The sequence below is a fragment of the Moschus berezovskii genome, chromosome 27 (genome assembly GCF_049115385.1).
Source record: "Moschus berezovskii isolate FMDL1 chromosome 27, NW_MosBer_1.0, whole genome shotgun sequence".
Classification (NCBI taxonomy): Eukaryota; Metazoa; Chordata; class Mammalia; order Artiodactyla; family Moschidae; genus Moschus; species Moschus berezovskii.
The window spans coordinates 5,556,703-5,624,006 of record NC_142486.1 but is presented as its reverse complement, the minus strand read 5'-3'; the positions used below and the strand labels follow the sequence as shown (position 1 = coordinate 5,624,006).

The window sequence follows — 67,304 nt, the reverse complement described above, 5'->3', positions numbered from 1 at the left end:
GTGAAAGAGGAGAGTGAAAAGGTTGGCTTGAAGCTCAACATTCAGAAAACTAAGATCATGGCATCTGGTCCCATCACTTCATGGGAAATAGATGGAAAAACAGTGGAAACAGTGTCAGACTTTATTTTTTGGGGCTCCAAAATCACTGCAGATGCTGATTGCAGCCATGAAATTAAAAGACGCTTGCTCCTTGGAAGGAAAGTTATGACCAACCTTGATAGTATATTAAAAAGCAGAGACATTACTTTGCCAACCAAGGTCCGTCTAGTCAAGGCAATGGTTTTTCCCGTGGTCATGTATGGATGTGAGAGTTGGACTGTGAAGAAAGCTGATCGCCGAAGAATCGATGCTTTTGAACTGTGGTGTTGGAGAAGACTCTTGAGAGTCCCTTATACTGCAAGGAGATCCAACCAGTCCATTCTAAAGGAGATCAATCCTGGATGTTCATTGGAGGGACTGATGCTAAAGCTGAAACTGCAATACTTTGGCCACCTCATGCGACGAGTTGACTCACTGGAAAAGACTCTGATGCTGGGAAAGGTTGGGGGCGGGAGGAGAAGGGGACGACGGAGAATGAGATGGCTGGATGCCATCACCGACTCTGTGGACATGAGTTTGAGTGTACTCCGGGAGTTGGTGATGGACAGGGAGGCCTGGCGTGCTGTGATTCATGGGGTCGCGGAGAGTCGGACACGACTGAGTGACTGAACTGAACTGAACTGACCCCACACTGCTCTCAACAGCTCCAGAGAAATTCCTAGATATATTTTACTATTATCATTTTTTTTTAATTTTAAATTTTTTTATTTTTAAGTTCTTTGTTACTCCTTTAATTTTCATTTTTGTAACCTCCTATTACCTTGCAAAAAAGACCCTATTTGAAAGCAAATTTCATATATACTTTTTATAATTTTTGTGATTTGTTTTTTTAATATTGTATTTTTGAGAGTTTAACCTCTATTCTAGATTTTTAATCTTTGCTTTTTGGTATTTATCAATTTTATACCTTTAAGAATCCAATCTTCAGTACCCATTTATACTTAAGAGTATGATTACTGGCTTGATTGCTCTCTCCCCCTTTTGACTCTCCTTTTTCTCCCCCAGGTCGCCTCTATCTCCTCCCTCCCTCTTCTCTTCTCTACCCAATTCTGTGAATATCTTTGGGTATTCCGGGCTGTGGCAAACACTTAGGAAACTGATCTGGTCAGATCTGTCTCTCCCCTTTTGATTCCCCCTCTTCTCCTCCTGGTCACCTCTATCTCCCTCCTCCCTATTCTCTTCTCCATGTAACTCTGCGATCCTCTCTGGGTGTCCCTCACTGTGGAGAATATTTTCTCCATTAATCTAGATGTTTTATCATTGGTGAGGTATGGATGGAGAAGTCTTGAGGCTACTGTAAGAATAAGACTGAAAAACAGAGGCAGGAGGCTTAAATCCAAAACTAGAGAACATCAGAAAACTCCTGACTCCAGGGAACATTAATCGACAAGAACTCATCCAAAAGCCTCCATGCCTACACGAACACTGCACTCCAGAGAGAGGAGATCCAGCTCCAACCACCAGGACACCGATGCAAGCTTCCCTAACCAGGAAACCTTGACAAGCCATTCATCCAACCCCACCCACAAGGAAGAACCTTCACAATAAAGAGGAACCACAAACTTCCAGCATACAGAAAGGTCACCCCAAATACAGAAATCTAAACAAGATGAAAAGGCAGAGAAATACTCAGCAGGTAAAGGAACATGATAAATGCCTACCAAACCAAACAAAAGAGGAGGAGATAAGGAGTCTACCTGAAAAAGAATTCAGAATATTTATAGTAAAAATGATCCCAAATCTTGAAAACAAAATGGAGTTACAGATAAATAGTCTGGGGACAAGGATTAAGAAGATGGAAGAAATGTTTAACAATGACCTAGAAGAAATAAAAAAGAGTCAATAAATAATGAATAATGCAATAACTAAGATCAAAAACAATCTGGAGGGAAGCAACAGTAGAATAACTGAGGCAGAAGATAGAATAAGTGAGGTGGAAGGTAGAATGGTGGAAATAAATAGAGCAGAGAGGAAAAAAGAATTAAAAGAAATGAGGACAACTTCAGAGACCTCTGGGACAATGTCAAACACCCCAACATTCAAAACATAGGAGCCCCAGAAGAAGAAGACAAAAAGAAAGGCCATGAGAAAATACTTGAGGAGATAATAGTTGAAAACTTCCCTAAAATGGGGAAGGAAATAGCCACCCAAGTCCAAGAAACCCAGAGAGTCCCAAACAGGATAAACCCAAGGCAAAACACCCCAAGACTCATATTAGTCAAATTAACGAAGATCAAACAAAAAGAACAAATATTAAAAGCAGCAAGGGAAAAATAACAAATAACTCACAAGGGGATTCCCATAAAGATAACAGCTGATCTTTCAAAAGAAACTCTTCAGGCCAGAAGGGAATGGCAGGACATACTTACAGTGATGAAAGAGAAAAACCTACAACCCAAATTACTGTACCCAGAAAGGATCTCATTCAAACATGAAGGAGAAATCAAAAGCTTTATAGACAAGCAAAAGCTGAGAGAATTCAGCACCACCAAACCAGCTCTCCAACAAATGCTAAAGGATCTTCTCTAGACAGGAAACACAGAAAGGGTGAATAAACTCGAATCCAAAACAACAAAGTAAATGGCAACAGGATCATACTTATCAATAATGACCTTAAATGTAAATGGGTTGAATGCCCCAACCAAAAGACAAAGACTGGCTGAGTGGACACAAAAACAAGACCCCTCTACATGCTGCCTACAAGAGACCCACCTCAAACCAAGGGACACATACGGACTGAAAGGGAAGGGCTGGAAAAAGATATTCCACGCACATGGAGACCACAAGAAAGCAGGAGTAGCAATACTCATATCAGATAAAATAGACTTTGAAATAGAGGCTGTGAAAAGAGACAAAGAAGGACAATACATAATAATTAAAGGATCAACCCAAGAAGAAGATATAACAATTATAAATATATATGCACCCAACATAGAAGCACCCCAATATGTAAGGCAAACGCTAACAAGTATGAAAGGGGAAATTAACAATAACACAGCAATCGTGGGAGACATTAATACCCCACTCACACTTATGGATAGATCAACTAAACAGAAATTAGCAAGGAAACACAAACTTTAAATGATACAATGGACCAGTTAGACCTAATTGATTTAGGACATTTCACCCTAAAACAATACATTTCACCTTTTTCTCAAGTGCACATGGAACCTTCTCCAGGATAGATCACATCCTGGGCCACAAATCTAGCCTTCAGTTCAGTTCAGTTCAGTCGCTCAGTCGTGTCCGACTCTCCGTGACCCCATGAATCACAGCACGCCAGGCCTCCCTGTCCATCACCAACTCCCGGAGTTCACTCAAACTCATGTCCATCGAGTTGGTGATGCCATCCAGCCATCTCATTCTCTATCGTCCCCTTCTCTTCCCGCCCCCAATCCCTCCCAGCATCAGAGTCTTTTCCAGTGAGTCAACTCGTCACATGAGGTGGCCTTGGTAAATTAAAAAAAACTGAAATCATTCCAAGCATCTTTTCTGATCACAATATGGTAAGATTAGATGTCAACTACAGGGGAAAAATCTACTAAAAATACAAACATATGGAGGCTAAACAAACACTTCTGAATAACCAACAAATCATAGCAGAAATCAAAAAACAAATCAAAATATGCATAGAAATGAATAAAAATGAAAACACAACAACCCAAAACCTACGGAACACTGTAAAAGCAGTGCTAAGGGGAAGGTTCATAGCAAGACAAGCTTACCTCAAGAAACCAGAGGAAAATCAAATAAATAACCTAACTCTACACCTAAAGCAACTAGAAATAGAAGAAATGAAGAACCCCAGGGTTAGTAGAAGGAAAGAAATCTTAAAAATTAGGGCAGAAATAAATGATAAAGAAACAAAGGAGACCATAGCAAAACTCAACAAAGCTAAAAGCTGGTTCTTTGAGCAGATAAATAAAATAGACAAACCATTAGCCAGACTTATCAAGAAAAAAAGGGAGAAGAATCAAATCAACAAAATTAAAAATGAGAATGGAGAGATCACAACAGACAACACAAAAATACAAAGGATCAAAAGAGACTACTATCAGCAATGATATGCCAATAAAATGGACAACTTGGAAGAAATGGACAAATTCTTAGAAAAGTACAACCTTCCAAAACTGAACCAGGAAGAAACAGAAAATCTTAACAGACCCATCAAAAGCATGGAAATCGAAACTGTAATCTGAAATCTTCCAGCAAGCAAAGCTTAGGACCAGATGGCTTCACAGCTGAATTCTACCAAAAATTTAGAGAAGAGCTAACACCTATCCTACTCAAACTCTTCCAGGAAATTGCAGAGGAAGGTAAACTTCCAAACTCATTCTGTGAGGACACCATCAACGTAGTACCAAAAGCAGACAATGATGCCAAGGAAAAGAAAACTACAGGCCAATATCACTGATGAATGTAGATACAAAAATCCTTAACAAAATTCTAGCAAACAGAATCCAACAACATATTAAAAGGATCATACTTCATGACCAAGTGGGCTTTATCCCAGGGAGGAAAAGATTCTTCAATATTTGCAAATCACACAATGTGATACACCACATTAACAAATTGAAAGATAAAAACCACATGATTATCTCAATAGATGCAGAGAACGCCTTTGACAAAATTCAACATCCATTTATGATAACAAAAAAAACTCTCCAGGAAGCAGGAATAGAAAGAACATACCTCAACATATGGTGAAAAATTGAAAGGATTTCCCCTAAAATCAGGAACAAGACAAGGGTGCCCACTCTCACCACTACTATTCAACATAGTTTTGGAAGTTTCAGCCACAGCAATCAGAGAAGAAAAAGAAATAAAAAGAACCCCAGGGTTAGTAGAAGGAAATCCAGGTTGGAAAAGAAGTAAAATTCACACTATTTGCAGATGACATGATCCTCTACATAGAAAACCCTAAAGACTCCACCAGAAAATTACTAGAGCTAATCAATGAATACAGTAAAGTTGTAGGATATAAAATTAACACACAGGAATCCTTGTATGCCTATACACTAACAATGAGGAAACAGAAAGAGAAATTAAGGAAACATTTCCATTCACTATTGAAATGAAAAGAATAAAATACTTAGGAACAAATCTACCTAAAGAAACAAAAGACCTATGTATAGAAAAGATTAAAACACTGATGAAAGAAATCAGAGATGACACAAATAGATGGAGAAATATACTATGTTCATGGATTGGAAGAATCAATATAGTGAAAATGAGTATACCACCCAAAGCAATCTGTAGATTCAATGCAATCCCTATCAAGCTGCTGCTGCTGCTGCTGCTAAGGCGCGTCAGTCATGTCTGACTCTGTGCGACCCCATAGACGGCAGCCCACCAGGCTCCCCTGAACCTGGGATTCTCCAGGCAAGAACACTGGAGTGGGTTACCATTTCCTTTTCCAATGCATGAAAACGAAAAGTGAAAGTGAAGTCGCTCAGTGGTGTCCGACTCTTAGGGACCCCATGGACTGTAGCCTACCAGGCTCCTCCGTCCATGGGATTTCCCAGGCAAGAGTACTGGAGTGGTGTGCCATTGCCTTCTCCGACCTATCAAACTACCAATGGTATTTTTCAGAGAACTAGAACAAATAATTTCACAGTTTGTATGGAAATACAGAAAACCTCGAATAGCCAAAGTAATCTTGAGAAAGAAGAATGGAACTGGAGGAATCAACCTGCCTGACTTCAGACTATACTACAAAGCTACAGTCATCAAGACAGTATGGTACTGACACAAAGGCAGAAATATAGATCAATGGAACAAAATAGAAAGCCCAGAGAAAAATCCATGCACCTATGGACACCTTATCTTTGACAAAGGAGGCAAGAACATACAATAGAGAAAAGACAATCTCTTTAACAAATGGTGCTGGGAAAACTGGTCAACCACTTGTAAAAGAATGAAACTAGAACACTTTCATACACAAAAATAAACTCAAAATGGATTAAAGATCTAAATGTAAGACCAGAAACTATAAAACTCCTAAAGGAAAACATAGGAAAAACACTCTCCAACATAAACCACAGCAGGATCCTCTATGACCCACTTCCAAGAGTAATGGAAATAAAAGCAAAAATCAACAAATGGGACCTAATTAAACTTAAAAACTTTTGCACAATGAGGAAACTATAAGCAAGGTGAAAAGACAGCCTTCAGAATTGGAGAAAATAATAGCAAGTGAAGCAACTGACAAAGAATTAATCTCAAAAATATACAAGAAACTCTTGCAGCTCAATTCCAAAGAAAAAACGACCCAATCAAAAAATGGGCCAAAGAGCTAAACAGACATTTGTCCAAAGAAGACATACAGATGGCTAACAAACACATGAAAAGATGCTCAACATCACTCATTATCAGAAAAATGCAAATCAAAACCACAATGAGATACCATCTCACACTGGTCAGAATGGCTGCTATCAAAAAGTCTACAAACAATAAATGCTGGAGAGGGTGTGGAGAAAAGGGAACCCTCGTACACTGTTGGTGGGAATGCAAACTAGTATAGCCACTATGGAGAACAGTGTGAAGATTCCTTAAAATACAGGAAATAGAACTGCCATATGACCCAGCAATTCCACTGCTGGGCATGCACACTGAGGAAAACAGAATTGAAAGAGACACGTGTACCCCAATGTTCACTGCAGCACTGTTAACAATAGCCAGGACATGGAAGCAACTAGATGCCCATTGGCAGATGAATGGATAATAAACCTGTGGTATACATACACAATGGAATATTACTCAGCTATTATAAAGAATGTATTTGAATCAGTTCTAATGAGGTGGATAAAACTGGAGCCTATTATACAGAGTGAAGTAAGTCAGAAATAAAAATGCCAATACAGTATATTAATGCATATACATGGAATTTTGAGCATGCTCAAAATTCTCCAAGCTAGGATTCAGCAATATGTGAATCGTGAACTTCCAGATGTTCAAGCAGGTTTTAGAAAAGGCAGAGGCACCAGAGATCAAATTGCCAACATCCGCTGGATCATGGAGAAAGCAAGAGAGTTCCAGAAAAACATCTATTTCTGCTTCATTGACTATGCCAAAGCCTTTGACTGTGTGGATCACAATAAACTGTGGAAAATTCTGAAAGAGATGGGAATACCAGACCACCTGACCTGCCTCTTGAGAAACCTGTATGCAGGTTCGGAAGCAACAGTTAGAACTGGACATGGAACAACAGACTGGTTCCAAATAGGAAAAGGAGTATGTCAAGGTTGTATGTTGTCACCCTGCTTATTTAACTTCTATGCAGAGTACATCATGAGGAATGCTGGGCTGGAAGAAGCACAAGCTGGAATCAAGATTGCCGGGAGAAATATCAATAACCTCAGATATGCAGATGACACCACCCTTATGGCAGAAAGTGAAGAGGAACTAAAAAGCCTCTTGATGAAAGTAAAAGAGGAGAGTGAAAAAGTTGGCTTGAAGCTCAACATTCAGAAAACAAAGATCATGGTATCTGGTCCCATCACTTCATGGGAAATAGATGGGGAAACAGTGGAAACAGTGTCAGACTTTATTTTTCTGGGCTCCAAAATCACTTCGGATGCTGATTGCAGCCATGAAATTAAAAGACGCTTACTCCTTGGAAGGAAAGTTATGACCAGCCTAGATAGCATATTGAAAAGCAGAGACATTACTTTGCCAACCAAGGTCCGTCTAGTCAAGGCTATGGTTTTTCCCGCGGTCATGTATGGATGTGAGAGTTGGACTGTGAAGAAAGCTGATCGTCGAAGAATTGATGCTTTTGAACTGTGGTGTTGGAGAAGACTCTTGAGAGTCCCTTGGACTGCAAGGAGATCCAACCAGTCGATTTTAGAGGAGATCAATCCTGGGTGTTCATTGGAAGGACTTATGCTAAAGCTGAAACTGCAATACTTTGGCCACCTCATGCGACGAGTTGACTCACTGGAAAAGACTCTGATGCTGGGAGCGATTGGGGGTAGGAGGAGACGGGGACGACAGAGAATGAGATGGCTGGATGGCATCACCGACTCGATGGACATGAGTTTGAGTGAACTCCGGGAGTTGGTGATGGACAGGGAGGCCTGGCGTGCTGTGGTTCACGGGGTCGCTAAGAGTCGGACACGACTGAGCTACTGAACTTAACTGAACTGAACTGAATACATGGAATTTAGAAAGATGGTAATGATGACCCTATATGCAAGACAGCAAGAGACACATATGTAAAGAACAGTCTTTTGGACTTTGCGGGAGAAGGCGAGGGTGGGATGATTCGAGAGAATAGCATTGAAACATGTATATTATCATATGTTGAACAGCTCATCAGTCAGTCCAGGTTCAATGCATGAGACAGGGTGCTCAGGGCTGGTGCACTGGGATGACCCTGAGGGATGGGATGGGGAGGGAGGTGGGATGGGGGTCAGGATGGGGAACACATGTACACCCATGACTGATTCATGTCAATGTATGGCAAAAACCACTACAATATTGTAACGTATGTAGCCTACAGCTAAAATAAATTATTTAATTAAAAAATAAAAAATAGAGTAAGCACAAGTTGTAAACTGTGTTGTTTGTTAGCTAAAGGAGACATGAGTTCAAGTTGTAGTTGAAAAGTAAATAAAAGGCTGAGAGTTTGCTGACTCTGAATCTTTACCTTTTTCCTTCTAATTATGTTTAAATGCCTCCTTTTCCACCTGCTGTGTGAGGAGCCACTGAGTTATAAATGTTCAGGACATTGTCTCTTGGATTTAACTGGGGCTGGGGGGATCTGTCCACCTGTACGAGGTTAGGGCCCTGAGCAGGACCTCCAACCCTACCTTCCCCACCCACCACACAGACACATGTCATCTACCTATATCTGTCATCTGTCTATCCATACCACCCATCTATCTGTAGTGAATCATCCAACTAACCAGCTATCATCTGTCTACAAAGAAAAGCAAGGATGTTCACTGATACATGCAGTTCCAATCTCTGACTCCACGGGGTTTCTTCTGGTTTCCCCTTTCCTGGCCCAGCGACTCCCTTCTCTAACAGGGAAAACCTGTCTTCCATTATCCATAAAATGTCTACTTACTTAATCAGTCTCCCTTTGTGTAGTTATTGCTGCTCAACCACTTTCCATCCGATATCCCCCTCACCCTCCGTGGTTCTCCACACCCTATTTAGGCTCCAGATGCCCTGGCCAGGTCACCCTTCTGGGCAGGCACTCTTTGCTCCTTGCCTGGACACCCACACCCAGGCCAGGCTGCTGTTCCTATGGACACCGTCCCCCCTCAATCTCCAACTTGGAGCCACTGAGTCCCCCTTCTCTGCCCACACCCTGAAGGGTAAGGCTGTCCACCTTCTGTGCTCCCCCAATGGCTTTAGGACTGGACTATCTAGGAAAACCCTAGCAAGAAAGGGGTTGTGGATGGAAGAGGCAGAAAAGGGAAAGGAAAGGCTGTGTGTAGCTTCTGATACCAACTGAAACTGACCAGTGATTTTAGCCTTTCTCCCCAATAAACTGATCAATCGACCATCTTTTATTCCATGTTCATTATGTTAAGACAGTCGGCAATTGAGGGTGGAAAACAAAGACACTTCAAGAAAACCTGTTTCCTGCCTTCAAGAAATATCAGGAGAGATGAGATGAAAACTTTTAATCAAAACTAATAACATAATTATATGTGTGTCAGTTGTTACATAAAATATGTGTCCCAAGAAAGTAGATTTAAACCGTGAAAGATATCTCAGTTGATATAGAATCCACCTGCAATTCAGGGGACTCTGGTTCAATTACTGGATCAGGAAGATCCACTTCAGAAGGGATAGGCTACCCAATCCAGTATTATGGGCTTCCCTTGTGGTTCAGCTGGTAAAGAATCTGCCTGAAATTCAGGAGACCTGGGTACGATCCCTGGGTTGGGAAAAAACCCTGGAGAAGGGAAAGGCTACCCACTCCAGTATTCTGGCCTGGAGAGTTCCATGAACTATATAGTCCATCCGTTCCATTCCGTCGCTCAGTCATGTCCGACTCTTTGTGACCCCGTGGACTGTAGCCTACCAGGCCTCTCCATCCATGGGATTCTCCAGGCAAGAATACTGGAGTGGGTTACCATTTCAGTCCATGGGGTCACAAAAAGTCGAACATGACTGAGAGATTTTCACTTTCATACTTCCTAAGAAATGAGCAAAACACTGTGGATTAATTCTTACCTATCAGTTATATAATATAACAAACAGCAGTTTTGAAAAAGGCCCCCCCCAACCAGGAATTGTGATGGCCAAGTGTTTAACACTGGCTCTCCCTGATTTAGTTGTACATATTCTCCCTAAAGTGCAGGATGGTATCAGATAAAGAGATGTTTACAGAGTTGCTCAATAGAATATGTAGAATATTCGGTTTGAAATATATAAAATAAAACGTGATTTATTAAAATATGTCAGAACTTCAGTCACCACAATAATTCTTGTTTTCATTAATTCGCTGATAAAACTGTTGAGACATTTTCTTTCTTGATCAGTGCTCTGGAGGAGTAGATGTTACTAACTGGGCATGGGTGCAGATGGTCCTCTGAGAATCAGATAAGCTGAGTGTACATATCTGACCCTCATTAGTCACCTCTTTCACATTACACAATATATAACACCACACAGACACTGAGAAAGCTAAACAAATGTGCAGATACCCTAGTCATCCAGCAAGTGCAATAGGTGAAGCCCATCTTTATTTCTGAGTTTTATCACAAAGTAAATCAAGTTCCTTGAAGTTCTGGGACACAGCTCCTTGAAGAACAAAGCCCAGGTCCTTAGGGGAAGTCAAGCTCCACTTATGGTCTCATCTCTGAGCACAACCTTCAAAACAATGGGTTTTTCTGGTCTTAAAAATCTTTGACTGTTCACTTTCAAGGGGATCTGCAACAGTTAAGAGAACCAATGAATGAAGCACCTCCAACAACAGAAGCAAAATAGGCAAGACACATTACAGACAGCAATGCTTTACAACAATGGACAAGCTACTTTTAGCATCATGTATCTTTGATTTTTTTAAACTACCAATTCAATGTGTTTAATAGCTATAGGGACAGACAGGCTGTCAATCTTTCCTTGATTAAACTTTAACAGTTTATGACTTTCAGAAAATTGGACTATTTAACTATTGCTATAAAATATATGGGCATAAAGTCATTTCTAGTACTCACTTTTTACTTTTAAAAATTGCTTTAATTCCTCTTTTACTGATATATAAGTGATTAACCGTAAAAACATTTGACTTACATGTATGTGAAATTACTACCACAATAAGTTTAGTTAACATCCACCACTCATAAGAGACAGAAAAGGAAAAAAATACTGTTTTCCTCTTTTGAGCACTTTTAGGATCTACTCTCTTCTATTATATAAAAATGTCAACTATAATCATTGTGTTTTCCATGATAGTCATACTTATTTATCTATGACCACAAGTTTGTATTTATTGATCACTTTCATCCAGTTTCCCCTCTTTACCTTTGATTCCTTGTAATTATTCTGTAAGCTATGTCAAGACTGGATAGTGAAAGCATTCAGGCATCATTCTTGGACAAAATATCAATTGAGCACGATGCCTATGAAGCATTATGCATGTTTTTTTAAACATCCTCTGGTTCCAAGTACAGTGCAAACAGTGAAGTTCTGATAACCTAAAGTGTTTTGTCTGAGATTTTTAGCCCCGTTCTCATCCAGTCACTTCTTCTGGGTTGGGGGAACAAACAGAGTGACCTTCTAACCTTAGTTGACTGAAGGACAAGCAAGAAGCTGTGGGTGAGGGAGAAGCCTCAGCCCATAGGGTACTGGGTGGAGCTTGCAGGGGCATCTGCCCTTCCCAGGTGTTCCCAAGGCCCCCTTTCTCTCAGGGCTGAGTCCCCTGTGTGTACACACTTACAGGACGCCCACACAGATGCCTGCAAGTAAAATGGAAATATCTCCATCCTCCTCTTCCCTGAGAAAGCTACTCAAGGGGAGCCACTGCTTATTAAATGTATGACTCCTAGAAATAAGCCTTATTTTAGGGCTATACTTGAGATGAATCAATGCCAACTGTTCTGTGTGCTCCTCAGTGGAGAGATTCAGGGTCTTTCTATAACTGTAACAAATTGTTATTTTAAACTTTCAAATGGTATGCATTTTCCCTGCAGGTAGACACACAGACACACATAAAACAAGCAAGCACACAAGTGACATTTGTTAAATTTTTAAAGTTCAAACTCTCCCGTATTTGTGTCCAAGAGCTCTAACCAACTGCAAGTCACTCCTTAAACATTTGCCCTATGATGTCAAGGCAGCACTGGGAGTTTATGGAAGGAATAAAATGAGGGGACAGAGTTAAAGACCCTCTTAGGTACAAAGGAAACAAGAACCAAACTGGCTGGTTCAGGGTCAAAGTATTGTCAGGTGGTAGGACCCATGACGCCAGCCTGCGGTACCTGTAAACACAGCAGAGGGGAGAGTGGGCTCTGGCCTGGATGGGGAGGCTGCATGGAGGGGCTCGGGACTGGACTGGAACTCGAAGGGGGACAACGGACTGTAGGGTGGACAGGAAGGACACAGTCATTCTGAGAATGTAAAGGGAGCCCAGCTGGATGGCAGTAGGATTCCTGGAAGGTGAGGGGCTGTGGGAGCCCTTCCCATCTGGCAGAAATGCTTTCATTCAGGGATCACTGTGGCTGCACAGAGGATCAGTGGGGGTGCTCTCAACACCACACTCTGGGGGAATGAGAGAGTCTGAGATGACCTCAGAATCGGGATATGGCTCCCCAGTAATTTCTTCATACAAATAGTGGCTGAGAGTCACTGTCAGGAGAGCTTCTATAAGTTCCCATGGAGAAGGGCATCACTGAAAAGTCACGACATGGTCACCACTGCTCTCATGACTTTGTACGACCTTTTCCTTCCTTCCAGTGGAACTGAAAGCAAATTTTAAAAGTTGCTCAAGTTCACTGACTTTGTATCGTCATGTCATGCTAACTGCCTTGACTCTAGATGACTTTACAGTTGGGTCTTCATGAAGCCACAGACTTAGCCCTCCAGGGATGAAAGACAGTTAAAGGTCATAGATGGATTCAGGCAGATTCTCTTTTCTAGTAAACTAAATTATTATTTGAATAGATTCACAACCTTATAGACACAGAGAGATACATCTCAGTTAAAAAATTCTCAATAAAACATTGTTTATGCAGATAGTGAATGGCTAACCTGTGTTTCTTTACAAGGTCTGAAGGAGAAATTCTGCAGGATTCTGACGACAGCAAGTTTCATGTTCATGATGGCAAACCTCATGCCAATGCAACTTCGGGGTCCAATTCCAAAAGGCAGGTAGATGTAAGGATTTATGCTGTCCTTGTTCTTCTTACTGAACCTGGATCCACAACAGCAGATGAAACAAGTGAATGAAACCGAAAAATCACTGGAGCTCCAGGTGTGAGGTTTTAACTTAAACCCTCAACCAGTAGCACAAGGGAGACTCCTGTGGGCGAGTGACTGAATCCTGCTGTGGTGATTTTGCTGTGAGAAAGGCAAACCCCAGGGCCTTCCCATTCAATGGACCCCAGAGGAGTTTTCCAAACTGGTGAGCTTTTGAGATGAAAACTGTTTAAAGAAAATGTATCTTTAAATATGAAATTTACATTCAGGATGGTGAGATGCTCACGCTCTGAAAGGCAGTTAGGAAATGAGACTGATTGAAAGAAGAGTGGGTTCCTGCCTCCGTAAGCACTGACATTGGTCATGTGCTCAGAGATGAAGGAAGTAGGAGAAGCATCTCTGAATATTTAAATTGTTAGCTTTCAATTGTTTTCCCTTCCCCTGCTCTTGTTTATGTGTGCCTCTCTCTCCCACACAGAGAGGATGCTGAGTTTAGTAGATTTATGAGGGCATATGACTCTATTCTACTCTGGTTCAATACTGATTTCCTTGTCTATCTGTTCGGCAAACCTATAAAGTCCTTGATAGCTAGACCTCTGCTTTATTCAAATTTGACTCTGATATTTGGATTTAGAGACGTGATAGTGGCATTACGCTTGTGTATACTTTTTAAAGTCTCTATTACAAAAAATATTCTGGAAGAATATAGATAATGTAACTTTAGATACATGCAGAATTAGTCAAAGGGCAGCATGTGAGTGCTGCAGACCTCAGTCGGTGTCTTTTGAGCAGGGAATGGACACATATAGATCCATTAAACATGATTTCATAAAATTTGTGCCTATAAACTGTACTGGGTATATGTCAAAAACTCTTTATAATTGGCTTTAACATTTGGACTTCTCGCTCCCTGGACCAGACCCTGACACACACAGGTGAGCACTACCTCTCTGCTTGACAGCTGATTGAATCAAAGGGAAGTACAGTGAGTGGTGTCTGGTTCCAGGTTCCTGACGCTGCAGGAGGGGAAGTTACTGAGCTTGAGGCAGACACAAAGTTTCCCTGGTCCAAAACAGAGGATTTGGTGGACTCTGACTCTTCTTTCAACAATGCTATGGGTACAGGTTATGCTAGCACTAGGGACACCAGGGTGAACAAGACACAGTCCCTGCCATCACAGAGCTTATAGTCAGGGGCTCATAAAATGCTAGATCCCAGATAGTGCCCTAAAATATTCAATCCAAATTTTGCTCAGCATAAAAAATTGGGAGAGCATCAACTCTTTTCAGAGTCCAATATGTGCCCAAAGAACCTGGCTCTGAATTCCCAGAAGACAATGCTTAACCTCTCCAACGGGGGTGTCTAGATGTATAGAGAGCAGAGGACGTCTCTTTGGAAGGTCAAAAAGCATGGAGGCAAAAGGGAGCTGGCCCAGGTCTACAGCCACAGACAGAACCAGGCCACCTATGTCTCCTACGTCCTCACTGAGGCTGCTGGAACCACCTGGGATGAGACCGCTAGGTCCTCAGCCTACAGTCCCACAATAATAATAGAGGAAACAGCAGCCAATGCTTAAAGAAATGAAAATGTGGGAATGTTACTGATGATTCAAAGAGCTAAAGAGAACAAACAGAAAGACTTAAAGGAAATAAAAACCAATACACCTAAAATAATATAGCTGTTAAGTAAATTATAGCAGGTGTAACAATCATATATATATATTTAAAAACATAGAATTCCATTTATAATTTACTGTTAAATACAGTAAGCAATTAAAAAATAAAGCTATAGATAATGCCATTCTAAGCTTTAACTGTCTGTATATGCATAGAAAAATGTCCGCAGGACTTACATTGCACTATTAACGAGGTCTATCTTAAGGTATTGGGCTTCCCTGATGGCTCAGTGTAAAAAATCCACCTGCCAATGAAGGAGACCTGGGTTCTATCCCTGGGTCAGGAATATCCCCTGGAGAAGAAAATAGCAACCCACTCCAGTCTTCTTGCCTGGAAAATTCCATGGACTAGGAGACTGGTGTGCTACAGCTCATGAGGTCATAAAGAATCAGAGATGACTTAGTGACTAAACAACCACAAAGCTTAAGGTTTTAGGAATGCACACAGTTAAAATTTTCTTTTTCTTTTTTTTAGTTTATGGTTGGTAAAGTTTTAATCAAATAGCATTCTTGGAAAAAGAAAAGACATTTAACAATAAAAAGAGGTAAAATAAAATAATTGTACAGTCACAAGGGAACCTTCTTGCACTGTTGGTGGGAATGTAAATTGATACAGCCACTATGGAAGACGGTACGAAGATTCCTTAAAAACCTAGGAATATGACCACCATATGACCCAGCAATCCCACTCCTAGGCATATACCCTGAGGAAACCAAAATTGAAAAAGTCACATGTATCCCATTGCTCACTGAAGCACTATTTACAATAGAACATGGAAGAACCTACATGTCCGCTGACAGATGAATGGATAAAGAAGTTGTAGTGCATATACACAATGGAATATTACTCAGCTGGAAAAAGGAATGCCTTTGAGACAGTTCTAATGAGGTGGGTTAACCTAGAATCTATTTTACAGAGTGAAGTAAGTCAGAAAGAGAAATATCATATTCTAATGCATATATACAGAATCTAGAAAAATGGTACTGAAGAATTTATTCACAGGGCAGCAGTGGAGAAACAGATATAGAGAACAGACTTATGGACACGGGGAGAGGGGAGGAGAGGGTGAGATGTAAGGAAAGAGTAACATGGAAACTTACATTACCATCTGTAAAATAGATAGCCAGTGGGAATTTGCTGTATGGCTCAGGAAACTCAAACAGGGGCTCTGTATCAACCTAGAGGGGTGGGATGGGTCAGAAGATGGGAGGGATGTTCAAAAGGGAAGGGATATATGTATACCTATAGCTGATTCATGGTGAGGTTTGACAGAAAACAACAAAATTCTGTAAAGCAATTATCCTTCAATAAAAAATAAATTTAAAAAAATGATTGTACAGTCACATATTTTGTCATCCATAATGAGAGTCATCAGAATACACTCTGAGCAACTGGATCAGAGAGGATCCCCTTCCCTGGGGTCTTGTACCTTTCAGGACGGAACTCTTTTGGTTCTGGCCAGAGCTCTGGGTCTTTGTGAAGGATGGAGACTGGCACTGTTGCTGTTGTCCCTTTGGGAATGGACACCCCATGGATTTTCATATCCTTCTTACAGACCCTCTCAAGTCTACCAGCAATTGGGAACATTCTGAGAGTCTCATACACCACCATGTCAAGATACTCCATCTGTGCCAGGACATCATAGGTCGGAGCAGCCTACAAAGAGAAGAAAAAGATTTTGATAAATTAAGGTATCAGATCAACCACCAACACCAACTATGTAGACCTATTGAAATGTTAGGAGCTCCAGGGAATAATTTAAATTGTAAAGGAACTTAGTATTTATAGACATTACTATCATGTTGTTTGACCTCTCAGTGTCCATTGAGATATGCAGTATCCATGACAATGGGAGAAAATCGGGGCAAGTGTCCAAACAGTGTGAAACACCACAGATTATCAGTTCAGTTCAGTTCAGTCACTCAGTCGTGTCCGACACTTTGCAACCCCATGGACTGCAGCATGCCAGGCCTCCCTGTCCATCACCAACTCCCAGAGTTTACTCAAACTCATGACCATTGTGGGAGAAGGAAATGGCAACCCACTCCAGTATTCTTGCCTGGAGAATCCCAGGGACAGAGGAGCCTGGTGGGCTGCCGTCTGTGGAGTCGCACAGAGTTGGACATGACTGAAGCAACTTAGCAGCAGCAGCAGCATGTACATTGAGTGGATGATGCCATCCAACCATCTCATCCTCTGTCGTCCCCTTCACTTCCCACCTTCAATCTTTCCCAGCATCAAGTCTTTTCAAATAAGTCAGCTCTTCACATCAGGTGGCCAAAGTACTGGAGTTTCAGCTTCAACATGTCCAATGAACACTCAGGACTGGTCTTCTTTAGGATGGACTGGATGGATCTCCTTACAGTCCAAGGGACTCTCAAGAGTCTTCTCCAACACCACAGTTCAAAAGCATCAATTCTTCAGCGATCAGCTTTCTTCACAGTCCAACTCTGACATCCACACATGACTACTGGAAAAACCATAGCCTTGATGAGATGGACATTTGTTAGCAAAGTAATGTCTCTGCTTTTTAATATGCTGTCTAGATTGATCATAACTTTCCTTCCAAGGAGTAAGCGTCTTTTAATTTCATGGCTGCAGTCACCATCTGCAGTGTTTTTGGAGCTAAAAAATAAAGTCAGCCACTGTTTCCACTGTTTCCCCATCTATTTGCCATGAAGTTATGGGACCAGATGCCATGATCTTAGTTTTTTGAAAGTTGAGCTTTAAGCCAACTTTTTCACTCTTCTTTCACTAAAGAGGCTCTTTAGTTCTTCTTCACTTTCTGCCATAAGGGTGGTGTCATCTGCATATCTGAGGTTGTTGATATTTCTCCCGGCAATCTTGATTCCAGCTTGTACTTCTTCCAGCCCAGCGTTTCTCATGATGTACTTTGCATATAAGTTAAATAAGCAGGGTGACAATATACAACCTTGACGTACTCCTTTTCCTATCTGGAACCAGTCTGTTGTTCCACGTCAAGCTCTAACTGTTGCTTCCTGACCTATATACAGATTTCTCAAGAGGCAGGTCAGGTGGTCTGGTATTCCCATCTCTTTCAGAATTCTCTACAGTTTATTGTGATCCACACAGTCAAAGGCTTTGGCATAATCAATAAAGCAGAAATTGATGTTTTTCTGGAACTCTCTTGCTTTTCCAATGATCCAGCAGATGTTGGCTATTGATCTCTGGTTCCTCTGCCTTTCCTAAAACCAGCTTGAACATCTGGAAGTTCATGGGTCACATATTGTTGAAGACTGGCTTGGAGAATTTTGAGCATTACTTTACTGGCATATGAAATGAGTGCAATTGTGTGGTAGTTTGAGCATTCTTTTGCATTGCCTTTCTTAGGGATTGGAATGAAAGCTGACCTTTTCGAGTCTTGTAGCCACTGCTGACAGAGAGTGTATTTTATCTCTCATGAGAGTAAACATGACCAATAGACTAGAACCCTTACTTTTAAGTGAAAAAGTCCAAAGTCACCATTTCTTTCTAAAAGTGAGGCCACACATCTGTACCAAGGAGAGAACATGTAAAAGAGCAAATCCCCTATTCACCATGAAGGTTCTTAGTTGGAAGACTCCTGACTGCTCATTCTCTTCTATACATGTACAGTCTGGAAACAATATATGAAAACTCTATAAATAATCAGGGGAGAAATGAGTTCCTTTCTAAACAAAATCTGCAAATGAAGAGTATGAATGAGAACACAATTTCAGATGCAGGGAAGTTACAAGAGGATCAGAACCCCAACTTATGCTGCTAGAAGAGTCTCCAATTATCCTTGTGGGTGAGACTCTAAGGTCTAAAGGTCTAAACAAGTCACTCCAGCCCCGGGGGCCAGCTTTAAGCACACCACAAACAACTCCAGTTTTGGCTGAGATCTGAGACCACTAGGGGTGACACATGGCTGTCACGTGGGGTTATATTTAAGGAGCAACATTGTAGAAGGTAAGAGTGGCTCAGGAGTGAACACCCTATATCACAGCTTAACTTGGTTATAACAACGTACACAACTAGTGTTTGAAAGTATTTCATTTCCCTGTAGCTCAGGTTTCTCATATGTTACTTGGAGACAGATGGAGCTGACCCTCCATAGGGTCGTGTAGCAGAGACATTCACTGCTCACCCAGCATCCATGTAGTCCACATGTTTCCCATCCCACTTGAAGTTATGGACAAATTAGTTTTGCCAACAGGCTGTGAACTGAGGTGATTATGTCAGTTCAGAGATAAATCATTTAAAAACCCAGTAAACAACTCTTGAGTTCCTTATCCCACAGATGACAAGAAGGTCTCATGTTCCAAATAAGGCAGCTACAAGATGGTGAAAGCTTTGAGTTGGTTTTCCTGAGTGACACTGCAGAGCAGAGCTGCCCACTCCATCCTCCACTAACAATCCATGTTGCATGTGTAGACATAGGTTGAAGTAAACCTTTGCTATGAAAGCCCCTGAATTCCAAGACTTGTCTGTTAGTGGGGAATAACCTCTCCTGACTAATAATTTCTCCAAAATTAGATACATTTATAAATAGAAAGTTTTTAGAACAGACATATAAAGTAAGAAGCACATTTTGGCCAATAGTAGTGTTATTATAAGTATTCTTATAAAAAGAAGAGAATGCAGTGCCTTAGTGAGCCTCGGTCTATTAGGGACCTTTTGATTTTCTTGTAGTCAAAAGAATCCCAATATGGGGTTTACCAGAGAAGAAATATCATCTCTAATTTATGCAGGTCCTACAAAGTATCTGAAGGACCAAAGATTCTGAAAGGTCATAAGACTGGTTCAAAACCAGTCAGGTCTCATACTCGTGTCCTCTGTTTCCTACCATATATCCTTTCTTGGCAACCAGGGTTCACCTAGTCTGTAGTTTACACAGGGGAGAAGACTGATTTAATGGTCCCAATTCTCCACCATTTATTATGTCCATTTCCTTTGCCATTAACTCTGCGATGCCCTCCAATTCTGACTCAAGTTGGTCAGGTGGCTCACTTTGAACCCGTGGAATATTAGCTAAGTGTAATGCTAGCAGTTTTGAAAGTCACCCACTGGATTAGGCTTCTTGCTCATGACATCTACCATTGCCCTGAGAAGCAGACATGTGGAGATTGAGACATGTTGAGTCAGTCCAACCGCTTATCTAAGGCCAGGATAGATCAGCCAGCACCTAGACCATAGCAAGTCCAGCGAATATCAATAGATAAATATGCAGACATCGTGAACTTGGGCAAACTCTGGGAGATAGTGAGGAACAGGGAGATCTGGTGTGCTACAGTCCATGGAGTCGCAAAGAGTCCAAAATGACTTAGGGACAAAACAACAACAAATGCAGACACCAGAGAAATAAGTGCTTACTGTTAGTTTGGATTCTTTTCCACTGCACCACCTGGGAATGGAGGTAAATGATTTGATGCCTATGCTTTGGGCAAAAACCTCCTAAGTGAAGAGAAGACAATCATGTGAAGGCTTCACCTTCTCCCCCTCTTTCCAGGTATCATCACTCACCTTATTGGGGAAAGTCGCATCAATCTCCTCCTGCAACTTCTGCTGGACATCAGGGTGAGTGGCCAACTCATACATAATGAAGGAAAGAGTATTGCTGGTGGTCTCATAGCCACCAAAAATAAAGATAATACTTTGGGCTATGAGTTCTTGGTCAGAGAGAGCTAAAGAGAAAGTCAAGACATTTTAGATAAAACATGGCAATGTAAAAATCACAGTTTAGATGATGAGACATTCCATTGGAACTCCCAAACCCTTAGGGGAATCATGTAAAAGTAATTCAGACTCAAACTGAGAGTGATTTCCACTCTGTGTCTGCCTCACAAAGCCCAGAAAAAGCCAAGAACTGTCTTAATCCAGTTTTTCCAAAGTCTATACTATTCTTGGCCATCTGTTGCTGGCAATGCCATGCCCCCACCAACACAGTTGGGTAATTCCAAAAGATAGCACTTCTGTCTAACATCTACATTGTTATCAGCATATCCCTTAGAGAACAGTAAAAGAAATTTAGCTCCAAGTAAAATGGAGTAGCATTCCCTCCTAGAATACTTTAAATTATTCTAGTTAAGGTGCAGCTTGATTTTTTAAAGAGATTTACGATACTAAGGCTGTATAATAGGGGAAATTGAATTATATTTTATCAAAACTTATTTCCAGGAACATAAGAGTACAATGCTGGGCTACAGTTAAACTCTTGTTACTCAAAGAGTGGTCCATGGACCAGCAGCATGAGCAGGATCTAGAAGCCTAATACAAATTCAGAGTCTCACATCCCATCCTAGAACTATGGAAACAATATCTGAACTTTAATGAGATGTGGAGATGTATGTGTACAGTGTAGCCTGAGAAGCATGGATTTTGCCCTTGAGCGGCATCAGGTAATAGGAGACCTGGGGCACAAGTCTTCAAGGGGATGATCGAGATATGTATAGAAGCTACAGAAATCAACAAAAAACTTGAAGAGGTGTGATGATCTTAGTCTAATCATTTCATTAAAATAGCAGGAGAAAGAATGTGTGCAGATAAGGACATAGGCCAGTGTGAAATACAGAAAAATTGGGTCCAGGGAGTAGAATTAGCAATGCTGATTCAACTCTGGCCTCAAGGTCATCCTCTCAGTATACACACCCTCTTTCTGCTCTTCTTTGTTCTTACCAAACAGCCCTGTGATTATACACCGGTCTCCATTTTTATTTTCTCCTGAGAGACCAAGCATGCTCAGGGTCTCAGCTATTTGATGGGACTGAGGTAGGGTCTTTGTTACTCAGAGCACTCAACTCAATGCGGTACCTGCCACAACCAAGTCATTAACAATAAAAGCAATATAAAATGAGTGAAATGAAGATCTACAAAGTTCTAATTCTCCAGTGATGATATCTATGATGCTATTGTGGATAAATTCAACCATCAAATTCTTTCCCCAGTTAGCATGAACCACATAATACTCAACGTTTAGTTGTGCTGTCTGATATATGATTCTTCAAGTTTTAATTGATTAAAATTAAATACAATTTAGCATTCAGGTTTCAGTGGCACTAGTCACATGTCAAGTCCTCAACAGACACTTATGTCTACAGAGCAGATATAGAATATTTCCTTCATCACAGAATGTTGTATTGAATCATGTACTTATAAAAATGATAGATGATAATAATAGACAGACATAAGTAGGTGTATAAACAGACATATTGAGAATGGGCTGGAGTCAGTTTATCCCTGCTTTCAAGAACTAATTTTATAAATTTCATAATTTTGTGAGATGGTTATCAATCCACTGGTTGTTTCAAATTAATCATATAGGAGTATTCATGTCATGGAATTAAAATACATCAGGGTCTTTTTGTTTGAGAGAGACACAGCCTGTTTACGTCAATGATTTGGGGTAGAAACAGAAATCTTTTTTATTTATACACTTGTGTAAAAATAGTTGATGTTCTGAAAATTGCCCACTGAGAGGATCTAGAAGCAAAGAAACCCTAGAAGCAATGAGCATTCCTAGAACCCAAATTTTGGGTTTTAAATGCCATTTCTCACTAAATGGAACCAGAACTTCTTAGAGAAATGGCTGACTCCAGGGGAAATAGAAGAGAAAGCTGGAATGCCTTGCATTAGGAAGTGAGGAAGTTCTTGGAAAATGATAAATGAAAAGGATACGGGATACTCTATATATGACAGTGATGGACACACATCATTATACATTTATCAAAACCCATAGAATGTACAATACCAAGATTGGACCCAGGTGTGAACTATTGTCTTTGGGTGATAATAATGTATCAATGTAGGTTCATTGATTATAACAAGTGTATCACTCCAGTATGGACTTCAGATATAGAGGAAGGCTATGTGTAGGTGGGGGAAGAATGCATATTGGGAAACTCTGTATTCTTCACTCAATTAAGATTTTTTAATTTCTGCTAAAAAAAAAGTGGCCTATTGAAAAAAATGTCTAAGAAGAAAAAAAGTAAAATATATATAGGAGCCCACTTGAAAGGGCTCCAGTGGACAAATCTGAGCAAATTTGTAATCAAAATGAAGAGTGATGTGAGAGAGTAAGTTAGCTATACATGAAATTATACTGATATAAATAAATAAATGGTTGGGGGAGAATGGAGAAGCTCTCCCTATGAAAGAACATCAGCTCATGGCTTTCGAAAGGCATCATGTTGTAACCATCATAGTAACAATCATTTCAGTCAAAAACCATCCATGAATGATAAAACCAGTGGGTGACAATTTGAAGAGGAACAGAATATTTACAGTCTCAAAGGCTTCTCCCACAAGTTACATGTTAATAACAAAGGGAAAAAAATTACAGTAGAGTAAGCTGGTGAACACAAGTTTAAAAGTGTTCCAAGTTAAGGTCACCAACACTGGGGCAATGTATCCCCTGATGAATGAAGGGATGAAGGCTTGATGCAAATTTCCAGGCAGAGGTTCTGACTTAGTGGGTCTGGTGGAGCCTGAGAACTGATATTGGAACCAAGCTCCCCAGAGGATCATCTGTAAGTAATCCACATCATAACTGACTTCTGGGCATGACATCCTTCTTACACTTGCCCTTCGAGCTCTGAACAAAGTTGTGCTTGCAAACTTCCTGGAAGTACCACAGTCTGCTCTTTCTTTCTGCACAAGTGTCTTTCTTCAATTTGGCCTAAATTCCCATCTGCCTGGAAAACTTCCTGCACATTTTCAGAACTGCCCCCAACCTCTGTGTCTCCCCACTGTGGCCCCTCTGAAGCTCTCCTTGGTTACCTTTATGATTGTCTGTTTCTTTGGAATTCTGGGAGTTAATCATCAGCTGAAGAAAATCCACACGTGGCTGTAGGCAGAAAGAATTTCTATGAAAAAAAGTTACTTGTGAAGTCATAGACAAATCAGGAGTGCAGTATTTAACCTCTTTCCTGAGAGTATGGCCCCTTAAAGAGCAGAAGTCTGACTAGTATTCCCTGAGTCCTCAGTGAACTAACATTCACCTACAGACCTTGGAGAACATGATGTTTCCCAGAGAGAAACCCGCCATCATGTCAGTGCTTTTTGGTTCTCACTCTTTCTGATCTTTGGTTTCTCTGGCTTTTGAAATAGCTTCCTTGCCCAAGAGTTGCCTGCTGTCTCTCCTGTCACACCTGTTTGTTCAGGAGAAAGTCCATGACTTGGATCCTTTTTTTCCTTCCAATTTTAATTCCTAATGAATTACCACACAAAATAATCCCCTCACATTTGCAAATTACATTGGCAGACTTTACAGATGCATCTTCAAGGCCTTGACCCTTTCAGAACTCTATACAGTCTTCAGTGACATCCTGGATATGAAACCCTCTGTCCCCAGACCTGCAGACAAGCTTGTGTCTCAGGCCTCATGGAAGCAAAGGTAGGTTAACCAGCTTGCAGCTTCCTGACCCAGAGAAGACCCCTGCCCACGCCAGACTAGCAGAGGGCTCCAGTTTAACACAGAATTCACTCCACCAACTGACTGGTGGGGCTTTCCATTGCATAACCTATAAAATAGGAGTCTTAGAAACAAAGTGGATTCTTTACCAGTATAACACGTGGGAAAATTATAATATCAGTAAAATCACTGTTAAATAGTAATTCTTATCCTTTAACAGTTTACTGGACACGACTGAGCGACTGAACTGAACAGAACAGTTTACTGAATGAAAGTGGTAAAGCTTTTATCTCAACAATATGTATGCAATGACATACTAATACGCATGCCTACTATTAAATTTAAACATCACTCTCTGGCTCACTTTCTTATTTCTTCCCCAACCTCCACCTCACTCATCCCTCCACAATGATATATTAATAACTCCCCAGTTCTAAAATCTATACTTCTCTACCTATCTTTTAAAAACTGCAGAAAAGTACACAAAAAAATTTTCAAAAAGCGGACACCCTCATGTAACCGCCACTAGATTTTACCTGTTGATTATCTTTGAGGCGACTTTCTTTTATTCTTTTTATGGATTTTGTCCAAAAATTCACAACACTTTTTGAAAATATACTGATATTTAATACTTCAAAGATTGGGATAAGGAATGGAAAGAGTACTGTAGAGAAAATATAAAAGAAAAGCACAGTAAAAATTCAAAATTTACACAGCAAGTATAATTTGCTCTATCAAAGAAAGATACCAGGGTTCTCAACCAGAATCACTCCCACTATGACCTTTGCTCCGACTTCCAAGCCAATGACTGAGCAAGGCCAAGTCCACTATGGGGCCATCACTATAGTAGTGAAATCAGTGGTCCTTTCTGCCTTTTGGAATGATCAAGGAAACAGGATTACATTCCTCAATTTCATAGTTTTAAACCTATTGGATTAGGGTCTCTTTGGATAAACCACACTATAGTCTGCTACTCTAATTAATCATTCTGTGCATAAAACCATTCCAGATAGAAATAAAACAGTGTATGTCTTTCAATCACAATGGAATTAAGTTAAAAATCAATAAACTAAAATTGGAAAACTCACAAATACATGGGAATTAAATTCCTAAATAACCAATGAGCTATATACTATATCAAATTGAAACCAGGAATTACTTTGAAATAAAGAAAAATGAAACTATTACTTACCAAAAAGAACAGGATGTAGGAAAAACAGTGCTCATGGAAAAGTTTAAGGCTATATCTGCCTACTTTTAAAAAGATCAAAAATCTCAAGTCATGAACCTAACTTTCTACCCTAACTCACTGAAAAAAGAAGAGCAAACTCAACCTGAATCTAGAAGAAAGTAATAAAGATAAGAGCAGAAACTAATGAAATAGAGAGAATAAGAATAGAGAAAATCAATGAAACCAAAACCTGGTTCTTTGAAAAGAACTAGTGAATTGAAAGTTGCTCCATCATGTCTGACTGTTTGCGATCCGATGGACTACAGAGTCCATGGAATTCTCCAGACCTGAATACTGGAGTGGGTAGCCTTTCCCTTCTACAAGGGATCTTCCCCATCATGTCTGACTGTTTGCGACGCCATGGGCTACAGAGTCCATGGAATTCTCCAGACCTGAATACTGGAGTGGGTAGCCTTTCCCTTCTCCAAGGGATCTTCCCAACCCAGGGATGAACCCCTGGTCTCCCTCATTGCAGGTGGATTCTTTACCAGCTGAGCCACAAGGGAAACCCAAGAATATAGGCGTGGGTAGCCTATCCCTTCTACATCAGCTCTTCCCAACCCAGGAATTGAACCAGAGTCTCCTGCAATGCAGGCTGATTCTTTACCAACTGAGCTATCAGGAAAGCCCTTTTAAGCTAGATCGGAAAAAAAAAAGAGAGAGAGAGAGAATGAGAAAACTCAAATATGTAGCATCACAGTGAAAGAGGAGAGATTGCTCCTGACATTAAAAGTGAGAAGGACCATAAAGGAATACCAGGAACAAGGTTCACCAATAAATTAGATAACTTAGAGGAAGTGGACAAATTGCTTAAAAGACATGAAGTACAGAAACTAGCTCAAAAAGAAAGAGACAATCTGAATTTTTCTATTAAAAAGGAAGTTAGATTCCTCCTCATCCATTCTTCTTTCTCAAGATTGCTTTTGCTATTCAGGGTCTTTTATACTTCCATAAAAATTGTGAAATTATTGTTTTAGTTCTGTGAAAAATATCGTTGGTAGTTTGATAGGGAGTGCATTGAATCTATAGATTGCTTTGGATAGTATACTCATTTATACTGTATTGATTCTTCCAATCCAAGAACATGGTATTTGTGTCATGGGGTCGCAAAGAGTCGGACACGACTGAGCGACTGAACTGAACTGAACTGATTTGTGTCATCTCTGATTTCTTTCATCAGTGTTTCACAGTTTTCTGTATACAGGTCTTCTATTTCTTTAGGTAAATTTATTCCTATCTATTTTATTCTTTTCGTTGCAATGATGAAGGGATTCTTTCCTTAATTTCACGTTTTGACTTGATTTTTCACTGTCAGTGTATAGGAATGCAAAGGATTTCTGTGCATTAATTTTATACCCCGAGACTTCACTATATTCATTTCTGATGGTATATTTAGGGTTTTGTATGTAGAGGATCATGTCAACTGCCAAGAGTGTGAGTTTTACTTTTTCTTTTCCAATCTGATTTCTTTTTATTTCTTTTTCTTCTCTGACTTCTGTGGCTAGGACTTCCAAAACTATGTTGAATAGTAATTGTGAGAGTGGAGACCCTTGTCTTCTCTTGATTTTAGAGGAAATGCTTTCAAAGCTCTCTTGAGAAAGAAGAAGGGCACTGGAGGAATCAACTTTCCCGAGTATATTGAAAGAAGGTGAAAGCATTAGTTGCTCAGTCCTGTCCAACTTTTTGATCTATAGATCCCCGTGGTCTATAGATCCACTAGGCTCCTCTGTCCATGGGATTCTCCAGGCAAGAATACTGGAGTGGAGTGACATTTTCTTTCTCTATGGGATCTTCCAGACCCAAGAACTGAGCCCAGGTCTCTTGCACTGGAGGCAGATTCTTTCCTAAGAAAGGTCTAAGCCACCAGAGAAGACTATACTACAAAGCTACAGTCATCAATATAGTATAGTACTGGCACAAAGACAGAAATTAATATAGATCAGTAGAACAAAATACAAAGTACAGAGGTAAATCCACGCACCTGTGGACAACTTATCTTTGACAAATGAGGCAAAAATATACAATGGAGAAAAGACAGTCTCTTCAATAGTGGTTTTGGGGAAACTGGTCAACTATGTGTAAAAGATTGAAATTAGAACATTTCTAACATGGATGTCAGAGTTGGACTGTGAAGAAAGCTGATCGCTGAAGAATTGATGCTTTTGAACTGTGGTGTTGGAGAAGACTCTTGAGAGTCCCTTGTACTGCAAGGAGATCCAACCAGTCCATTCTAAAGGAGATCAATCCTGGGTGTTCATTGGAGAGACTGATGCTAAAGCTGAAACTGCAATACTTTGGCCACCTCATGCGATGAGTTGACTCACTGAAAAAGATTCTGATGCTAGGAAAGGTTGGGGGCGGGAGGAGAAGGGGATGACAGAGAATGAGATGGCTGGATGGCATCACCGACTCTGTGGACATGAGTTTGAGTGAACTCCGGGAGTTGGTGATAGACAGGGAGGCCTGGTGTGCTGTGATTCATGGGGTTGCGGAGAGTCGGACACGACTGAGCGACTGAACTGAACTGAACTGAACTGAACACAGTCAGTTCAGTTCAGTCACTCAGTTGTGTCCAACTCTTTGCAACCCCATGGACTGCAGCATGCCAGGCCTCCCTGTCCATCACCAACTCCTGGAGTTTACCCAAACTCATGTCCATTGAGTTGGTGATGCCATCCAACCATCTCGTCCTCTGTCATCCCTTGCTCCTCCCGCCCTCAATACTTGCTAGCATCAGGGTCTTTTCAAATGAACCAGCTCTTCACATCAGGTGGCCAAAGTACTGGAGTTTCAGCTTCAACATCAGTCCTTCCAATGAACACCCAGGACTGATCTCCATTAGGATGGACTGGATGGATCTCCTTGCAATCCAAGGGACTCTCAAGAGTCTGTTCCAACACCACAGTTCAAAAGCATCGATTCTTCGGTGCTCAGCTTTCTTTTCAGTCCAGCTCTCACATCAATACATGACTACTGGAAAAACCACAGCCTTGACTAGACAGACCTTTGTTGGCAAAGTAATGTCTCTGCTTTTTAACATGCTGTCTAGGTTGGTCATCGGAGAAGGCAATGGCAAGCCATTCCAGTACTCTTGCCTAGAAAGTCCCATGGATGGAGGAGCCTGGTAGGCTGCAGTCCGTGGGGTCACTGAGGGTCGGACACGACTGAGCGACTTCACTTTCACTTTTCACTTTCACACATTGGAGAAGGAAATGGCAACCCACTCCAGTGTTCTTGCCTGGAGAATCCCAGGGATGGGGGAGCCTGGTGGGCTTCCGTCTATGGGGTCACACAGAGTCGGACACGACTGAAGTGACTTAACAGCAGCAGCAGCAGGTTGGTCATAACTTTTCTTCCAAGGAGCAAGCATCTTTTAATTTCATGGCTGCAGTGTTTTTGGAGTTAAAAACATCTGCAGTGTTTTTGGAGCTAAAAAAATAAAGTCAGCCACTGTTTCCCCATCTATTTGCCATGAAGTGATGGGACTGGATGCCATGATCTTGGTTTTCTGAATGTTGAGCTTTAAGCCAAATTTTCCACTCTCCTCTTTCACTTTCAAGAGGCTCTTTAGTTCTTCTTCACTTTCTGCCATAAGGGTGGTGTCATCTGCATGTCTGAGGTTATTGATATTTCTCCCGGCAATCTTGATTCCAGCTTGTGCTTCTTTCAGCCCAGCATTCCTCATGATGTACTCTGCATAGAAGTTAAATAAGCAGGGTGACAATATACAGCCTTGACGCACTCCTTTTCCTATTTGGAACCAGTCTGTTGTTCCATGTCCAGTTCTAACTGTTGCCTCCTGACCTGCATACAGATTTCCCTAGAGGCAGGTCAGGTGGTCTGGTATTCCCATCTCTTTCAGAAGTTTCCACAATTTATTGTGATCCACACAGTCAAAGGCTTTGGCATAGTCAATAAAGCAGAAATTGATGTTTTTCTGAAACTCTCTTGCTTTTTCAATGATCCAGCAGATATTGGCAATTTGATCTTTGGTTCCTCTGCCTTTTCTAAATCCAGCTTAAACATCTGGAATTTCATAGTTCACGTATTGCTGAAGCCTGGCTTGGAGAATTTTGAGCATTACTTTGCTAGCATGTGAGATGAGTACAATTGTGGGGCAGTTTGAGCATTCTTTCACATTGCCTTTCATTGGGATTGGAATGAAAACTTATCTTTTCCAGTCCCATGGCCACTGCTGAGTTTTCCAAATTTGCTGGCATATTGAGTGCAGCACTTTCACAGCATCATATTTTAGGATTTGAAACAGCTCAACTGGAATTCCATCACCTCCATGAGCTTGTTTTTAGTGATGTTTCCTAAGGCCCACTTGACTTCACATTCATGACAAAAATAAACTCAAAATGGATGAAAGACCAAAATATAAGACCAGAAACTATAACTAGAGGAAAACAAAGGCAGAACACTCTCCTACATAAATCACAGCAAGATCCTCTATGACTGGCCTCCCAGAGTAATGGAAATAAAAACAAAAATAAACAAATGGGACTTAGTTAAACTTAAAAGCTTTTGCACAATGAAGGAAACTATAAGCAAGGTGAAAAGACAGCCCTCATAATGGAAGAATATAATAGCAAATGAAGTAACTGACAAATAATTAATCTCCAAAATATACAAGCAGCTCATGCAGCTCAATACCAGAAAAATGAACAACCCAATAAAAAACTGGGCAAAAGACCTAAACAGACATTTCTTCAAGACATTCAGATGGCTAATAAAACATGAAAAGATGTTCAACTTCACTCATTATTAGAGAAGTGTAAATCAAAAACACAACGAGGTATCATCTCACACCAGTCAGAATGGCCATTAACAAAAAGTCTACAAACAATAAATGCTGGAGAGGGTTTGGAGAAAAGGAAAGTCTCTTAAACTGTTGGTGGGAATGCAAACTGGTACAGCCACTATGGAGAATAGTGTGGAGATTTCTTTAAAAGTTGGGAATAGTTCATACGACCCAGCAATCCCCTGGTGGGCAAACACCCAGAGGAAACAAGCAATGAAAGAGAAATACGTACTCCAATGTTCACGGCATCACTATTTACAATAGCTAGGACAAGGAAGCAACCTAGATGGCCATCGACAGATGAATGGATATGGAAAGTGGGGTACAAATACACAATAGAATATTACTTACTATAAAAAGGAATGCATTTGAGTTAGTTCTAATGAGGTGGATGAACCTGGAGCCTATTATAAAGAGTGAAATAAGTCAGAAAAAGAAAGAAAAATACTGCATATTAATGCATATATATGGAATTTAGAAAGAGGGTACTGACAATTCTACATGCAGGCCAGCAAAGGAGACAGATGTAAAGAAGAGACTTAGGAACTCAATGGGAGAAGGCAAGGATGGGATGATTTGAGAGAACAGCAGTGAAACATGTACATTACCATATGTAAAATAGACGACCAGTGCAAGTTTGATGCATGAAGCAGGGCACCTAAAGCTGGTGCTCTGGAATAATTCAGAAAGATAGGGTGCACAGAGGTGTGGGAGGGGGATTCAGGATGATGGAGAGACGTGTATACCTGTGGCTTATTCATGTTGATGGATGACAAAAATCTCACAATATTGTAAAGTATTTATCCTTCAAATAAAGCAAATTAAGTGGAAAAAATATTAAACAGAAACTACTCAAAAAGAAAGAGACAATGTGAATAGACATATAAGAAATACAAAGTTTGATTTGATAATAAAGAAACTACCCACAATTTGACAAAGCTCAGGTCAAGATGGTTTCAATGCTGAATACTACTCAAATAATTAAAGAATTAATACCAATTTTTCACTAATTCATCCAACAAATAGAAGAAGACAGGATACTTTGAAAGTCATTCTTCAAGATCAGTATTAACCTGGTGTGAGAAACAGAGTAACATAGTAGAGGAAAAGAAAACTACAGACCAATGTGTCTTATGACCACGGATACACAAATCTTCAAAAAACCTATTAGCAAACTGAATCTACTAACATATATAAAGATGTACACATCATATATAAGTGCACTTTATCCCAGGAATACAAAGTTGTATAATACGCCATTTCAATAGAGTAATAAACAATGACTACATAATTATCTAATAGATGCATAAAAAGCATGTGACAGAAATCCAATACACACTTGTGATTAAAAAAAACTCTCAGTAAACAGGAACAGAAGGGTCTTTCATCAACCTGATAAAAGGAATCTATGAAAAAAACCCATAGATAACAACTTCAGTTCAGTTCAGTTCAGTCGCTCAGTCGTGTCCGACTCTTTGTGACCGACCCCATGAATCACAGCACACCAGGCCTCCCTGTCCATCACCAACTCCCAGAGTTCACTCAAGCTCATGTCCATCAAGTCGGAGATGCCATCCAGCCATCTCATCCTCTGTCGTCCCCGTCTCCTCCCACCCCCAATCCCTCCCAGCATCAGACTCTTTCAGTGAGTCAACTCATCGCATGAGGTGGCCAAAGTACTGGAGTTTCAGTTTTAGCATCAGTCCTTCCAATGAACATCCAGGATTGATCTCCTCTAGAATGGACTGGTTGGATCTCCTTGCAGTCCAAGGGACTCTCAAGAGTCTTCTCCAGCACCACAGTTCAAAAGCATCAATTCTTCGGCGATCAGCTTTCTTCACAGTCCAACTCTCACATCCATACATGACTACGGGAAAAACCATAGCCTTGACTAGATGGACCTTGGTTGGCAAAGTAATGTCTCTGCTTTTTAATATACTAGCAAGGTTGGTCATAACTTTCCTTTCAAGGAGTAAGCGTCTTTTAATTTCATGGCTGCAATCAGCATCTGCAGTAATTTTGGAGCCCAAAAAAATAAAGTCTGACACTGTTTCCACTGTTTCTCCATCCATTTCCCATGAAGTGATGGGACCAGATGCCATGATCTTTGTTTTCTGAATGTTGAGCTTCAAACCAACCTTTTCACTCTCCTCTTTCACTTTCATCAACTTACATAAACCCATAGTTAACGCTAATACTTAATAGTGAAAAAACTGGATGCTTCTCTCTAAGATTAAGACAAGGAAGTTTTTTTCACCACTTCTACCCAAAAGTGTACCTGACATTCTAACCAGAATTAGTCAAGAAAATTAAATAAAATATATCCATATAGGAAATGAATACTAAAACTCTATATAATCAGATAACACGATCTTGAATACATGGAATCCTAAGGAAGCCACTAAAAACCTGTTATATTATAAAAACTAAAAACCTGAATAAACAAGTTTGGCAGGGTTTCAAGATACAAGATTAAAATATGAAATCAATTGTATTTCTATACATTGCAAAAAGTAATCTGAAAGTGACATTAAAAAAAAACTTCATTTACAATAATCAAAAAGAGTAGAATAGGAAAAAATAAGACATTTAAAATTTACATTCTGAAAACCACAAAACTTTGTTGAACTAAATTAAAGAAGATGTAAGTAAATGAAAAACATGCCATATTCATGAATCAGAACATTTACAATTGTCAAAATGGTAAATTGACGGATATAAGACATTCCCTATCAGAACTCTAGCTGACCTCTTTGAAGACTCTGACTATGTTAGATTAAATTTATATGAAATTGCAAGGGGCTCATAGAAGACAGGGTTTCCCTCATAGCTTAGTTGGTAAAGAATCCACCTGTAATACAGGAGACCCTAGTTCAATTCCTGGGTTAGGAAGATCCACTGGAGAAGGGATAGGACAGCCACTCCAGTATTCTTGGGCTTCCCTTGTGGCTCAGCTGGTAAAGAATCCGCCTGCAATGAGGGAGACCTGGGTTCAGTCCCTGGGTTGGGAAGATCCCCTGGAGAAGGGAAAGGCTACCCACTCCAGTATCCTGGCCTGGAGAATTCCATGGACTGTATAGTCCATGGGGTTGCAAAGAGTCAGACACAACTGAGTGACTTTCACTTTCATTGAAAACAAAACATTCCTGAAAAAATATAATAAAGTTATAAAGACTCACATTTCCTGATTTCAAAACTTACCATAAAACTACATTAATCAAGGGAATGTGGTAGTGGCCTAAGGATGGACATTCAGATTTATGGAATAGTTTTGAGACCAGAAATAAGCCCACATGCCTATGGTCAACTGAACACTGAAAATGTTTCCAAGACCATTTAATGGAGACAAAACAGGCTTTTCAATAAGTGGTCCTGAGACAACCGGATAGCTATAAGCAAACTACACCAGGAGTATTGATGAGATCCAGCCAGTCCATTCTAAAGGAGATCAGTCCTGGGTATTCATTGGAAGGACTAATGCTGAAGCTGAAACTCCAATACTTTGGCCACCTCATGCGAAGAGTTGACTCACTGGAAAAAACTCTGATGCTGGGAGGGATTGGGGGCAGGAGGAGAAGGGGACGACAAAGAATGAGATGGCTGGATGGCATCACCGACTCGATGGACATGAGTTTGAGTGAACTCCAGGAGTTGGTGACAGACAGGGAGGCCTGGCATGCTGTGATTCACGGGGTCACAAAGAGTCGGACACGACTGAGTGACTGAACTTAACTGAACTGAACTGAATAACTGAAATTTGTACCTTTTGACCACCATCATCCAATTCTATCTCCCAAACCATGTCTCTGGTAACCAAAAATTTGACATCATTTTTCTGTGAGGTTGGATTTCTTCTTTTGAGTCATCATATAAGTATTTGTCTTTCTCTATCTGACTTATCTCACTGAGCATAATACCCTCCACTGAGGTCCAGACACATTCCTGCAAATGGCATGATTTCCTTCCTTTCCATGGCTGAATAGTATTCTGGTGTGTGTGTGTGTGTGTGTACACACCATATTTTCCCTATCCATTTATTCGTTGATGGACGGTTAGGATGTAAAAACCATTGAACTGTATATTTTAAATGGGTGAACCAATGGTATGTGAATTATATCTCAATAAACCTGTGAAAAAGAAGGAAGGAAGGGAGGGAAGGAGGAAGAGGGAAGAAGGGACGGAGGGAGAATACAGAAAAAGAAATGTAGTAGGACGCTTACCTACTGAGAGAATAAATGGATCAAACATATCAAATCTTAAGATCTTCTTGGCATGCTCCACAAAGGGATCTTGTGGGTTGCCAAGGGAATCAATATTCACTCCAAATGATGTGCTAGTAATCACATCCATGCTGTAGGCCCCAAGGATGCTGAGTAGAAAAAGACAGTTAAAAACACAGTTTAAACACAGTTAAAAACGAAACCAGTTGACTGTCCACATCCAACAGAGTCAACAAGAAAATCATATATAATCAGATGCCCAGGCAAGACAGGTCAAGAGCCACACTCTCTCAGAACCAACTTCTGGATCATGGAAGACTGTCTGCTACTATCACCCACTCCTGAGGTGTGTATGAGGTGTGAACGATGCAACTGCCCCTGTGCTGAGGGATGGGGACAGTAAGGCAAGCTAGGCCCCCCCATCACCAAACTCAAGGAGCTCAGTCATAGAAGGATAGAACCCATAATCTGACAAAGGACAGTAGTGTGCTTTGACTATGGGCAATAAAACATGTATAAGGACTGTCTGAGCAGAGCAAAGGGAATAAATTCACTCTTCCTGGGGCGTCAAGAAAGGCGACATTGATCTGGGTCTCACCTCACCACAGAACCTGTACTCAGAGCTGATTCTCCTTTCGCGCAAAAGCAGAGTTGATATACAATATCACATTAGTTTCAGGTGTAGAAGAGTGATTTTAAATACTTCATTTAAAGTTATTACTAAATATTGAATACATTCCTTGTTGTGTACAGTCTATCCCTGTAGTACAATTATGTTATACATTGTAATTTGTACCTTTTAATCCTCTATCCTATCTGCACTCCCCTTCCTACTTCCCACGGGTAATCACCAGTTTGTTCTCCACATCTGTGAGTCTGTTTTTGTTTTGTTATATTGATAATTATTCGTTTTAATTTCAGATTCCATGTATAAATGATAACATGCAACATTTGTTATTCTCTAACTTATTTCACTAAGCATAATACCCTCTAGGTCCATACATGTTGTTGTAAATGGCACAGTTTCATTCTTTTTTATGGCTCAGTAATATTTCTTGTGTGTGTGTGTGTGTACGCATGTGGCACATCTTTAAGCACCCATCTACTGACAGATACTTATGTTGTTTCCGTATCTTGGTTATTGTAAATAAAAGTGATATAAACATCGGTTTGCATGTACCTTTTCAAATTAATATATTCATTTTCACTGGATGTATACCCAGGGTGGAATTGCTGGATCATATGACAGTTCTCAAGCTTCCTGGGTGGATCAGTGGTAAAGAGACTGCCTGCAATGCAGGAGATTTGGGTTCAATCCCTGGGTCAGAAAGATCCCCTGCAGAAGGGAATGGCTACCCACTCCAGTATTCTTGCCTGGGAAATCCCATGGACAGAGGAGCCTGGCAGGCTACAGTCTGTGGGGGTCACAGAGAATGGGACATGACGGAACACAGACAATAGTTCTCTTTAAGTTTTTGGAGAAAGCTCCATATGGTTTCCCACAGTGGCTACATCAATTTACATTCAACCAACCTTGTACCAGCGTTCCCATTCCTCCACATCTTCACCCAAAGTTACAGGTGTTGGCTGATTTTGTGATTTTGATTTGCATTTCTCTGATGATTTGCAATGTTGAACATCTTTTCAACTGTATATCTTCGCTTGAAAAAAATGTCTATTAAGATCTTCTGCCCATTTTTCATTGGGTTGTTTGTTATTTAGTTTTTGAGTTGTATGAGACATTTATATATTTTGGATACTAACCTCTCATCATATCATTTGCAAATAATTTCTCCCATCCATTCACTAGTTTGTCTTTTCATCTTATCAACATTTTACTTCACTGTGCAAAAGATTTTTAAGTTTGATTAGGCAAAATTAAACAGGTCATTTGTTTATTTTTGCTCTTGTTTTCTTTGCTTTAAGGGTTAAATCCAAAAACATACTGTTATGATTTATGTCAAAGAGCATTCTGCCTATTGTTTCTTCTATGTTTTTATGGTTTCTAGACTTACATTAAGATCTTTAATCCATTTTGAGTTTGTTTTTGCATAGGGTGTGAGAAAATGTTCTAACTTCATTCTTTTACATGTAGCTGTCCAGTTTCCCCAGCACGTGACTGAAGAGACTGTCCTTCTCCATTGTATATTCTTGCCTCCTTTACCATAAATTAATTGACTCTAAGTACATGGGTTTATTTTGGGGCTATCAGTTTTATTCAATTGATATGTGCCTCTTTTGTGCCAGTACTCTCTAAAATCAGGAACAAGACAAGGATGCCCACTCTTGCTCCTTCTATTCAATATACTATGGGAAGTCCTAGCCATAGGAATCAAACAAGAAAAAGAAATAAAGGCCATCCTAATTGGTAGGGAACATGTAAAACTATTACTATTTGCAGATGAAAAAATACTTTATATAGGCAACCCTGAAGTTCCACCAAAAATCTAGAATAAATGAATTCAGTAAAGTGGCAGGTACATGATTAATATGCAGAAATCTGTTGCTTTTCTATACAGTAATAAAGAACTACCAGAAAGAGAAAATAATAAAATAATCCTGTTTAAAATCACATCAAAAAGAGTAAAACACCAGGAATAAACTTAACCAGGGAGGTGAAAGGCCTATACTATGAAAACTAAAAAACGATGAGGAAAATTGAAGGTGATACAAACAAACAGAAAGATATTGCATGTACATGGATAGGAACAATTAATATTGCCTAAATGTCCATACAACCCAAAGCAATCTATAGATATAGTGTGATCCTTATCAAAATACTTGTGGTACTTTACTCAGAACTAGAACAAATTATCCTCAAATGTATATGGAACCATACAAAACCATAAATAGCTAAAGCATTCTTGAAAAAATCAACAGAGATGGAGGCAACATGCTCCATGACTTAAGATCAAACTGTGTATTTTTGTCTCCCAGAACTTCCAAGGTGACAGTTAAGTAGATAAGTTAATCCTGGCTCATGTACACAGAAGATTCTTTATGATATTTTCATAAGCCACCACTCATTCTTGGGTGGTCAGCCAGTCAGAGTTGTAAACCATACACCTACTTCTATTTGGTCACTAGAGTAACTAACTCAGCAGTAGGAATTTGGCTCCAAGGCAGGCAACAGAGGGTCTCAGTGGAGCTCAGAGGACCAGCAGCTTCACGCCTACTTACTCTTTCATGTTGACGGATTTGCCTTTCTCTGCTTCCTTCCTCAGATTCCTCACCAACACATCTCCATACTTTGCAATGATAGGGAACATCTAGACACAAAACACAACAGCACTGTAAGTTAAATGTGGAGACCCAAGTTTTAGAAGGACCTGGTTTTCAGGGGCATGGAGCCGTCAGTGACATTTTATTATGAATCTGATGATGTCTCTTCTAGGATGTGAAGATAAAATCCATTTTAGGAAACTCAAATTTGGCACACCACTCCTTGGACAGGGATATGAATTTATTTTCTTTCCTAATATTTTAGCTACTCATGGAAAACCCGCTTCTTTTCTTACCTCCTTGAGCTTCCCACTGGTGAAGGTTGGAGACAGCAATGTCCGTATTCTCTTCCATTGTTCATCCTCAGCCACAGAAACAGCATTTTTCATACTTCCCAATGGACCAAAAATCTAGAGTTGAAAGCAAAACACATTTTACCCTACCTAAGTGTTGAAAGTCTTAACAGTTGTGGAAAATTTGTTAATAACTTGGTAACAGTGTATTCAACAAATCTTTAGTGACTATCTGCTTAGTACCAGGCCCTATGCTAGATGCACAATAAACATTTATTCTGAATATCTAGGTTCCTGCGAATTTGGAAGAGACATTCAGCCACTTAATATGGTTTCCAGCCTTCATATACCAGTCTCCTTTTAAAAGCAAATGACCTAAGTAGTATGGGAAGGGTTATTCCAGGGGGATAGAAGGGAATAAGGTCTAGTTCATCTTCCTGGGCTATGCAGAGAAGGGATTGGTGACAGCCAGCCAGATAGCCTTGGCAAACCGCATTTTGCCTCAGATTACTTCTGTCTATACATATATTTACAGCCCGATCAACTGGAAAAAGGAATGTGCTGACATGGTGGGGGCTTTTTAAGTAGTACTACCTGCAAAACATTATGAATCTACTTCATATTCTAAAAACAAAAAAATTATGCAATGATATGGAAAACATTTCCCCATACAGTTCCCCCAGGAATAGAAGGGGAAAGAAGACAACTCTTTTTCTCAGCTTGGGACAGGTGTTTGAAGCCAACCTGTTTGAAAATTTCCTCAATCTTTCTAATTAATGTTTTGTTTTAAAATAGATACCTCCAACATTCATTCATGATAAAACTCACAAAATAGGAAGACAAAAACTTTCCTCAACTTGATAAAGAACATCTACAAATAGATCTACAGATAATATCACTTTAATGATGAAAGTAACATCTTCAAGATAGGAGACTCATTACCAGAGTAGGAGACTCCGGACTTTGTTGTCTTACAATTAGACAGCTAACAGTAAATGAAAATAGGTCTAAGAAGCGTCAGCAATACAAAAGAGAACACTTGAAAACAGCTCACAAAAAGAGTAAGGAGAAGAATTGCATTTTGTTTGCACCATCCCTTCCCCTAGGTCACCACTGCTCAGCATCAGGAGGAAATTCCCTAGCCTGAGACATTTTCCATTGGTGAGAAAAAAAAAACTAAAAGAGACAACAGGAAGAGTGACCAGTTTCTCCAGCCCCTCAGAACATTGCACAAATGACCTGCTTTGCTTTCACCCCACCCAGAGACGAGCAGAGCTGAGACATCTAGAGACAAGTAGGAACAAAGAAGAAGGGCAGGGACAACCAGTGTCAACCATGAAGCGGGAGTGACTATGGTTCTTTGTATCCTGCTCTGCAGAAAACCCCAGAAACTTTGCTATGAACCAACCAATATATTAATGTAAAGTAATTTGCCTCCAATGGAAAAAAAAAGAATTGTGAGACAACAAAAGCAAAAATAAATAAATAAAATAGTCTAAAAAAAGAAGAAAGAAACCAACTGCCAGCATAGTCATTGAAAAACCTCTGAAAATTTTGGTGCTGATCACTCCCCAGGGTTCTACATTAGCAGACTCCAATTTCCTGAGTCCTGTCTTCCCCTCAACCCCAAGAGAGCTGTTCCAGCCAGTGACGCCCTGAGACCCAGGATCCACACAGGCTGCCAGCCCCAATCTTCTGGGTTGGGCATGTGCAAACCCCATCCCAGACCCCTGCAGCTGCTCAGGTGTCTATACTACAATAGTGGAAAGCAGTAGGTATTTTTGTAGCTTTTGTAGCTACACACACACACACACACACACACACACACACACACACACACCCCTATCTGTCTTTATCTGTATCTATCTACATACAAAAGCATGGATTTACACTGATAATTCAGGCGGTGACTCCATAGCATTTAGTCCAGTTTCTTACCCTCTGAACCTGTGACTGCTCCAGCGGTGAGAATGCTGGCTTCCACCATTCTTTCTATATTATTACTTGATCAATTCTCCTTTATGGACCCTATCCACAATGCATCCCTTTCCACTCAACAATGCCCTCTCACCCTATGGGCCACCCCAACAAGTGAGTATTTCGGGTTCCCTTATCAGTGAAAAGTGAAAGGGGCTTCCCTGACAGCTCAATTGGTAAAGAATTTGCAAGCAATGCAGTAGACCTAGTTCGATTCTTGGGTCAGGAAGATTCCCTGGAGAAGGGAAAGGCTACCAACTCCAGGATTCTTGGGCTTTCCTTGTGGTTCAGCTGGTAAAGAATCCACCTGCAATACAGGAGTTCGATCCATGGGTTGAGAAGATACCCTAGAGAAGGAAAAGGCTATCCACTCCAGTATTCTGGCCTGGAGAATTCTATGGACTCTATAGTCCATGCGGTCACAGAGAGCCGGACACGTCTGAGCGACTTTCACCTTCAATTTACCAGTGCCCGGCTGCCATCCCTGTGGACACCCTCCCCTCCTATTTGGTCTCTGACTTGGAGCCACTGTCCTCCTTCTCTGGCCCCACCCCGATGTGTCGGGCTGCCCACTTCTGTGGCCCACCTTCGGGTTTAGGACTGGAATGTCTAGGAAGAGTTGGCAGGCAGGGGAAGGAGAGGGGAGGGAAGGGGCAGGAAAGGGAAAGGAAGAGCCAAGTGCAGCTTCTGACCCCACTGAAACTGACCAGTGATTGTAGCCTTTTTCCCAATCAACTGAAAAATCAGCCATCTTTTATTCCATGTTCATAGTTGTTAAGACAATTGCATGAGTCCTACCCTACTGCCTCCAACCCCTCTAGAGCTGCCCAGCTAGTGCCACCGCTGATGCTATAAGACCTAGCATCCACACCAGCAGCCAATCTTTTTGGATTGTTGCTAAGTCACTTCAGTCGTGTCCGACTGTGTGACCCCATAAACGGAAGCCCACCAGGCTCCCCCATCCCTGGGATTCTCCAGGAAAGAACACTGGAGTGGGTTGCCATTTCCTTCTCCAATGTGTGAAAGTGAAAAGTGAAAGTGAAGTCGCTCAGTCGTGTCTGACCCTTAGCAACCCCACAGACTGCAGCCTACCAGGCTCCTCCATCCATGGGATTTTCTAGGCAAGAGTACTGGAGTGGCTTGCCATTGCCTTCTCCAATCTTTTTGGATGGGCATGTGCAAAACACCATCGGAGGCCCCTACAGATGCTCAGACACCTAAAGGCAGTCCTTACTACTGTCACTCGACTGCACTGACACACTGTCCGCAGCTAACCTCTACAGCCACACACCTGCACACTGCCAGGCTCAAGCCTGAGCACAGCAATGAAGACCCAGGGCAGCAAAAAATAAATAAATATTGAATAAATAAATTATTTTTAATGGATAATCTTTCCATAAATGGTGCTGGAGCAATTCAGACATTTAGATGCAAAAAAAAAACAAACTTAACCTCACATATTACACAAAACCAACACAAAATGGATTATAGACCTAAAACATAAATGATTTAATGCTTAGGGACAAAATAGGAGAAAATCTGCAATGCCTAAGGCTAGGTCAAGATATTTTGGACTTGACAACAAAGGCAAAATCCATAAACGGGAAAACTGATAAATCACTCATCAAAATTTAAAGAGCAGTGTTTGCTATGCTAAAGATCCTGATAAGAGGAAAAAACAAGCTACAAGCCACAAATATAAAAGAATAAGACGAAGGAGACTTGTAGGAATGGAACAGTTCTATACATTGATTGTCATGTTAGCTACACAAATCTACATCTAGGACTCATTTTCATAGAACAAAGCATACAAAACGAGTGAGCAAGAAACTCAAAAAGTCACAATAAGCTCTGTGGATAGTATGAATGTCAGTTTCCTGCTTTGAAACTGTATTCTAATTAATCAATGTTTTGCCTTTGGAGGAATCAAGACGAAAGGTACGTGACATCCAGCCTCTCTGTGTTTTTCTCTTTTGACAACATCCTGTGAATTTATAACATATTTCAAAATGCACATCTAATAAACAAATTTTAAATTTAAAAAAAATGGATGCCTACCCTCCGGTTTGTGAAGACAGAATAACATTCTTTCACTAATACTGTTTTGATCACCTCTGGATCTGTGATAAGCAACAAAGGCTGTTTACCTTCAAAAATCCTGTGTAGGGAAAACAGAGCTGATTAAACTTAAGGAGTCATTTTCTGCAGCTGGAGCCATACCTGGATACCTAGATGTTTATCTTAACATACATAATCCAACCTTCTAAGGTCATCATTAAAAACACCATGAAAACACTGCTAATTCTAGGTGGTAGGTAATGGGTATTTCCTATATTATTTTTCATAATTTTTATAGGTTTAATATATTTCATTAACATGAAGAAAGTTAGGTTAGTAAATAATTAAAGAAAGCAAATTATCTGAATATTAAAAAATAGTTAAGGGAAGTCCATATACTCAGTCATTTTTGAGGATATACCCAAAGCATGAAAATGCATATAATATTCGATGAAAACTATAGACACATCTATCATAAATATGTAACAATATACCTGAAATGGAAGAAGATTTGGAATGCTCCACAAGTGACAGAAGGATTATGAAAGATTTTCTTTTTTGTCCTATTTCCTAAAATTTGCTTATTAGTTTATACTTTTTAAGGAAATATTTTAAATAGTGAGCTCTCCTTGGTAGCATCAAGTTTAGGATAATTTGAACAAAAGGAAAAAGAGAATGAAAACTATCATAGAAGCATGTATAACTCATCTTTTAAATATTTGCTTTTCATTACATGGGTCCCGTGGGCCTCGGGCTCCATGTAGGTGACATCCATCACCATCAGGGCAGGCTCACGTTTGACCCACCTATCACACAGAGCTGACTCCAGATGTGACACATCACCGTTTGACCTCATCTCCTGACTGTCAGGATGCCCATTTATGGGAATGGGCCACTGACACGAGGTTTACTCTGAGTTATTTACACTGTCTTCTGACATTTTGGTTCCACTATGAAACATTTGCAATGGCTAGAATGAATTGAAAGATTTTCTTCATGTTCCCTATCCCTCCTTTAACTTCACAGAAGAATTTCAAGTGGTTTCATGACCACATATAAAAATTGCAGAGAACCACTGCACTTACTTCTGCCCATTTCCAAAAGCTGTTCTAAAACTCAGAGGGTGTAAGAGGGCGTCAAGAGCATTTAGTGTTGAAGCAGTGACAGGAGGGATTGAGGAGGCACTTAATCTGCTCTTCCACCGGACTGAGCATATTACTTGGACGATTCCCTTCTTCCCATCATGGTTTTGCAACAACACTTGGGTGGAGAAGAGATAGTGGTTTGCTTTATATTCATGAAGTCACTCCAGCCTTAATACTTTCTCTCACTAACAGTTACAATCAGATTTTTGAACCCACCTCAGATCATATAGATTCAGTGTACTGACGAGCGGGGTCAAAGTCTGTATTTATAACAAGCTCTTCCAGGTGTCCTCATACATCCGTGCATGAGAACCACTTTCTAAAGAGAGAACTGGGATCCACCATGGAAAAGGGACTCCAGCCAGAGCTCACAAGTACTAAGTGTTGGAGGGGCAGCTGGAGCTGGGCCAGTAGTGGCCCAGTGCTATGAATTCTTCCCACTCAACCAGGTTGACGTTTGGGGCCATGGCAACTCACAGGTTCCTATGGTTTCTGAGGGCCTCATGAGAGAAGATGAAGAGGTCCGGACAGGTAGAGCCTCTGCCACTTGCTTTTGGCAAAGAAGGACCACATGACACCTTTCCCTCTGCTCTCACCAAACCTCCAACAGGTCCTAAAGCCCACCTGACACACTCTGGGTTAGATATATATACCCTACATCTCCTCAAGGTCAGAGAAAAGCAGTAGATAAAACAATCATTGAATACAATTCTATTTGAAAATCTTACCTGAAAATTAAACAAACAAACAAACTCCATACATGTACAGAAAGCAAAAAGCTGAGCAGAAATGATTTCCCATTATGTTAACCTATAACCCTCATCTCTTTTTCCAAAGTGAAGTCACTTAGTCGTGACCGACTCTGCGACCCCGTGGACTGTAGCCCACCAGTCTCCTCCGTCCATAGGATTCTCCAGGCAAGAATACTGGAAAGGGTTGCCATTTCCTTCTCCAGGAGGCCTTCCGGACCCAGGGATCGAACCCAGGTCTCCTGCCATATTAAATCCAAAATTTAAAAGAAAGATTTTATCTTTCAATTAAAAGTGAATCCTATGGAAAAGGGTTCAGTTCACTTCAGTTCAGTCACTCAGTCGTGTCCGACTCTCTGCAACCCCATGAATCACAGCATGCCAGGCCTCCCTGTCCATCACCAACTCCCAGAGTTCACTCAAACTCATGTCCATAGATTTGGTGATGCCATCCAGCCATCTCATTCTCTGTTGTCCCCTTCTCCTCCTGCCCCCAACCCTTCCCAGCATCAGAGTCTTTTCCAGTGAGTCAACTCGTCGCATGAGGTGGCCAAAGTATTGCAGTTTCAGCTTTAGCATCAGTCCCTCCAATGAACACCCAGGACTGATCTCCTTTAGAATGGACTTGTTAGATCTCCTTGCAGTCCAAGGGACTCTCAAGAGTCTTCTCCAGCACCACAGTTCAAAAGCATCAATTCTTCGGCAATCAGCTTTTTTCACAGTCCAACTCTCACATCCATACATGACCACGGGAAAAACAGCCTTGACTAGACGGACCTTTGTTGGCAAAGTAATGTCTCTGCTTTTTAATATACTATCTAGGTTGGTCATAACTTTCCTTCCAAGGAACAAGCATCTTTTAATTTCATGGCTGCAATCAGCATCCGCAGTGATTTTGGAGCCAAAAAAAATAAAGTCTGACACTGTCTCCACTGTTCTCCATCTATTTCCCATGAAGTGATGGGACTGGATGCCATGATCTTGGTTTTCTGAATGTTGAGCTTTAAGGCAACTTTTCCACTCTCCTCTTTCACTTTCAAGAGGCTCTTTAGTTCTTCTTCACTTTCTGCCATAAGGGTGGTGTCATCTGCATGTCTGAGGTTATTGATATTTCTCCCAGCAATCTTGATTCCAGCTTGTGCTTCTTCCAGCCCAGCGTTCCTCATGATGTACCCTGCATATAAGTTAAATAAGCAGGGTGACAATATACAGCCTTGACATACTCCTTTTCCTATTTGGAACCAGTCTGTTGTTCCATGTCCAGTTCTAACTGTTGCTTCCTGACCTGCATACAGGTTTCTCAAGAGGCAGGTCAGGTGGTCTGGTATTCCCATCTCTTTCAGAATGTTCCACAGTTTATTGTGATCCACACAGTCAAAATCTTTGGCATAGTCAATGAAGCAGAAATAGATGTTTTTCTGGAACTCTCTTGCTTTCTTCATGATCCAGCGGATGTTGGCAATTTGGAAAAGGGTTACAAAATGCATTTATGAGCACATATTAGAATGTTTTGGGATAACGCATTTTATGCAACTAAAGGTAACCTAAGAGAGAAAAATGGAAAAGGAGAAGAGTGAGAACCTGGAGAGAAAGGGAGGATGCCAGGAGTCCCTGGGCCTCAGGGTTTGGAGAAGAGTGACAACCTGTGACCCTTCAGGCCTGATTCAGACTGCAGACCTGGATACCTGTGGCCTCCAGGATCTCTGGCAAAACAAGCTTGCAAGCTTTACGATACTCACCCCCAAATTTTCCCATACTTTTTAAAACATTCTTCATCAAACTCATAAACACCCTACAAGGAAAAACAATATTACATTATTAATATATTGTAATGAACCCTACCTCTAATTGACAAAACTATTTTTCACTGGCAGTTGGAGGGAAGTTCTTATTCACAAAAGTCTTAAGGGAAAGGTGAGAAAATAGAGGAGATACTTGAAACTGACAATTTAAAATCACTCTTGAATTTTCTTTGAATATTATAGATACTAAACACTTACCCCTGTCAGTGAATACTAATTGCTCCTTGTCTTTCTGAAGGCTTTTTGCTTGTGTTGTCTAAAATCTCTTAATCTCTAATCCCCCATGGACATGTGAGAAAACTGAAGCTGAGGGAAGAGATTCCTATATACACTTTCATCTCCTAGTTTAGCAACCTTTTCAATTATCTCATGAGTTCTTTCTAGAATTCTAGCAGAATAAGGAAGTTAAAGCACAAGTGATGTCTTCTAAACTTGCAGATTTAAAGAAGTCTAAGGGAGGGTGTTTCAGCTTTAGCATCAGTCCTTCCAATGAACACCCAGGACTGATCTCCTTTAGAATGGACTAGTTGGATCTCCTTGCAGTAGGGATTGGGGGCAGGAGGAGAAGGGGACAACAGAGAATGAGATGGCTTGATGGCATCACTGACTCAATGGACATGGGTTTGAGTGAACTCTGGGAGTTGGTGATGGACAGAGAGGCCTGGCGTGCTGTGATTCATGGGGTTGCAAAGAGTCTGACACGACTGAGCGGCTGAACTGAACTGAACTGATTAACTGAAGCGGGGTGTGTTCAACGAGAAAGTGAGTGAGTGATTGAATGAATGAGAAACTGAACTCAACTTCTAGTTTTCCAGCTAAACGCAGACAAGATGGGGAGATGCCACAACTATACAAAGAACAGTGCGTTTTACACAACTGGTCTGGAGTTTTACTTCTATAACTTAAAAAAAAAGCCTGTCCCTAAGTGTCTATCATGATATTTAATGCTTTAACAAGTAAATGAAGGTCTCAAAAATGTCAGTTGGGGTGCATTTAGTAAGGAGTTCATCTGGGAAAGCTGGAGAGGAAATTACTGCTTCTTCAGATGGAAAAATGTTCAGGAAGTTCCGAGGCAGTAATGAAACAGTGAAGACCTCAGGTGGGAGAATCAGGGTCTGAGAGACAAGCCTCATGTCTGCAGGACAGGAAATCTGAGCCAGAGAGCATCCTGCACACAGGGCTCTGCCCCTGCACATCTGAACGCAGCTCACGGCCTTCAGTTCAGGGGCAGGTCCTGGGGGAGGCATCAGAGCTGGGTGAATATCAGAATTCACAGTCCATCTGCCACCTGGTACATACCTTTCACGTAAATTAAACTTTTAATAATTTTGTCATATCATATCCTTTCCAGTGATTTTTGTATATGTGATTCTGCCTTATTTAAAAAACTCCACAACTTATTTAGCAGTTAAATAGCTGAGGCAAATAAACAACCACCATCTTGTCTCCGTTACACTCATTCCCTGCTCAAACTCACCCATGAGGTGCCTGTTTTAAAGGTACAGAAGAATAGCAGAAAGCTTTTTATCCATTTTTTACATCCCAAAAGACGTCATGTGTAGTAAGAGGTAGAGAAGAAAATAAGGGGGAAAAAATAACCCGCAGGCATTAGCAGTTCTTGAGAGAATCCAAGTATATGCAAATTATCTGACACATTAGAACTGAAGCATCCAAGCAGTTCAGGAGAAAGGAGAAAATAAGGGTACCCAGAGTTTATGCTACCAACAGGACACATCTGACTCTACTATATGCTGCTTAATGAGCCATGACCAGGCATCCCTTCATGCTTTCCTCCTGACAAATAGTAGGGCTGTGCCTTGCTGGGAATTGCACCTGGCAGAGAGAAGATCCTCTTCACAAAGCTTACAAGATAGAACTTCAAGCCCTGTGCTGACTCAGCCAGAGAGTTCGGCTGTCTGAGGAGGCAAACCTGAGGCTCCTGACAGCTGACAATAGAGGCCTGGGGTAGAGAGGGCATGTGTGACTAGGGCCTACGATGCCATTTCTGGGAAATATGAAAACTGACAACTGCCTTGAGGACAATTTTTACTATGGAACTCAGCTGGGATTTGCAACCATAAGAAACAAAAAAGGGACATCAAACAACACGCACTTTTCGGTAGGACAGCACGTTTCCAAAATAAGGCAGAGGTCTTGGGCCAGGAACCCCTAGCTTCTTAAACAGTCCATGTGAATAAGTTCCATATCTATAAAGTGAAAGAGAAAATCCAGGTCAGGGATTGTGGAATAAGTGTTGCCGCTGGCTAGTCACTAACTCAGAAGTGGAACCATCAGCCTAGAGAAGTAACATGTAGGCAATAAATAATAACAGCAATTCCAAAAGCAATAATAACTTTCATTCATCATCTTCTTGCCCTCCTCCACAGTGAGACCATAAATAGCCACTGAAATCTTGAAGGTCCCAATCCTAGAGTGGATGCCTGATAAATGTTTACAATTTGAGAGCTTCTGAGAGGTTTAGGCTGTATTTCCTCCAAAAAATCCATTCATATGTATTTAGTAAGTTGACCCTTCCATGATTTAGAGATTCTCATTCTAGATACAATGGAGAAACATTTTTTTTTCTGTGTCAAACATGTGATTTTGATTAACTGCATCCTCCCAATGACAGATTTACTAGATTCTACCTTGGCATTGTTCATATCCTTTTCTTTTCCTCTATGTTGCTTTGTTGTTAAGTCACTAGGTCATGTCCGACTCTTTGTGACCCTATAGACTGCAACACGCCAGGCTTCCCTGTCCTTCACTATCTCCTGGAGTGTGCTCAAACCCATGTTCACTGATTCAGTGATGCTATCCAACCATCTCATCCTCTGTAGCCCTCTTCCTCTCCTGCCCTCAATCTTTCCCTGCATCAGGGTCTTTTCCAGTGTGTAAGCTCTTCCCATCAAGTGGCCTATGCATCAGAGCTCCCTCGATAATCTACCTCATTTTAAGATCTGATTCTTCTTAATTCTGTCTTTACAAGCAGGCCTTAAAGCAAGCACAGTGTTCCTATCTGTAGAATGAAAACTGTGTTCAAGGTTTCCATTACCATCATAGAAACTGAGCACCTTTAAGCTACACCCACGTCTCTGTCATCAGGCAATTTGGTTGACTTGAACTATATGAAGGGTGACTGACCCTTTTGTTCCCTGAAACTGTATAAATGAATCAATGACTAAAGGATCCATCTCCAGACCTTACCCCACCTCACAGCATCTGGTCCTCCAACCACCTGCTAAGCCCAGTGCCTGAAATACACTGATTTTTCTCAAGATTCTCAATCATAAAGCAGCTAGACTACTTCCTCTGTACTTCAACTATCTCAAAAACCAATCAGGGCTGGTGCTCCCTATGCCAGGCCTGTCTGCAGGTTATCCTTCATGTATTACGTGTGCAAGCTCACACTTCCGAGTTGTGGATCTTTGCAAGCCTGCTCACTCTGGTGTTCCTGAGAGATGACAGAGTGAAGGAAAAGAGAGGCTGAAGGAAGAGACTGCCACCAATGATTCAAAAATGAACTTGCTAGGCCTCCAAGGCTAACTCTGTAGAGGCAAATTAGTAAGGTATGGTTGAAAAGCATGCTGTGTATAAATGGTTTGTCATGCCCTACGGGCACTTTCAACAAAGAGATATCAGGGTTCTCAGTCTTCAGTTACCTTCCCATGTAGAGCAAAAGACACTTTGTGTGACAAAAAATGAGTGGCCATAGAATCTACCAGAATATTGGATTAAGATCTTGTCTCTCCTTCTTTGAAAGGTAGCCTTTAAGGTAACATGGGTTCAAATTTCTATATAAATCCTGCAATCTTATAATACGTGATAAGAGAAACCCAAAAACTTTCATGGAAGGACCTATGTTGGAAGTGCCCACTGACATACCTTGGCCAAGCCCGGTTGGCTATATCTCTCTTTCCCCCAGAGCAAGTGGTGGAGGTGTGGGCACCAACTGCCACAAAAAGGGTGGCCTGGGCTATTCACACCCCAGTTGATTCCCCTTTGGTTTGTCTTCCTTTCCTGTTTCTCTTCACAAACAGGGCAAGTCAATTTCTGCTTCTGAACCTTCAGTGTGCTACATGAACTCAAAAGTGATGCCAGGCCATTGAGTGACCATGTTGGCAACACAGGTCCCATAGAGAGATCTGGTCTAGTGTCTAAATCACGTGGTTCCACCAAGGCAGCAGGTGGACTGAATGAATTCTTTGGCTTCTTTCTAGCTCTTCCCTTTGTGGTGCAGTAATGCTATTTTGGGTAAAAAGGAAGGGACTAAAGATAAAGCCAACATTTTTATAGTCTTTACATCATGTTGGCATAAGGAGAGCATTATGCCAACTGCAGCTGATTCGTGGCTGCACCAGTACCTTCTCAGGCTACACGGATGTTTGCCTACTGGGGACACTAGCTAGTACCAGCCCCACTGTCAGATGGACCACACGCAGTGAGACTTAGATTGTGTCTTCACCCCAGGCTTCAAGCAGATGAGATGCCAATCCTGTTGACCTCCTGTATGACCAGGTCTGAGGAGAATCTCTGGGGGAAGTGGGGGGCGATGTCTGCTCTGAGGAATGAGGAATATTCTCCCCTCCATCCCCATCTCCTTCTGGATGCCTCTCATATCATCACCAGCTCCCAGGCATGTATACTCATCTGCCCTGAAGATTAAAATAGCTTGCTGGACATGAATACTTAAAAAGATATATCACAGAAATATTTTACTATACAAGATTCATATTCCAGGCATTATTCTAGAGGGTGAGTTTATTTACATACCTTTCTAGGTACTGGACAACAGTCCTCTTTTATCCTTCAGGGAAAAAACACATGCTGGGAAAACTCATATCATTTTTTTAAATTTAGTACTAAAAGACTGAAACTAAACTGTACCAAATAATTTTATATCAGACAGAAAATATGTTGCTGCAATACCTTAAATTCCTAATGTTACCTTCAAGTAATTAAAATGAGGTTACTATCACCCAAGTACAAGTCATCATGACTTCCTAAACGCAGTGAAAATGAATTGACGCAGAACCCAAATGTGATTTTAGGGGTATCTCTCTAATCACTCATTGGAAGTAACTCCTCTCCTAAACTAATGCATGATAACAGAATCTCAACATTGAAAGGAATTTTTCTGCTAGATGGCTTTGACTCAACCTCCTGTACCACACTTATACAGGGAAAGAACACTTAAAATCCAAATTGGACTCTGGGGCTTGTGCCTCATGTAGGCTTAGGAGATTTTGTATCACAGGGAAAATAAATATGTATACTGATTCTAACCCTTCCAGAGATTGAAAAAAAAGGTGAAAGAAATGAATCCAATTTCAAAATTTCTACGAAGTCTACTCAGATCTTAACCTTTCTCATTTGGAAACTAGATAACTTCTGCAGAGTACAAGGTGCAGGAATTGAGTCTTAGGAATGGATGCCCTGAGGAGGGGCACAGAAAAGGAGGAGGGCTGTGTATGAAAAAAGGGTGCTTGGTCTCAAGCCTCCCAACAAAGTCAGGGTGCACCCCATGCCTTGTGTAAATGACACCTGGAAGGAGGGTCTGGAGCAGAAACTCCTGAGTGACAAAGGGGCCAAACATTCCTCATGATTCTTGCAGCAGGTACAGAATCCAGAAGTCAGAGAGATGAAACAAAAACCCAGGTCCAGGATTCCCAGCTATGAGAATCAGTGAGGACTATGCTGTACATTGGCCAGTTGTTCTTAATTTGCCTTTGGTTTAATTTGGACTCTGGTTGACTAGTCTAGGGCCAGGCAAATTGGTACTCAGAGGGTCATTCACAGGAGCAAAGAATGTCACAAACCCTCCTAACTATGCTAACAGCAACTCGGGAATAAAGTTAACTCCTTCAACAGATGTGGGTAAGAGCAATAATAACCCATTTGGTGCCCATAGCACCTGATGCTTGAGCAACTTCCCCTCCATTTACTTTGAACTTTAAAAAACTAAGGGAACCCCCTTTTCTGCTTAGCACCCCAAGACCCAGGTTACAGAAAAGATGAGCCTGATGGTTACTCACACATAGAGGAGCACCAGGCCGATAGCCAGGAGAACCCAGGTTTCCACGGAAAAGCTTGGGACGAGCTCCATGGCCACTTTTCTTGGCGATTCCCTCCTCTGAGTTTCCTTTCAGCTGTGTGTGCTGCTCTCTGCCTGCCTCTGAGTGGAGCTTCTGTTCACTTCAGGCGGAGATTCAGTGCAATTGGGAGATTTATGTGCTTAGAAAGGAGGTGGAGCTGGAGCTGCAACCAACAGAAGGGCCACCTGGGCTCCACCTGCAGGAGCCCTCTCTGCCTTGGTAGTTGGCCGAGCATCACATGCACTTCAGTTTGACCTCCCTTGAGTTAATATTCTGTACGAAATCAACAAACAACTCAATCAGTGTTATCAGTAAGCCCAAAGGTTACAGAAACTCAAATAAAGCCACTGGCTTTAATTCTCCTCTAAACTGCCCTGTCTCTAGGGTTGCCTGTGGTCCAAAATGTTTGAAATTCTTCAAACAAGATGATGGTGGCAGTTTAGTTGCCAAGTCATGTCCCACTTTCTGTGACCCCATGGAAGCAGCCCAACAAGGCTCCTCTGTCCATGGGATTTCCCAGGCAAGAATACTGGAGTCAGGTGCCATCTCCTCCTCTAGAGGCTCAAACAAGACAGCTGTGCTGATTGTTACCGATACCATTTTCTTTTCTGCCTAAAAATGCCCGTGTGTCCATTGTAGGTGCTTAATTATGCTTCAAAATGAAGCTCAGACAGAACATCTGTGTTAGAGATTTCCCAAACCAGCCTCCCTGAGCAGATATAATGATTTCCTCCTCTGAGGACTTCTGTCCCCTGCACACTATCCTACTATCTCCCACACCATGGTCAGTTTCCACACATAATCCCCTCAGTGGATCAAGAGCTTGGCACATGCTGGATATTAGCCACAGTCATGTCTTAGTTATATAGCAGAGTGCTTTCTGCAGAATGGGCATCCAGAAAGGTAGATGGAATTGAGTTGGTAGAGGTAAGGACACTGGGCACCTGTGTGCCCTCTCCCTGTGGCTCTTTGGTGACCATGCCATCTTCCTGAATTGTTGACACATCAAGAGGGCCTGGCTGGGCCTTGGTCACTGTCTCTGTACTTTCTGGAGGATCCATCAGGATCCTGTTGACAAGAGGGCCTCAGAAGGAGAGGCAGGACATGGAGGAGAGGGTGATGGCTGCACCATTGGTATCAATTCAGGCTCATTTCTGACCCACCCTCAGAGTACCCTGCAAGTCAGACTCTAGATCAAAGAATGGTCTCTTCTCTCTGGAAAGGTTGCAATCCAAAATCAAAGGGTGTAAAGAGAGAGAAAAAAGCAGCCCAATGGCCAAGAGGACCCCAACATCTTTAGCCACCAGTGATGTGGCATATACAGCAACAGGACTCCAAAAAGATCACATGGGGGCATGTTGTCTCTGGGGTACATGGGGTGTCAGTGGGTCAGAGCAGATGGGTTCCCACTTCTGAACACATAGGGCATTTGGGGATTCCCAGGTGGCACTAGTGGTAAAAGGAAAAAAAAAAACCACTTGCTAATGCAGGAGACCTAAGATACACAGGTTAGATCTCTGGGATGAGAAGATGCCCTGGAGGAGGAAATGGCAACCAACTCCAGTATTCTTGTCTGGAGAATCCCATGGAAAAGGAGCCTGGAGGGCTACAGTCCACAGGGTCACAAAGATTTGGATACTACTGAAGCAACTGAGCAAGCACAGCACAGGGAATTTTTGTTGGGTAACAAGGAGCTGATACAGAGAAGGCCGAGAGTAGCAGTTGGTATGACCAGCTGGTAGGCCTCCCCTTGTGTACTTAAGTCGCTTCAGTCATATCTGAGTCTGTGACCCATGGGCTATAGCCTGCCAGGCTCCTCCATCCATGGGATTCTCCAGACAAGGATACTGGAGTGGGTTGCCATGCCCTCTTCCAGGGGATCTTCCCCACCCAGGATCAAACCAGCATCTCTTATGTCCCCTGCAATGGCAGATGAATTCTTTATCACCATGGCCACCTGGGAAACCCAGGCCTCCCTCTACCCCTGCTGAATTCCTGAAGGGAGAAGGATAAGCATCAAGAAATGACATTGGCTCATTTTCAGTAATTTGAACCATGTCCTGTGTCTGCAAGGCCTGAATAAACATGGATCACGTGATAAACAAAACCTCAAATGTTCTTAAAACTTAATAGAAACACAAGACATGTAAGCTGTGTTTGTGCACTTCCTTCTCCCTTTATCCTTTCTCACCTTCACTCCTTCTGCAGAAAGTGGTACTCATCTCTTGGTAACTTTCCCTCACTCTGGCCTGAGAGTCCCCAGGGCTGTCCTATACTGGACCGAGTGGGTGGAAGTCTCATTAGTAAAATGCAGTAAGTCCAAAAGTGTCTCCTGCACTCTTGGGAAATAAAAGATTCCATGTTCATAGAGCATGAAATTTCTACCATCAGAGTTTGTCATCTTAGGTTTCAGACTTCTTCCAGGAGGTCTCTGTTAAAATCCACAATTCTAATGAGAATTGAAATGTCTGAACACATTTATCTGTCCATTGCTTCAATCCAAGTGAGTTAATTAAGGTGTCGGTTTTGTGCTGGACTGTGGGCTAGAAGCCATACAGTCCCCTCCCTTGGGAGTGGCCTCCCGTTGGAGGGAGTGAGACACACAACCAAGCTCAGTATGGGGCATACCTCTGGAATCCTTGGGGAAATGGAGCCCTAGAGAGAGGCAGCAAAGGAGAGAAATGGATGGAAGCTTGAGTACCAACAAAGGACAGACCTGGGAAGCTGGAAGATGATCCTCAGGAAAGTCAGAAAGTCCAAAGAATTTTGATACTTTTCTTCCCCCTTTTGGTGCCTTCTATGGGTCCCTTTGGAGCTTCCCTGGGGGCTCAACTGTAAACAATCTGCCTGCAATGCAGGAGACCCAGGTTCAAACCTTAGGTCAGGAAGATCCCCTGGAGAAGGGAATGGCTACCCACTCCAGTATTCCTGCCTGGAGAATCCCATGGACAGAGGAGCCTGATGGACTACTGTCCTTGGTGTTGCAAAGAGTGGGACATGATTGAGTGACTAAGCACACACACTACATAGCTTTAAAGAGAGTCTTGCTACAATCCCCCACTTACAGATATAGAAAGTGAGGCTCAGTGACTCCAAGTAGCTTCCCAACAGTTATTGGCCAAAACATGTTATAAATATTATGAAGAAAGATGGCAAGTCAAGATGGCATATTCAAAGTTTGCTGTTTCATGATGAGAGTCACTGTGTGAAATAGTGAGACCCAAGGCTGAAGCAGCACATTGGTCAAAATTCTGGCTTCTATCCCCATGTGCACCCCTGCCCAGGGGCTCCCCCGTGGGTCTGCAGAACCCAGGGCTTCATGTCACCTCAGCAGGAACAAGGACAGGTGCTTGTCACGAGGACCCACCTGTCTATATTCCCCACTGAGAGGAGAACAAAATACATCCCCCATGAAGAGATTACGGTGTCATCTGATAACTACCGACAACTTGATTCACTCAGCTAAACCCACAGCCTTTCTTATTCTTCTTGGAAACAAAATCCTTGTGGAAACTACTTTCACCTTCCTCCAAAGCATATGCCAATATGATGGTTTTCTCACTAAGCCTTACACGCCATCACCTTCCCAATTCACCTCAGGGCCTGGTCCAGCTGGTTGGAATCTGTCTAATGTCAACAGTCTAGTCATGTCCTGAGAAAAATGTGCAGCCAGAGCCACATCCTAGCAAAGGCCTTGCTCTGCAAGGGGAAATAACACAAGGCATGACCTTTGTTCCCTTTGTTCAACAGCCAGACACACCTGACTTGAAAAATCTCACACACGAAGACCGTGAAGGAAGACGTGTGCCTGAAGAGCACCCCACAGGTCACGTCTCTCATCTGGTCATTTGTGTACTGACAGCCTCGGCATGGTCAAAGCTCTATTCCAAGTGCTTCATGTGCAGATGTGACTAAGATCCAGATATTACTCAGGTGGAAGACAGAAATAGACAATTATAGTACTGCCAAGGTAAACTAATTATACATGTTTTAGAAACACAGTGTCCTCATCAACGATACACGGCTTATCTTTTCAGAATGGGGAGGCCATGTCCTACGGCCTGGATTGATTTATGCGTTAGATTCCAATTTCACAGATGACAGGTCTGTGACCAGAGCTCTGCCCCAACACAGAGACAAATTGAGGGCCCCTGGCAAGTCAGCCAGTAGGGGCTGGGGTGAGGTTCTGGGATGTTCTTTCTGACCCACACATCCCACCATGAAGAAACACACACACGTGCCCTGAAGCAGAAGCACTTCCATGGACTTCACAGCAAAGAGAAGAGAAAGACCTCATCATGACTGCTCACTTTCTACTCCATTCCTGAGTTTCTCTTTCTTGATAAATGAATCACTAACATCTCTACCGCACTGTACACCTTAGAAAGTTTTTCAGGAAAAGGAAAGTGAAGTTGCTTTGTTATGTCTGACTCTTTGAGATCCCAAGGACTATATCCTGCCAGACTCCTCCATCCATGGGATTTTCCAGGCAAGAATACTGGAGTGGGTGCCATGTCCTTCTCCAGGGGATCTTCCCAACCCAGGGATCAAACCCGAGTCTCCCACACTGCAGGCATACTCTTTATGGTCTGAGCCACCAGGGAAGCCAAGAAAGTTTTCTCACATCTCTCTTATTGAATTCCCCAAAAACGCTGAGATAATAGTGTTGGGGTTGTTTGATTCCCACTTTACAGATGTAAAAATGGAAGCTCAGGGTGGGGAAGAATCTTGCCCAAACATTAAACCATGAATGCAGGGCATGGAGCTAGATCTCATAATCCTAAATTGTGCCAGTGTCAAGCTTGCCTGGATTCCAAGAGGCCTCCTGAAATAATCTGGCAGATAGTGTCAACCTCTTACGGGATAAATATGTCCTTCCATACCATCCATCATGCTTCTACTCTTGTCGCAGGTGCTAAAGCTGTTTGTGGCCACAAAAAAGAGAGCACAAGACTAAATTTTATGTATTCGTGAACTCATGGTGTCAGCAGGTAAAGGATGTTGCAAATAGTTCTGACATGTCACCATCAGAATCATTTGTGTTTCCAAGAAAGTATGAAACCAAGGAGTGAAAGAGGAAACAGAGGAGGGGGCTAGTTTCAGAAGACCACGAGAAAGGGAATTAATGACACAGGAGGTGTAAAATGAGGGAATGGATGAGCATCACAGATTAGCTGCAAAAGAGGAGCAAAGTGTTGGCCATCTCTCCTAATCAGTGCAGTAACCTCCTAATGAGTTTTGTCCGACCCTAGACTGGCCTCGCCCAGGAAATTCCCTACTTTTCCACCAGACAGAGGCTGGTAAAACATGACTCATGCATCATTCCTCTGTTGCTCAAATTGCTCCAACCACTTCCATCATCCACAAAATTAAACCCAAATGCCATGGGACAGCAATTCAAGTCTGATGTTGTACGTGTAGGTCACTTTCATAGCTTGGTTATTGGAAACAGTACTGCAATGAGTGTAGGGGTACATATATATGTGTATATATATATATATATATATATATATATATATATATATTCAGTACCCCTTGCTTGAGATAAATGGCCAGAGGTAGAACTGCTGGATTTTATGGTAACTCTCTTTTTGGCTTTTTGAGGAATTTCCATGCTGTCTTCTACTGTGGCTTCACCAAGTTACATTCCCAGCAACAGTGCAGGAAAGTTCCCTTTTCTCCACATCATCACCCACATTTGTTGTTTCTTGTCACCTTGATAATTTGTCATTTGGATGGGTGTGAGGTGGTATCTCATTGAGGGTTTGACTTGTATTTCCTGATAATGAGTGATGCTGAGCACATTTTCATGTGCCTGCTGCCATCTGTATGTCATCTATAAAATGTCTATTCAGGTTTTCTGCCCACTTTTAAATCAAGTGTTTGGTTTTTAAACATTGACCTGGGTCATTATGCTAAGTGAAATAAGTCAGATTGACAAAAAAAATTACTGTATTATTTCATTTATTTGTTGTTTCAGAAGACCACAAGGAAGAGAATTAATTAATTAAGTCGCTCAATCATGTCCAGTGCTTTGCAACCCCATGTGCTTCAGCACGCCAGGCTCCCCTGTCCTTCACCATCTCCTGGAGCTTGTCAAACTCATGTCCACTGAGTCAGTGATGCCATCCAACCATCTCATCCTCTGTCATCCCCATCTCCTCCTGTCTACAGTCTTTCTCAGCATCAGGGTCTTTTCTAATGAGTTGGCTCATTGAATCAGGTGAACAAACTATTGGAGCTTCAGCTTCAGCATCAATCCTTCTAATGAATATTCACAAACCAAAGAGGTAAAGAGAATTAAGAGGTACAAACTTCCAAATAGAAAATACATAAGTCACTGGGATATAATGTTCACATAGGGAATATAGTCAATAATACAGTGACAAATGTACATGGTGACAGATGCTTGCTGGTCTCACTGAGGTGATGAAATTGTAATGTATTACAATATGGAATTACTATATCATATACCTGAAACTGATATAACATGTATGGAAGTCTGTACCTCTTAATTCCCTTCACCTATTTTCTTTGTCCCTCAACCCTCCTCCCCTGTGGCAACCACTTGTTTGTTTTCTGTATGCCTGAAACAAACACAACATTATATGTTACTCGATGGGGAAACAATGGAAACAGTGACAGACTTTATTTTCTTGGGCTCCAAAATCACTGCAGATGGTGACTGCAGACATGAAATTAAAAGATGCTCGCTCCTTGGAAGAAGGAGCTATGATAAACCTAGACAATGTATTAAAAAGCATAGACATTACTTTGCCAACAAAGGTCCATATAGTCAAAGCTATGGTTTTTCCAGTAGTCATGTATGGATGTGAGAGTTGGACCATGAAGAAGGCCGAGCACCAAAGGATTTATCCTTTTCAACTGTGGTGCTCGAGAAAACTCCTGAGAGTCCCTTGGACTACAAGGAGATAAAACCAGTCAATAATAAAGGAATCAACCCTCAATGTTCATTGGAAGGACTGACACTGAAATTGAAGCCCCAGTACTTTGGCCACCTGATAAGAAGAGTTGACTCTTTAGAAAATACCCTAATGCTGGGAAAGATTGAAGGCAGGAGGAGAAGGGGGTGACAGAGGATGAGATGGTTCCATGGCATCACCGACTAAATGGACATGAGTTTGAGCAAGCTCTAGGAGTTCATGAATGACAGGGAAGTCTGGCGTTCGGCAATTCATGAGTTTGTAAAGAGTTGGACATGACTGAGCAACTGAACAGAAACAATGTTAATTAGAACTCAATTTCTTAAAATAATTTAAAAATTAATAAATAAAAGGTGTAAAAAGACCCGTGTGCATCTGGCTACAGTTGACTTCTACAGTCTTGTCTCAGTACACATCCAGTGTAAACATAATGTTTTAAGAAAATGGTATGATGTGCCATACCCAAGCTCCTCAGATGGCTGGTTTTTTTGAGTCTGCACAACTGTTCTTCCATCTGGAATGGATCCAATCCATTTTCCATCTGGTGAATTCCTGGACTTCCTCTGGGAGTCAGCCAGGGCACCGTCTTCCCCACTGACCCTTGTGCTCAACATGTAGGTGATGGGGAGGGTCCCACTTCTACATGATCCCAGTTCTCATGTAGAACCATAGTGACTATCAGACCATGACATTCATTATAATTCAAGTGCAGGGGAATGTTAAAAACTACATATGCCTGGGCCCACCTGAATACCTGAAATTGATAGGTTGAAATAAAACTCAAGAAATATCTTACCTATTAATTAAATTGTTGCTAAGAATTGGAAAAAATATTAGTTGAAACATTAAAAGCAATAGGCTTCTTTAGGTAGATATATTCCTAAGTATTTTATTCTTTTCATTGCAATGATGAATGGAATTGTTTCCTTAATTTCTCTTTCTATTTTCTATTATTAGTGTATAGGAATGCAAGGGATTTCTCTGTGTTGATTTTATATCCTGCAACTTTACTATATTCATTGACTAGTTCTAGTAATTTTATGGTGGTGTCTTTAGGGATTTCTATGTAGAGGATCATGACATCTGCAAACAGTGAGAGTTTTACTTCTTTTCCAACTTGGATTCCTTTTATTTCTTTTTCTGCTCTGATTGCTGTGGCCAAAACTTACAAAACTATGTTGAAAGAAATTAAAGAGGACACTAACAGATGGAAATATATACCATGTTCATGGATCGCAAGAATTAATATAGTGAAAATGAATGAAAAGCAATCTATAGATTCAATGAAATCCCTATAAAGCTACCAACGGTATTTTTCAGAGAACTAGAACAAATAATTTCACAATTTGTATAGAAATACAAAAAACCTCGAATAACCAAAGCAATCTTAAGAAAGAAGAATGGAACTGGAGGAATCAACCTGCCTGACTTCAGGCTCTACTACAAAGCCACAGTCATCAAGACTGTATGGTACTGGCAAAAGACAGGACTATAGATCAATGGAACAAAATAGAAAGTCCAGAGAAAAATCCATACACCTATGTACACCTTATCTTTGACAAAGGAGGCAAGAATATATGATGAATATACGATGGAGAAAAGACAATCTCTTTAACAAGTGGTGCTGGGAAAACTGGTCAAACACTTGTAAAAGAATGAAACTAGAACACTTGCTAACACCATACACAAAAAATAAACTCAAAATGGATTAAAGATCTAAATGTAAGACCAGAAACTATAAAACTCCTAGAGGAGAACATATGCAAAACACTCTCTGATGTAAATGACAGCAGGATCCTCCATGACCCACCTCCCAGAATATTGGAAATAAAAGCAAAAATAAACAAATGGGACCTAATTAAAATTAAAAGCTTCTGCACAACAAAGGAAACTATAAGCAAGGTCAAAAGACAGCCTTCAGAATGGGAGAAAATAACAGCAAGTGAAGCAACTGACAAAGAATTAATCTCAAAAATATACAAGCAACTCCTGCAGCTCAATTCCAGAAAAATAAACGACCCAATCAAAAAATAAGCCAAAGAACTAAACAGACATTTCTTCACAGAAGACATATAGATGGCTAACAAACACACGAAAAGATGCTCAACATCATTCATTATCAGAAAAATGAAAATCAAAACCACAATGAGGTACAATTTTACGCCAGTCAAAATGGCTGCTATCCAAAAGTCTACAAGCAATAAATGCTGGAGAGGGTGTGGAGAAAAGGGAACCCTCTTACACTGTTGGTGGGAATGCAAACTAGTACAGCCACTATGGAGAACAGTGTGGAGATTCCTTAAAATACAGGAAATAGAACTGCCATATGACCCAGCAATCCCACTGCTGGGCAGACACTGAGGAAAACAGAATTGAAAGAGACACGTGTACCCCAATGTTCATCACCGCACTGTTTATAATAGCCAGGACACGGAAGCAACCTAGATGCCCATCGGCAGACAAATGGATAAGAAAGCTGTGGTACATATACACGATGGAATATTACTCAGCCATTAAAAAGAATGCATTTGAATCAGTTCTAATGAGGTGGATGAAACTGGAGCCTATTATACAGAGTGAAGCAAGCCAGAAAGAAAAACACCAATACAGTATACTAACGCATATATATGGAATTTAGAAGGATGGTAACGATAACCCTGTATGCAAGACAGCAAAAGAGACACAGATGTATAGAACAGACTTCTGGACTCTGTGGGACAGGACAAGGGTGGGATGATTTGGGAGAATGGCATTGAAACATGTATATTATCATATGTGAAACGAATGCCAGCCCAGGTTCAATGCATGATACAGGATACTCGGGCCTGGTGCACTGGGATGACCCAGGGGGATGGTATGGGGAGGGAGGTGGGAGGGGCGTTCAGGATGGGGAACACGTGTACACCCGTGGCGGATTCATATCAATGTATGGCAAAACCAACACAATATTGTAAAGTAATTAGCCTCCAATTAAAATAAATAAATTCATATAGGCATATAGAACAGTCTTTGGGACTCTGTGGGAGAGGGTGAAAGTGGGATGATTGGGGAGAACGGCATTGTAGCATGTATATTATCATAAGTGACCAGTCCAGGTTACACGCATGATACAGGATGCCTGGGGCTGGTGCACGGGAATGACATGGAGGGAGGATATGGGGAGGAGGGAGGTAGGAGAGGGGTTCGCGAGGGAGAGCACATGTACACCCGGGGCGGATTCATGTCAATGTATGGCAAAACCAACCAATATATTAATGTAAGGTAATTTGCCTCCAATGAAATAAATTTAAAAAAATAAAAAAATAAAAATAATAAAGCAAAACTTTGATTTTAAAAAAGGCAATAGGCTGGCTCCTTCTTCCGTTCCGTTCCGTCGCTCAATCCTGTCCGACTCTTTGCAACCCCGTGGACTGTAGCCTACCAGGCTTCTCCGTCCATGGGATTCTCCAGGCAAGAATACTGGAGTGGGTTACCGTTTCCTTCTCCAGGGGATCTTCCCGACCCAGGGATCGAACCCGGGTCTCCCACATTGGAGGCAGATGCTTTAACCTCTAAGCCACCAGGGAAGGGAAACATAATTGACCAACACCAGACAAACAAAAAATATAAAGTTAAATAGTCCCAAAACTCCTTTAAAAATAAGTGGAAGTTACCTTCCCACAAAGAAAAATCACATCCGGATAGGTTTATGGTAACCTTCAAGGAAAATGTATATCGAAGCCTGCTTTCCCAAGAAAGGAGAGCCTGAAATACAGGTTTCCATGCTATTATCTTCTGGGGAATTTGATCCAGGGGACGAAGAGTGAAGGAAAATAGGAACAAAGCAAGGGAGGAGAATCAATACCAGATTCATTAACCAACTTGGTCAACACTTTGTGTCAAAAGCAACCAAATCTTTGATCAACTGACCATCTTCTGAGAGGCCATACAACCACTCAGAAGATGCAGCCCATCCAAGGGAAAGAAAGGGTAAAAAGGTTTCCCTCTCCCTTTGCAAAAATGTTCCTCCCAAGGAAAAGTAATTCTCTAAAATTTCTGTATTACAGAAGAATTCCTAGGTTGAGAGGCCCAGTCCAGCTTCACTGCACAAATTCAGTTGGAATCCGTGCAAAGATGGTCCCTGAAGTGTGGCAGGATCAGAGACCAGGGCATGTACACTAGTTCTCTATGCTGTCTAGCAGATTATCCCCAAATATAACCCCTTGAAACAAGCATTTGCTGTATCACCGCTCCTTGGGCTGGGAGTCCAGGTGTGGCTTACCTGGGGGCTCTGGCTCAAGTTTTCCATGAGGTGACAGTCCTGCTGTCAGGCTCGACTGCCTCTCATCCAAAGTCTCACCGGGGAAGGACCCACTTTCAGGTCCTCTAGGTGGTCTGGCAGGGTTCAGATCCTCACAAGCTCGAAGATACAGTTCCTCACTGGCTGTGGCCCAGAAGCCCCTCAGTCTCTGCCACCGCGGTCTCTCCACAGAGCAGCTCATGTGGCAGTCGCTTCCCCCAGAGTGAGGGAGTGAGACGAGGCACCCAATTAATATTCTACTCGTTACAAGTAAGTCACCTATCCCAGGCTCACCCATTGGAGGGGGTTAAATGGGGCATAAGTGCTAGGAGGCAGAGCCATTGGAGGCCAACTGAGAGGATGCCATTGCAGTGGTGAAGCTAAGAGTCTGAGCTGTCACATAAAATCAATCCAATTATGCCCAGCTAACTCTATGAGGACAGTATGAACTTGACCCAATAGGACAAAAATAGGACAAGAAGAAAGATTGCATTTCAGTTTCATTCATGAGACTGAAATTTCAGCCTCACTCATGAGACAGTCTCACTCACTCACCTGAGCAAAATAAAGCCAGTCAAATCCAGCAACAATGATACACCATGACCAAGTTGGATTTTACCCTGGAACTCAAGGGTGATTAACAGAGAATTAATTGTGTGGATCACAATAAACTGTGGAAAATTCTGAAAGAGATGGGAATACCAGACCACCTGACCTGCCTCTTGAGAAACCTGTATGCAGGTCAGGAAGCAACAGTTAGAACTGGACATGGAACAACAGACTGGTTCCAAATAGGAAAAGGTTGTATATTGTCACCCTGCTTATTTAACTTATGTGCAGAGTACATCATGAGGAACGCTGGGCTGGAAGAAGCACAAGCTGGAATCAAGATTGCCGGGAGAAATATCAATAACCTCAGATATGCAGATGACACCACCCTTATGGCAGAAAGGGAAGAGGAACTCAAAAGCCTCTTGATGAAAGTGAAAGAGGAGAGTGAAAAGGTTGGCTTGAAGCTCAACATTCAGAAAACAAAGATATGGCATCTGGTCCCATCACTTCATGGGAAATAGATGGGGAAACAGTGGAAACAGTGTCAGACTTTATTTTTTGGGGGCTCCAAAATCACTGTGGATGCTGATTGCAGCCATGAAATTAAAAGATGCTTACTCCTTGGAAGGAAAGTTATGACCAGCCTAGATAGCATATTAAAAAGCAGAGACATTACTTTGCCAACCAAGGTCCATCTAGTCAAGGCTATGGTTTTTCCCATGGTCATGTATGGATGTGAGAGTTGGACTGTGAAGAAAGCTGATCGCTGAAGAATTGATGCTTTTGAACTGTGGTGCTGGAGAAGACACTTGAGAGTCCCTTGGACTGCAAGGAGATCCAACCAGTCCATTCTAAAGGAGATCAATCCTGGGTGTTCAATGGAGGGACTGATGCTAAAGCTGAAACTCCAATACTTTGGCCACCCCATGCGACAAGTTGACTCAGAAAAGAGTCTGATCCTAGGAGGGATTGAGGGTAGGAGGAGATGGGGACAACAGAGAATGAGATGGCTGGATGGCATCACCGACTCAATGGACATGAGTTTGAGTGAACTCCGGGAGTTGGTGATGGACAGGGAGGCCTGGCGTGCTGTGGTTCATGGGGTCGCAAAGAGTTGGACACGACTAAGCGACTGAACTGAACTGAACTTAACTGAATATAAATATTACTTATCAGGCTAATTGATTACAAGAAAAAGGTCTTATCATCCCAATAGCTTCAGAAAATTCATTTGTTAATATTCAATATATCATTTATGATAGAAGAAGAATGCAAACTGCTATAGCAAGGAATCTCCTTAATGTGATAAAAGTATCTACCAAAATCACCTAATAAAGCATCATTCATAGTATAAAAGCATTATCTGCTTATGCCATTTTACCACATGCACATACAGCCTTTTCAAAAGTTGTAACACTCTTGGGAGGGGGGTTCAGGAGGGGGAACTTATGTAAACCCGGGGCGAATTCATGTCAATGTATGGCAAAACCAACCAATATAATATTGTAAAATAATTTGCCTCCAAAAAAAAAAAAGAAATAAAGCTACATTGATTAAGAAAAAAAAAAAGAACACCAAAAATTAAAAAAACAGATGAATGGATAAGAAAGTATGCTATATATTGATATATACAATGGAATATTAATAATACATAAAAAAGAATAAAAGTTTCCATTTGCAACAACATGAATGAACTTTGAGAATATTCTGCTTACTGAAATAGTCAAAGATAAACACTGTATGTTTTCCGTTATATATACAATCTAAAAAATAAACAAACATGATGAAACAGAAATAGACTCACAGATAATAGAAAACAAATGGAATGTAAGTTGGGAGACGAGTGAAATAGGTTAGGGAGATTAAGAGATTAAAAACTTCTAGTTATAAAATAAGTCATGGGGATGTAATGTACAGCATAAGAAATATGGTCAATAATATTGTAATTTTTTTATGGTAACAGGCAGTAACTAGGCTTATTGTGATGATTATTTTGCAATACATAAAAATGTCAAGTCACTATGTCCTAAATATGAAATAATATAATATTTTAAGTCAATAAAAATTTAAAAATAAAGAAATTCTATTAAGCAAAAAAAAAAAGTTGTAACACACTTTAAGTACCTAAAATCCCATCAATTAATTTTATGCTGGAAACAAAAAGAATGTCATTACTTGTTTTTGTCAGAAATCCAGCTTCTGGATCCCCAGTGAATAATTGAAAACATCACTGAATAAATTAAATATTTTTGACCATTTGAGGCTGCTTGAACTGACCAACATGGGTTCATTCAACTGAGATCAACTAAGTTCAAATTCTGAGTTCTTTACCTTTAGTTACAACATCAGCTCCTGTGATAATCAGATGGAAAAAATAAACCAAAACCCCAGAAAATAAACAAATCCTCATTAGTGCACACAGTTCCAAGAGATTTCTAAGTAGACATGTCACCATGTGCCTGCCAAGTCAAGTGACTTTTTCCAGGGGCCCGGCCCAGCCAATTCAAGCCCACACCTGGACTCCAACACAAGATACCCTATTCTGATTGGACACACAGTTATCTGCATGGTCATATGCCCTGTGTATCAGTCTGAGCTGGTCTTCACTGTGTCCGGAGCTATGATGCACCATGGGGACAAAGTGTGAACAAGACTGTCACAACGGGCACTTACCTAAGCGGGGTGCTCCATGCATGCAGACACCTCCAAAGGCATCGGGAGGATGGGAAAGGCAGAGGTGAGTGGGATCCAGAGCCTCTGTAGGGATGGGTGGGCTACCCAGAGGAGGTGACACTGCTTGCAGTACCAGGGACAGAGCAGAATTTGTCTAAGGAGAGGAGAGAGGGCATTCTAAGCTGTAAGAATCGTTCATCTTATCATTATCATTGCTGAGCATGTTTATTTCTTGGTTGCAAAACACAGTGTCTAAATCAACCAATTTTTATTACTGCTAATAATGAAGTGATCAGATCCCAGGCCAAGTTAGGGATCCTGTAATTCTAGGACCAAGGTTCCACCCTGGACAGCTCAGCAGGGACCTGAAGGATGTGCAGGATGTCTGGGGAAAAAAGCACATGGCTTTCTGGTATTACAGTGATCTGTCTTGAATTCATTAGGGTATAGTCTTGAGATTAAAAACATTTACTGAGGTGACACTGACACGACATAACATCAACCATTCAGGGCCATTTAGCACATTCACAGTGTCGTGCCACCACCTCCTCTAGTTCCAGCACACTCCCATTCCACCAGAGTGCACTCTTCAGTCCAATAAGCAGCTCCTCCGCACTCTCTCATCTCCAAGCCCAAGGCCACCACTCATGTACATTCTGACTTCATGGATTTGCCTCTTCCAAATGCTTCATATAAATGGAATCATGTAATGTG

General features: G+C 41.3%; 1 protein-coding gene across 1 annotated transcript; it reads right to left on the bottom strand.

Annotated features, from left to right (window-relative positions):
* Positions 1–10,896: 10,896 nt before the first annotated feature.
* On the bottom strand, positions 10,897–52,213 carry LOC129545715 (cytochrome P450 3A24-like). The gene is made up of 13 exons (XM_088833001.1): positions 52,083–52,213; positions 48,161–48,254; positions 45,985–46,037; positions 42,352–42,451; positions 38,320–38,433; positions 37,982–38,070; positions 34,802–34,950; positions 25,083–25,210; positions 23,913–23,979; positions 20,661–20,821; positions 16,585–16,811; positions 13,312–13,474; positions 10,897–10,992 (listed from the first exon to the last, which is right to left on the bottom strand). Exons 1-13 carry the CDS (start codon positions 52,151–52,153, stop codon positions 10,897–10,899), a joined length of 1,512 nt encoding a protein of 503 aa, XP_088689127.1. The 5' UTR covers positions 52,154–52,213.
* Positions 52,214–67,304: the final 15,091 nt, after the last annotated feature.

Coding starts and splice junctions, on each gene's coding strand:
- LOC129545715 (XM_088833001.1), bottom strand. CDS start 52,153: ATGGAGCTCGTCCCAAGCTTTTCCGTGGAAACCTGGGTTCTCCTGGCT. Junction 13,475..16,584: donor AAAGAGTTCCGTCCTGAAAG/GTACAAGACCCC, acceptor TTGTGGATCCAG/GTTCAGTAAGAAGAACAAGG. Junction 10,993..13,311: donor GACCTTGTAAAGAAACACAG/GTTAGCCATTCA, acceptor TAACTGTTGCAG/ATCCCCTTGAAAGTGAACAG.